Raw genomic sequence first — 70936 nt, forward strand, 5'->3', positions numbered from 1 at the left:
AAAATCTGGGTTTAATTAAACAGCAGGAATAGAAGATGTTATCTCCCCAAACCACTCTGCCACGGTGAATTAAATTCTGTGAGTCTTATTTTTGTTTGAAACCCCCACATATTAACCCAAACCCGGCACTCTAAAGGAGAAATGTTCTTTTTATGAGAATATTTCTGTGCTCCACAATTAAGGCAGCCAGCTCCTGTATAAACCAGGAGGGGCAATGGTTTGTACTGGTTTAGGCTAAGACCAGAACGGGTCCTGCAGAGCCACTGATGTTGACCAACACACTCATGAACGTTCACACAAGGGCACATTTAGCCTCTGCTTTACCTGCTGAGGGACACAGTGAATTTAATTAGTGTTTAATCCATTTTTATTTTCAATCAAGACCTGCCCAGCCACTCGTTCCAGTCTCTCCACACCGCAATTCCCAGATTCCTTGGAAAAACCCCACTTTGTATGAGGGCACTGCCAAGCAGGGTTAAATCCTGGCCTTTCCTGGCACCCCAAGCCAGGGCCAAGCCTGCTTGTAAAATAGTGCAGGTGTGTTTATTGTAATCATCGCTAACTAAAAAGAAACAGGTTCAGAGGCTTTAAATATAATTAGCATGAGCTACACTCCTGCCTTTAATCACTACCTTGCTGGTTAATATAATCAAGAAGGTAAACAAACAAGGATTAACTCCATTAAATTAAAAAAATATATATTCTACTGGGAAGCTCATGGAAGAATTTTGTTTTGTTCCGCTGCTGCGGAGCATCATTTTACTTCTGCTTGGCAAATTATTTTTAACATAGAAATATACTCGTCTTGGAGGAGACCTCTTCTTTCTCTGCTTCCCTGAAGACAGAGACAAAACAAAACCCCCTTTATTCATATTTCATATCCGATGCAACCACTTCACTCTTTCCTGGCATCTTTCTCTACAAGACATCTGAGCACTTCGAAATGTTTCACTGCACATCAAATTAAACATAGACTTGGAATAACACACCTGCTGCTCTGACAATTTATCCCAAACGATATGTTAGGTATAAAACCAGGTTTCAGGCACAGGGAGCAGTGTTCCCAAATGTTCAGTCCGCACACTGTTGTAGTGACCACGGCTGGACCCTCTTGGATCCTGTAAAAAGCCCGAATCTGGAACTGACTTTTGCCCGCTTGGACATGGGATAGGATATTCTGAACATGAGCTTTATCGTAACACAGAGGGCTCAATAACCCTTCATTCCACCTGGAAAGTTCAGTTTAAACTGTGCCTAAACACAGGAAACGCTCTTATCAGCAGAGATAGAGGCACGAGGCTTTAACCCACGGCTTGCTGCGATCCCAAAGTTTCCCATGGGCAGGAGAAAGCCTGGATAAACGCAGGCACGTGGCTCCAAACCTGTTGGGATGCGAGCACATCGTGCAGCTCCTGCACAGACAGCAGACGGCCAAGGCTCCCTCCCTGCTCTCCTACCTCCAGCACAAAGCAGCCCTCGGCATCTTCCGTAGACCTCCAACAGCAGACCCCGCTCGCAGCGATCCCGGGAAGGGGAAGCCAGCCTTGCCGGCATCTTTATTGATCCAGGATGTGAGGTACCTGACCCAGCGGCCTTCCCTCGGAATAAAGACACTGTTTGTGCCAGTCTCCTGCAATGTGGAGTGCCAGAGTTCAGAGGAAAATGGGAGAGCGTCACGGTAATGGAGAGGAGCGGGGGTGCTGTCGGGAGGGGTCCCTCTGACAGCCACACCGGCGAGGCTTTCAATATTTGAGCCTATCTTTTAATTTATTTGTTTATCTTAAATCACACTGTAGCTGTGCCAAAAAAACACCTGAGGGGGAAAAAAGGAAAGAGAAAACCCTACAGCATTCTTCTGCCGTTCGCAAATAAACACTGACATTTCCACTTAGGGAGGAGAAAAACATCAGAAAGGGAATATTCCTCCCAAAATCCTGCATTTTCGAAGCGATGCGGGAGTCAAGGCAGGTTCAGAAGACGCCCTGTGGATAGGTGGTAGCTGAGACACAAGCCTGGAAAGCATTACTGCTGCAACTGAGCCCAGTTCCCAGGAATTACTTGATAATGCACGGATCTATTTCCTCTGAGCAGCTCCCCGAGCTCAGGGAATCTCAGTGCAGAGAGAGAAAAACCTCAGCGAGGTCTCGGCCACCTCAGAACCAGAGCTCATGGGATCTTTACACCCTCCACACTCAGAGAGGGATTAAGTGGGACCCTAAATAAAGCCAGGCTCAAATACTTCCCTCCCCTAGGTCAGAGATGAAGTTATAGCTTCAGAAATGCCTGAAAACTGCAGCTATTGCAAGGGAAATGCCCGTCAGCTTTCTTATTCTAGTGGCTGGTTAGAATGTTAACTCTAAGTCCAGGTCAAATTAGAATTCTAAATCCAAATCTAATCAGAATTGTAAGTCCGATTATAATTCTACATCCAAGTCTAATCAGAATTCTAAATCTAATTACAATCCTAAGTCCAAGTCTAATTATAATTCTATGTCCAAGTCCAATCAGAATTGTAAGTCCAAGTATAAATATATGTCCAAGCCTAATCAGAATTTTAAGTCTAATTAGAATTCCAATTCTAGGTCCAAGTACAATTATAATTCTAAGTCCAAGTCTAATCAGAATCCTAACTCTAATTAGAATTCCAGTTCTAGGTCCAAGTACAATTATAATTCTAAGTCCAAGTCTAATCAGAATCTTAAGTGTAATTAGAATTCTAAGCCTAATTAGAATTCTGCTTTAAAGTCTAATTAGATTTATAATCCTGACTCTAAAAAATGAAATTAGATGTACCCATCCCAATATTAATGCAAAGTTTTCCTCCAAAATATCTAGGTTTTTAGAAGCCAAATGCTGATTTTACGGCACACGAAAAATGTTTCATAAAAGCCGAGCCGACTTTTACTTATAACCAATGGTGTTTTTCTGATTTTACAGTCCTATTTTTGGATTCAAAACACAGGGAAAAAACCTAACCAAACACCCTTTTACACAGAAAATTTAGTTTTGCTGAGAAAAATAGAAACCTTTAAAAATGGCAGTTTCTAAGAGCAACTGGGAAAGGGTGAAAATCTGAATAACGCAGCTCCCATTTCTGCCTCTCATCATTCCTTGCCTATGGAAGTTGGGCTCCTGGAGCTCATCTACTCTGTCAGACAGAAAGGTGACTTGAACCACATCTGTCCAGGGGCAAATTCTCCCAGAGGGAATTCTGTTTCACAGCCACACATGCTGGATGTGTGTTTTTTGTTGTAAATACACCGTGTCAGGGATGAGTTAAAGGGATGGCAAGAATGTAGCTCAGCTCCACTTTGAGGACAAGAAATATCCATGCACTGTGTGCGTTTGGGGCTTTTTTTTAAAGGAAAAGATATTCCAAAGTCAAATAATATTCAAATCATAGGCTGAACACTTGGAATAAATTACAGCTCTCACTGAGCGATAAATTTCTCTCTGTGCCCTTTGAAAATGATTTCAGGTGTTTATGAGCTTCTTCTGCATTTCCCAGAGTTTTGCTCATTCCTGGGACGCTTTGGAGCAGAGGAGAGGCCTGTGGGGCTGGGAAGGTCGGAGTGCCTTGGACCCTGTCCATCCTCATCCCAGCATGGGGCCGGTGGCTCCATTCGGCTCCAGTGCCGAGCCAAATTCCTGGATGCTGGAAATCGAGGTTGGAGAAGAGCAATGTCCCATCATTGTCCCATCGGCCAGGGCCACTCAATGGGGGCAAAATGAGCCCTTTCCGCTCATTTTTTAGGGTAACCAGTTGAAACAAAAGTGGGATTTTTCCAAGGCAGCAATTTCAACGGGAGCAGAGACAGATTGCAAAACATTTTGAAACTCCTGCTGTCCCAGCACCTGCCAAATCTCAGGGCTGGCCACAGAGTGGGACTGAGCCCAGCAGGGACTTCCAAACACCATTAAAATTGGGATGAGATTATCTATAAGTACGAAACCAATTCCTTGCTGCCTTAGGACCTTCTCTCAGTCCCTTCCTGCAGCTCCCTGGAACATCCCATCCTCTTTTCCCAAAACCTACTGATGGCCTGGAAAGCCACGAGCCGTCCATGGTGTGTCCTGGATGATGATAAAGGCACAAAGAAAAGCAGCAGAGCCAGAGATGCTTGGGACATACTGGAGCAGGAGAAGAGTAGGATTGGTTTGGAAGTTGGGATCACTGGGTGGTTGTCACCACTCAGTGATGGTGGGGACCAAAATGTCCCTTTGGAACACCAGGATCCCTCTACACCTCCCATTTAGGAAGAGGCTGGAATGAGGTGGAGGAGGATGGCAGCTAACAGTGATTCCTGGAGCTCTGAAAATTCGTGGAACCGAGATAAATTAAGAGGCAGAGGAGATGTCACAGTCGTGTGCTTTACATGCTCGTGGAGCATTGTTAGGAAGAACATCACCACAGAACTTCAACCAAAACTTCTCTATTAAGAAAAAAACATGGATCCACTCCTTTTGAGTCTGAAATAAACCATCAGTGTTTTTCCCACTTATTTTCCTCCCAATTTCAGGAAACGTTCATTTTCCCAAACATTTTTTTTCAAATATTTGGAAGTATCTGTTATTTTTGCTAACCCAACTGGTCACCCTCATGTGTGCCCCAATGCAGAAACCCAAAAAATGTGAGTACAAACAAAAAACAAAATACAGAAAAAGGAATTATTGCACTAAAATTCTGATTTTTGAAGCAGTATTGTGATTTAAAAAGTAGATAAATTTGGCAGTGTAAAGCAGCGAATCAAGAGGAGCAAAATCCTGCCATGCTTTCTTAAGTGCCTCGGCACAAGCTTTGTAAAGCATTTATTTTGGGGCTGGGTGGTTGACACACTTCTTTCTTCCTCCCCAAGAAAAATCCAAGAAGACATCAATATTCTTTGAGTTAAACTTCTTTCACTTTCATCCCTTAGGCCAGCAAACAGTAGGGAAGGAAATGTTCTGATCAAACACGACATTTCATTGTATCTGAGACAAAATGTTTCAGTTTTGGCTCAGGGTGAATTTTACACTATTTAAAAACACAACATTTAACCAAATTTATCCCCATAATATTTTGTTGAACTCAAAATATTTCCCATCTAGAGTTTCAGAAATAAACCAGTTTTAATTAGGGGAAACCCCACCCTTTTCATTTAGATGTGACTTATATTCAACACCAACTCACAAAGAGTTTTTGTCAAACTGAAAAATGCACAATTTGGGCACATCAGCTCAACATTTCCTGTGCTTTGGTTGGAGGAGGAGCCACTCTGTGGTCCTGATGTGCACTTTGGGTACTTGATTATTACCAGGTCTGTCCTGGGCTGCTTTTATGCCAGGTGCTGTAGAAGACACTAAGAAAAATACTATTGTTGTTATACTTCTTCTTCTTTATTATTATTATTATTATTATTATTGTTTGAAGATTTCACCAACAAAACAAATCAACAAAATTCCCCTCCTTTTCATTTTTATCTTTGGATTGAGCCATCTTCCTTTTGGCATCCCCATTCCCCATGGTCCCAGCAGCTCCAGCTACACTTGAGGCCTGATTTGAGGGACAGGATCAATAACAAAGAGCAGCAGAAAGAGATGATCACCCACACAAGATTATAATAACATCATAATATCTGCTCTGGCTCTTTGGTGGCTCCGAAAACGTGCAAGTATGGTTGGGGAGATGGAAAATAATATGAAACACTCACTAACAGCATGTAGCGTAGAAACTCCGAAAACCACCACAGTCATTGACTCACAGATGGTCAAATGAACAACATGTTTCTATTCCTGTATTTAATTAAATCTTAATTATGCCACCAACAGGGTTCAAAACAGCATTATGAAACAGCTCGCATGAATAGCAGGACACGATTGGCTGAGGGGGCTTTGAGCTGGGGTAATTATCTCCCAAAAAAAGCGCTGACGGTGGGGCTGGGCAGGCCAGGCAGCCCGGCGCACCAAGGCTGGCAGTAAATGTGTGCAAGATAAACCCAGCTCAAGGTATGGGGCTGAGCAGAGGACAGGCAGATGCCAAATTGCCAGTGGGAGCAGCTGGGAGGTGCTGGAGTCCGAGGGAGTCTCCCCACACCTGGGCAGGCCCCGCTCGGCCTCTCACCTTCGCTGCTCCCGAAGAAAATCGACCGGCTCTAATTTAATTCTTCCACCAGCCAGTCACGTGAGCTAATTAAAAGCAGCTGCCTGAAATATTCCTTTGATTTATCTTTTTCTCTTGTTGACAGAAGGCCCTTTATGAAAAAGAAATATTTTGGGGGATCTTTCTCTTTCATTTTTAATATGGCAGCTAAAAAACCAAAAGCACTTGCAAGAGCACTTTCCCAAGGAGTTCAGCTTTTTGCTTCCCTGGGCAAGGGGCTGGGAAGGCCCATTCTAAATTCTTCTCCTAGGATTTTTTTCCTACCTTTTAATGCCATTTCAAGTTATTTGTCAAACTGGAATTCAGAGTAGGGGTCACCTGCCCCTTCCACACTTAAAAACATCACAGGGAAGAGCTACTGCGTATCTGAGAGCATCCAAGGTTCACCCATCCCATAAGCCACAGGTTCCAGAAAAACACAAAAGACCTTTAAAAAAAAACCAAACCAACATTGCCAGATTCAATTTTTATGAAAGTTTCCCTTCTTTGGCAGTATTTTCTTTGGGAGGCACTCACAACATCTCCAGCACTGGTGTGAAAAGATACTTTTTGTGTGCAGATCAGCAAAGGGCAAAAGCAGGAAGATGAAGAAATCATTGTATCACTGTATTTTAATTTTTTGTTTGTTTGTTTGTTTGTTTGAACTACTAAGATTTAAGCCATTCCTGTGAAAAATCAGCAGGAAAATGATTCAGTGCAATTTATGGATGGTTACATGAACTCTCTGGGTTTTTATGGAGATAGGCAGAGAGAAGGCAGAGAACAGGACTCTGTGTGGATTTAAAATTTAAAATAAAAAAAATACAGAGAGAAAGAGAAAGAAGAAAGAAAAATGAAAAGAGAAATGGAAAATAAAACAAAAATTAAAAAAAAAAAGAATGAAAAAGAAAAAGAGAAAGCCACAAAACTGTCCCCAGCTGAAATTTTCTTCCCCAACTCCATACTTTGTGAGGCTTAGATTTCCAGTGAAAATTATAAATTTGCAAGGAAAGGTTTTAAATTTTAAAAATGTTTACCTCCTCTGAACACCTTTGGTGGCATTTTTCCAGATGAACTCAAATTTCTGGGGAAAAGAGACCCCTTCCAGAAAAACACTTTTGATAATGCAAAAAAATTCATTGGATGAGGGGAATTGACTTCACCAGGGAACTTATCCCTATTTGAATGTTCTGTTGAGTTGGATCAGCTGAATTCAGAGAAAAAAAAAAACAAACCAAAACAAAACTACATTGGAAATGCAAATGTTCTTTGGGAAAAAGAAGAATGGGAAACTCTTGGAAGAAGTCTTGGCTGGGGACACCACTGGAGACCACGGAAGTCTCCGATGTCGTTACATCCCAGGTTCTGGATGCTCCTCAGCATCCCTTTGGGATGCATCCACTCAGGGATGGAGAAACTGCTGCCACCACCTTTCTCACGTGACAAAATCCCTGGGAAAAGTGTGCATGGAAGCCTTTGCTCCCTCGAATTTCCATTCTGGATGAAATCTGACCGACACACACCCAGTGCTCCTGCTTCCTACAAAATCCCACCGGATTTGCCAAGACAAGAACATCTTTTCACACCCCTTACTCACACTTTTTTTAATCTTCAACCTAATTTTTACCCATTCTTCTCAAAAGGAGAGCACAGTTCTGCTCGGGCTTTCCTTTTTTTTCCCCAGTGAGGCCTCCCTCTGCCTGAAATCCCCAAAATCGCTGACACAGTGCGCTCCTCCAGGAATCCAGAGCCTTTCCCACTGAGTTACAAGCTGCCAAGGAGGCTATATTATGACAAAAGGAGTTTTTATATCCTCCTGTAGGCAGAACCCTGGAAACTGCCACGAAATGTGCATTATCCGAAGGGGATTTGTTGATGGATAGAATCAACTTATTTAGGAAATTTCCAGCTGATCTGTAAACACAGCCCAGAGAAGGACAGAGACAGCAATAGTGGTGCAGGCGGTGTCTGAACCCTCTTGGCCCCCATCCTGGGACTTAATACCTTAATAACTTGTCCTTATGAGTCACTGCAGGGAAGGAGCCAGCACTGCTCTTGTCACACTGGGTCAGTGGACTGGAAGGCTGTCACGGCCTGAGCGGCTCAGAATGGGGCTGGGTGAGACATGTCCATCCTGGCAGGGATGCTGCTCTTTGCTGGGAACCTTGTTTAGAGGATTGGAAGGAAAAATAACACAGGGGGAAATAAAAAGTAGGTAAAGATAAAAAGGAAGAGGTAGGGAGTGACATATTTCAGGCAAACACCTCAGTGAATTGTCTCACCGAAGTGCTCCAGGTCCAAGAGATCAAACAGTCCCTTCTGGCATTAAACTTCTTGATTAAACCAGTGACGAGCTCTAATGGCTCCCAGGAGGCCAAGGCTGAATTTTCACCAGACCAGCAGGGTTTGGTCCATCCCAGATTCCCCCAGCTGTACAAAGAAGTGCCCTCAGCTTCTGCCTCTGCACACAGCAGGAACCTGGGAGGTGAAATGCAAGCTGTGACAGCAAAAATGACAGCTGGCAGCAAATGACCACAACCGATTGATACAGAGGGTTAAAAATCAGGGTGAGGGGTGATTTTTTTTTCTGCCTTTTGGTTCCGCGTCACTGGCCATGCAATTTTTGCAGTCAGAGCTACAGTCACAGAAATCCACTCCCTCCACTCCCTTGCACTGATTTCCCTGAGCAGAAGCTGATAGGAAAAGAAGGAAAGGCTCGGGAAAATAACAAATCTTGACATCTGTGTTAGACTGCACCCATGAGCGAATCCTGCACGTCCCAAAACAAACGCAAAGGGGCTTCCCTTGGGGGAAAACCCGGATTCAACACCCAGGATCAGCCCAAACTCTCTCTGTAGCCAGCGAAGTGTCTGTAGCACGGCACCTTGCGAGTTCCCCGCACGCAGATCTGCCAAGCCCAGCAGCAGCAGCAGGCTGGGCGTGTTGGAGCTGCAGATCCAGGCGGGCTCTGCGAGAGGGAACTCCGCAGCTCCATCCCCCGCTGGCTCCCGGCTTCCCAGGACGCGGGATCCGAAATCCTCCCGCCGAGCCCGGCTGCTGGCACGGACGTGGGAACAGGAAGGAGCCCTGCGAGATGTTCGGGTCCCAGCCCACGTCTTGCAAAGAGACACCAGGTCTGCTCAGACATGGGAGCCGAGTTTTCCCACCCCAAAAATTCCCCTAGAACGGTGCTTTCCTCTGCAGCTCGCCATGAACTCCATTTCCTTGCCAAGAGTGGGGGTAAGAGGGGAAAGGATCTGTCATCCACTACCCCCCTCCCAAGATCATTCATCCTTCCTTTCCTCAAAAAGTAAAAAAAAAAAAAAAAAAAAAAAAAAAAAGGGGGGGAGAGAACCAGGAATCTCTTGATAAAAGTTTAAATAGTTTAAATAACTTGAAAAAGTTATATAGTTTAAATACATCTATTTTTTCCATTCCCAGATTTTCTCTGCTTTATCCCCTTTCTGCTGACAGCGAGACCTTCCCCAAGGAAAAGCAAAAGGGAACAGAGTAAAGGAATTGAAGAATTTGTCCCCAGAAATATTTCTCTGCTTTTCTCCCAAACTTGGGAGATGTTTATGTGACTATTTCGAAATGAAGATTTAGATGGGGTTCTTTTAAAGAAGACATAAAAATACAAGAAGTAAGATTTTTTTTTTCCATATTTAATTGTTCCCCTAAAAGAATGCAGGAGACCTGAAAGAAACTGGGAGATTCACATTAATTTCCAAATTCAAAACGTAGACATATCTACATTTCATTACTTCCTCATGGTGAGAAACACTGAAAACATTGAAAACTGCAACTTGCAAGAAACAGCAATCAGGATTTTTGTGTGAGGCGTATTTTCCAGCAAAAACATTTTTAAAAAAGGAAAAAAAAAAAAAAAGAGGGAGAGAGAGAGAGAACAAATCTTATCAGTGACATGTTTTGGTCCCTGCTATCCAACAGCCTCTTGAATTTTAACCCCAGAGATTTGTATCTAGGTCAAGAGTCCGCCCGCCCTCCTCCCCCGGTGCAAGACCGAGCCTATCATTCCTCAGGTTAGAAATGCCTTTTGCAAAACCCTCCTTGGGTCAACGATTAGACCAAGCTCAAGGCCAATTCATATTCCATATGAATCGGCTGGTCCAGTCCTGATGACAGCGGCCAGGATATCAAATATACCCCAAAACCGGCCTGCTTGATGATATTTAAAACATATGGCACGGCGACAGGCCCGGCATTTCCATAGCTTCACGTGTGCGTGTTACTGATACACTGGGTTTATAATGAAAATATTAGGACACGTTGGATTGCTGGTCCCCTCCCCCTCCCCTCCGCCTGGAAGGATTTCATCACATGTCTGCTCTGCTCTGGTTTTGGGATTTATCTCAAAGTGCTCAGTACCCGGCAGATGTTTGCTCGCAAATCGCTCTGCACCGACCTCGCCTCGCTCCTGCAGTGCTCACCGGGAACTGGTGCTCCCCATTTCCCACAGGGGCAACACTACTGGGAATGGAGCTGGGAACAATGCTGGGAGCATGCACTGGGATTGAGAAAACCCCACCCCATCTCAATCCTCCGCATGCAGTCCATCACACAGCACAACTATGGTGCCAATGCTGAGATGTGCCCAAGGTCTGGGGGTGTCAGGGTTCAGCATCCACACACTGAGCACATCTGGCTGGCTGACCCAAAATTGTCACTTAGAAGTCCATTTTTCCACCGGCAGGTTCCCATCATCACAAGACAGCACATGAAAGCCATCTCCTCCAGTGGCCCACACATCCTCAGCTGCACGTTACGTTCCTGTGTTTGCAAAGGCACCACCAAACCTCCCTCAATCCTCATCCCCAGAAGTGTTTTTGCACGAAGTGGAGCAGTCACACTTTGGGGCTTTCAAAATTCTCATGTCAGCAAGGTCATGGCTGAAGATTGATCTTTTGTAACACTTGCAGCAACCCTGCTGCATCGAACTTCTGCTTTCCACCAAAGAGAAATTTCCACACTTGTGAAAACTTCCTTTAGGAAGTTCTCAGCTTCCTTGAAAACAAGGTGTCTATTTGCAACCAATACTATTATTATTATTATTATTATTATTATTATTATTATTATTATTAGCTTTCTGAATCAGTTTTTCACCATGTGCCCCCCACGAAAATATTAGGCCCCACTTTAAGAAAAGAAAAAATAAAACAGGGAGCAACACTAATTACAAAATATCAGCGCTCTGGTTGCACAACACGCTATGAGACGCTGACGTTTCTGGCTGTTAATTTGGGCTTTGTCTCGTAAGCCAGAAGGTATTTGTCCCACCAGCCATGCCAAAGGTTTATGAAGTGCTGCCTGTGCCTGGGTGGTGATGAACTGGAGACCTGGATCTTCATGAACCACCCAAATCTCACAACTCCGAAGGCAGTGCCAGCCTGGGATACACTGGAGCTGATGGAAGCATCACACCCCTCCCAAAGCTGCTCATCATCCTTTTTATTTTTGGTGCAGCCAAGTTATCTCCATTGTCCTCAGGCTGCTTGCCCTGCTCAGACAGGGAGGAGAGTTTTCCAGGGAAAACATGGTTTTATGGAGGTGAGCTCTGAGGATGTGGCTGCTCATGTGCTTGTGAGTCGCTTGGTCCTCATGGGGGACTTTGCATGGGAATTGGGTGGTTCTGCTGGAATTTATCAGAAATGTCCCCCTGCCTCCTGGTGAGACCCAAAAAAAAATCAAGAGGGACAAGTGTTTCCCTGATTTGCTGTGGAATGTGCTACTCCTAGGATGTCACTCTTGAGCAGGATGGTGAAGGGATCTTATAAATTGAGGATCCTTGAGACGTTCCAGGTTTTTTCCCCCAGTCCTTCCTGTAGTTAATGGATCATCTGTCCTCCTGCTTGGACCTGAGTTTCCACCCAAAATCTGTTGCATCTCCCACTTCATTCTCTACTATCCCCAAGCAAATGGCTCATCTCACTGCTTTACCCTTCCCTCTCCCATGAGACAGAATCATTTAGGTTGGAAAAGGCCTCAAGATAGAGTCCAACTTGATTCCAGACCTTTCGATGGCACCTTTATCTCAACCCCAAAATATCTGCCATGAAGAACTCCAGAGGAGCTGCATTAAAGCCCACCAGACACATCCATTTCCAGAGCCCAGGGCATCCTCTGCAGTGAAGTGCCTCCAACGCTAATTCCCTCTAAATGAAAGGCTGCCCAGCAGCATCCTGCAAATCAGGCTTTGAAGCCAGCTCGCGGCTCCCTGAGCCTATTATTGCTTTTTCAGATATTCCCCACTCCCTCAAAACTGTGCAGATGGCTCTGTCACGAGTGCAAAGGCAACGCTCTCGGTGTCTTCCCCACACAGGAGATGTAAGCCAGCTCATACAGAGGATCTTCCAGCTCCATTTCCTCCATGTGTTATTTTTATGTATCTTCCAGGGAAATGCGACTGGAGAATTTGAATTTAATAAGTGCGGGATATGGGGCGCTATTAAGGCTTCAAAGCACCATCAAGCAACAGTGATGGATCAAAGGCCTACGAAAATATTGCATGGAATTATTGGCCCTTGAGGAGAGCGAGACACGACAAATGCCTACTGGATCCCTGCTCCAGCCCCCTTGGAAGGAGGGAATTATTAAAGGTCGCTGCAAAGCCTGCTGAGAGCAACATAAAGTTTTCTGCTGAGTGTGCAGGTTGTGGATCAGACTCAGAGTCACCTGACAGGGCCTAGAGTGGAACTGACAGCAAACTCGAGCCTTGCCAAAAGCGCCAAGGAGGAGGAAATGAAACCTCACCGCCGTATTGATGCCAGAAAAAAAAAAAAAAAAAAACAAACCAAAAAAAACCCCACCCAACAAATTGCTAAGCTCAACTGATAATGAAAAAGCTGGGAAGGTTCAGGCTGAGGACAGGTATATTTTATAGCCCTCCTCCTCCAGCAGCCACTTCAAGGATGTTTTGAGCTAAAATACACAAAAAGGCAATGCTTTGCAATCCACCATAGGTTGGGCTGCTCGTCCTCCTGGTGGAGACAGCTACCAGGGAGCCAGGTATTTAATTCCAGGGCTGGCTTACATGGAAGCTAAGCCATATCCACAGGACGCAGCTGCTACCCAGGTCTCCTTCTGGAGAAGGTTTGAGCTCATGCACCACCTCCTTAATTTCATGCAATGATTTATACATTTGAAGCTGACCATTTAGGATGTTGCTCTCTCCCACTGAGACCAAAACCTGTCCCACTATGAGGATGCATTCAGACTGGAATGCACCTTCCAGCTTCAGCCAAAGGAATGTTTCTCAAGGCCACCCCTCCTGGGAGATGCTGCAGGTAGGGTGTGGGCAGCTGGTACAGGAATTAGAGCCCAGGAATTCTGCTGGAGCACTGCTTCCCACTGGCCAATCCTGCTGAGGTTCAGGATACCTAAAGGAGGCCAGTAAGGCATCTGGAGAGGAAATCTGGACAAGGGCCTGGAGCGACAGGACAAGGGGGAATGGCTTCACACTGACACAGAAAGTGTTAGGTGGGATATTGGGAACAAATTCTTCCCTGTGAGGGTGGGGAGGCCCTGGCACAGGGTGCCCAGAGAACTTCCATCCCTGGAAGTGTCCAAGGTTGGACAGGGTTTGGAGCACCCTGGGATAGTGGAAGGCATGGGATGGGACCTCCAAGGTCCTTCCAACCAAAGCCATTCTGGGATTCAAGGACAACAATGATCAAGGTACCAGGGATGTGATGGGAAGGGTAAAGGATGTCCTGGGTGCAGCAGGCCTGGGAGGTTCATACCTGCTGCCTCATCCAAACATCTTCCCTGACCCTACACATGCAAATCTACAGATGTTCTGCAGGAATGCTCTTCCTGTGCCTCTGAGGGGTGCAGCTGTTTCCCTGATCATTTCACTCCCAGTGTTTGGGCTGCTGCGCACACATCCCCTCATGGCAGCTTGGTGTCCCCAGGCTGTGTGTCTACAGCCACACCCTCTTCCAGGAGATTTGGTGCTGTGCCTTGTGACAGCCCAACAAACAGGGCTGTTGCCCCTGAGAAAACAGGCAGTCCACTCAATATTTCTGGAACAACAGCTCAAACCCAATCACATTCATTTTGTGAATTTTTACGGTTTCTTCTTTTAAATTCAAACAGCCTCAAGTTTTGAGGACTTGTTTGTTTGGCTTGGGGCTTTTCCACCTAATTGTTTTTGAAAGAAATAATGGGCCTTTCCTGCTTTTTCCTTCCCAGATCTCACTAGGAACGTCAAGCCTGGTTTCCCCTGGATTTATTGAGGGTCCCAGAAGTGGAACTCGAGCTTTTGGGGGTCCAGTTGAGCCTTTAACAAAACTATCTTTTCTCCTCAAAGTTTATTCAGGTGCTCAGTTAAACAGGTGTTGGTAAAGACAAAGAAAGAAAACAGAAGTTTTAATCAGTCTAAGAAAAATAATTTCCTCTCTCAGCTGAGCAGCTTTGGCTCTCCCTTCTGATGTTGTGAGTGTAGTTATTCAGTAATTTTTTTTTCCTTTCTTAAATGGAAGCTTTCAACCTTTCAGCATAAAATTAAATGCCAAAGTGAAACCAAATCAGCTGGTAGCCAAGAAATTTGATCAGAAGGCACCGGCCCATTGCTGCAGCAGAAACCTAAACTGCAACACATGGAGGTGAAGGATTCAGGGTGCCTGGTTTTCCAAAATGAACCATATTTTCCTATGAATTCTGGCATGTTTCACAAAATGTTTGTCTAATTAAAAAACTAACTTTTTTTCCCCTCCGTAACTGTCAGGTTTTTCTTTATCTCTTTGGAGAGAAGTTCACCAGCCACCCAGGGCATTGTCCCTTCCCTCTTCCAGGCCACTTAAATTCAGGAAAGCAATGCCCAGAGGACCCAAACCCTGAGGCAGAAGATGGAGCTCCCTAGTTTAAGCAGATGAATATTCCGGGAGGATGAGCCCAATTGCCAAACCAGCAGGACTCTTCTTTTTGGTACAGGGAACCCAGGTCTCATCTCTATAATCCCGCAGGGTATAGGGACGCTCCAAAGGCAGGACTTCTCACTGCTGGGAAATAAGAAATTATAGGGGAATTGCAGTGCTGTGGGATGAGACATGAGGGCAGATGTTGCCCGTTGTTATCCAGGCAAATGAGAGCTCCAGGCCTTGCAAACTGTGAGTAGCTTGCTCAGGTACCTAAAGCCAAGATGAAGTTCAGAGCCAGCTAAAGAACCTGCAAAGGACCAATTTTAACCAACTCCATCATCTTCTCCAGGAAAATTCAGTTTTTCCCACTTGAGAAACCCCAACAAATCTTCCCTTTTTTGGCCCTCACGCTCAAAATTGTGGCTGTTCCAAATTGTGGCAATTCCCAAAATCCCGGTGGGATCCAGCAGGGAAAATTGCTCCCAGCTCTCCAGCTTCCTGGGAGCAGTTTTCTCTCTGCAGGCAGAGTTACCAGGTCAGGGCCATTGTTTTGGCTTCCCTCCCCCCAGCATCTGACCTGCCAAGTGCTGCACCTTGGTGCTTAAATTCCAGAGCCAATAGTTCCATTCCATCCTCAGGAGCTGAAACTTTGCTTTGAGAGAGGTTCTTCCCTGCACCCATGAGGAAAACCATTTATTGCAACAGCAGCTTAATTACTCTAGGGCTTTCCTTTGTTTTTCCCAGCACCTTGTTTCTATCTTTACACCTCACAAAACTGTTGACTACAAGGCTGGTTCACTTCCAGGATTCTGGATAATCCTCAAAATATTGGAATGCAGGAATGCAAACAACAGGCTTGGAGCAACCTGGTGTAGTGGAAGGTGCAACAATTCCTTGAAGGTGGTGTTGCAATCCAAAAAAACATTAAGAGAACCTTGACCCTTCCAGCCATTCCTGAATGCTGTTGGAACACCCAGGCTGGCTTTGGATTCACCTTTCTATTAGTGGGAAGCCCTTCTTTCCCAATTTAACAAGCCCAGAAATGGGGGAGGAAAAGGTATGGAGAATGAAATATTTCCTGTGCTTTGATTTTCTAGTTCATGAAACAATATTTTCATTTTTCCTAGCCCAGGTTTTTAAGCTACAGTTGCTACTACTGCAGCCACAATTAATATTCCACCTTCCAAAAAAGAGGGGAAAAAAGAAAAAGTTTCTTGCCCATGGATTCCAGGGAGAGGTTCCACTAATCTGCAATTAGCGGTGGCCTCAGGCAAATGATCTAAAATAGAAATGTTATTTTTGGAATGGTGATAGCCACCACGTTTTACTCCCCAGAACACCCATTCTCTCTGCTGTGTGCTGTCACTAAAAATAGAATCCACAACAGCCACGCCCCTGCCTTTGGATTTCTTTCCTGCAGCAGGACAAGCACTGTCATCCCAGCACTGCCATCCCAGTGCTGCTTTCCCAGTGCTGCTTTCCCAGTGCTTCCAACATGGGGAAATTACAGGGATTTCTCATCTTGCCAGAAATCCGTGATCAGATCTGAAACACTGCACCCCATGTTTGAAGCAGAACTAGGTCTGGCCCAAATTCTCCTCGTCCTACTGACAGTGGTGCAGATGGCAATGGGTCCCCAACAGCTTTGTGCTTGAGATCCCAGCCCAAAACCTGCAGAAGACACTGAAGGTCTCCTTTCTTGTTCCAGAGTGGGAGAAATCCAGGTCTGATTTTAATATATCCATAACTTTAAACACCTGCCTGTGTCCTACAGGAGTCAAAAGGGTTCAGAAGCTCTTCTCATCTACAAGACATGCTGAGGCAGCCACAGCCTCACCACCTTCACAGAGAAGGATTTATCCCATCTAAACTTTCCCATGGCAGTAGGAAGCCATTCCCTGTATCCTGTCCCCTCAGTCCCTTGTCCCCAGTCCCTCTCCAGCTCTCCTGGAGCCCCTTTAAGCCCTGGAAGGGGTTCTAAGTTCTCCCTGGAGCCTTCTCTTCTCCACGATGACCCTTGAAATTCACACCTTGCTTGGTCAAAGCTTGGATGGAGCTGCCACCTTCATAAAGGAGATGGACAAAGGGCTTGTGGGCATTTCCTGGGAGACAGAGACATCCACTGGGAAAATCTCCAAGTCCTCCCCTTGCTTTTTTTTTTTCTTTTTTTTCTTTTTTTTTTTCTGTCAGCCTCCTGCAAAGAGAAAGAAAGATCCCTATTTCCAGGTGGATCGGCCGGAACGAGGAGAGAGCTGCCCCTACCCCTCTCCCGACAAGCAGATCCAGAGCACACCTTGCCGCGTTTATTGCCGGGATCACCCCGCGGTGGGAACCGCTGCTCCGGGGGTTTGCAAGGGGAGGAAGCAGAGGGGAAGAGCGGGCACATCAGCTGGTAACAGTTCAGAAACAGATGTACATTCCTGCACAGAGCTCCGGCCGGAGCGTATCCAATTACTTTGGAACCGTGCTCCGCCCCGAGCGTCTCATCCCTAAAGCCCCGCTGCCCGCACCTCCCGCCCCTTATCTGCGCCGCTCCTTTGCTTTTGATTATGAACTTGTCACCGCAGGGGGAGGGCTCTGAAGGACACAAGGCATGAGAGAACAAAGCCCGGCACCAGAAGGAATGGGGACAGTCCCGGCTGGCGCTGCGAAGGCAGCACGGGAAGGTGCCCACGCCGGGTCGCTCCCGGTGGGTGATGCACAAGCGCTGAGGAATTGTCCCCTTAAAAAAGGAGGGGAACAATGAATCAGGTCTGGATGCAGTAGAGGTGGTTCGGTGCTGGGTGAAATTTGGGAGCGGGATGTTTCTGGAAGGAGAAGGGATGCTCTGCTCTCTCCTGCACAGCAGGAGGTAGAGAGGAGGAGGAAGGCAAAAAGCACAACAGCGTCTAGTATTCCTCCAGTTTGCTCCAAAAATTGGCGTCCCTGGCAGCTGCCCCAGCAGAGGGGAGCTGGAAGAGCAGCCTGGATGTACTGAAAGGATATTACCTGCACTGTCAGGGCATCCAATCTTTTCCTGCTTCCCACGCAAGCAGAAGGAGGGGTGGCAGGAGGCTAAAACCCAAACCTTCTCCTCTTCAGCACAGAGAGGCCAGAGGGTGATTTTCTGGCCAAATCCTGCCCAGGGGACAACTGGACCACAGGCTTCCTATGGAGAACAAGCACTAATCCCAAATCCCAATCCACACTCATTATTGCCCGCTAGCTAAAAGATCTGTGAGCCCGGTAAAGGCAGGGGAACAACGTGATAGTGAGTGTCACACTCGAACGGGGCATTACAATTCCACTAAAACTACTTCTTTATGTGGCAGTTTTTTATTCCCGAACCTCTCTCCCCCTTGCCCCGGTGGGAGGAAGGATGGATCCAACCCAGCCCGCTTTGCCAGCGGCACCTTCGTGCTGCTTCCCCCACAAACCTCCCCAAAGTCCCCTTTCCTCCAGGAAAGCCGGATCACATTTCAGCCGGGGCTGGTCCCGCACCTTTGGTCTGCTCCAGGGCAGATATTTGCAGGATTGTCACCACGGGACTTAGTCCTGGCACCAAACACAGCAGCAGTGGAGGGTCCAGACACACTCACACAGCAGCTCCAGAGTGATGCTCGCTGGAGCCGGGCTCAGAGACTCCATAATTACCCCACGGCCAAATCCCACCATAAATTTCCCCTAATGAAGCCTGCCTGATACTAAAAGGCTTTGCACATTTAGAGGTTATGCACAGCAGCAATTCCCTTAGGGAGAAATCCTGCCTCGATCCTGCAAACACTCCTTCGGTCTTGTTTGCTGAAGCAAGGCAGGTTTTTATTTAATTTATTTACTTAATGTTAGCTGTTTAACCCAGAGGAGCACGGGGCTGCTCTGCTGTTGCCGCCGTACAGCTGGAGAGGCACATCCCAGAGTGCCAGGAGCAGCAGCCACTCGGCTGGACCAGGATCATGCCACGTGGCCACAGCTTCTTCCCAGCACGGCTCCAGTGAAATGCCCAGGAGTTGTGGCTGTGCTTGTATGGGATTATCCCAAACATCCTGTGCCAGCTGGGAACTGGGAATGTTGAGATCCATCCACACAGTCCAGCCCCAGAACCCCTCTGTCACTTGTAGGATCAAATCCCACCCCATGGAAACACCTCACACCCTGGGAAATTAAGCCCTGCTTTCGGTGGTCATGGCAGGGCCATAAAAAGCTGGAAAATAAATTTTGCCAGGGCAGGGGGAGAGGAGAGGCATAACCAGCAGCTCCACTCACTCTCCTCACCAGCTGGGATCATCTTCCCTTGCCCCTGGTGCTCTCAAACACAGCTGAAAACATCCCTGCTCCCTCTCTGAGCAGCTTTTTGTGGGCACCTGCAGCCCTTTTGGACAGGCTACCCCAGGAGCTCAGCCCTGCATCCCCCCATCCTCCCGTGCTCCATGAATCCCTGCATTCCCCCCTGCCCTCCTGTGCTCCATGAATCCCTGCATCCCCCCCATCCTCCCGTGCTCCAAGAATCCCTGCATCCCCCCTGCCCTCCTGTGCTCCATGAATCCCTGCAAACCCATGGCGCTCGCCCCCAAAACGCGGTGCTGTGAGCCAGGAACCTGTTTGCTGGGAAAACCAGGAATGGTGCCCCTCCAGCCTTCGGTGATGGCTTCCCTCAATGCTTGGAAAGGATCCCAGGCACTCAGGAGGCTCCTAAATAACCCCAGCACAAACCAAATGCCTCTCACAAGGGGTGGCATCAGCTTTGAGGTCCGTGGTAGGCACCATCCCAGCCCACTTGCACTCGTGGAACTCCAGGTTTCGGATGCCGGACCAGCCCTGGGCTCCCGCCCCAAACCCTTCTGGAAGCGGCATTTGGGGTGCGAGCGGGAGCGGCACCCGCCCTGCCAGGCCCACCGGGCTCTTAAATTGGATTAAAAATCTATTTGCAGAATGGCCTCGCTTTCTGACTTCTGTGCTGCACCTGAAAACCTTTCCTTTGGAAAGCAAACACAGGCTCTCCCCGGGGGCTGCCTGGGGAAGGCTTTCCACTATAAACATTACCTACCAGCAGTGCAGCCAGCCCCAGGCAAGCCAAAAATTCCTTCTCCTACCAAGAAACACTTTCCAATCAAACCAGACATTATTTTTTCCATTAATGAGTGTTGATACCAACTGGAAAACTTTGCAAAGAAATCCACTCTAAACTAATTCTTCTGATACAACATTGACATTTTACGAGTTTCTTTTGTCTTATTTCTTTTTATTTTTGTTATTGTTCTATTTTATTTCGCTGCTCCGTATTTGAAAACATGATCTTTGCCGCTCAGGAATGCATCTGTTCCTGCAATTTGGGCTGTGACAGAAGTCAGAGGTCCAAATCTGATTTTTCTCTGCCTTAGCTCCACAGAAGCAAGCAGAGTTTTCCCACATTTCCACCTAAAGCATGATGGAGTGGAAAAAAGAGACTTGTCTTCTGTTGGATAGATCAGAAATCCTGCTATCACAGTTTTTGTGTGCTGGGATACCACAAATTCAGCAGCAGGATATTCTGGAGGAGGAAAAAATGTCCTCCTATCTACCTTGGTTGCTGATTCCCTAAAATGTACTCTGCACCCCAGTGTGGGCATGGGATCTCTGCAGCCTGGCCACGGACCCCAAAAACCCCGGGGTGGGTGCAGGGGGTTATCCTGGAGGGGTGCTGCAAATCCAGCATCCTCGGGGGCGGGGGGGGCGTTCGCCAACTATCTTTGATTCGAGGTGCATTCCCAAGATTTTAGTTAAGTGTAACATAAAACTGTGAAAGTTTAGCGGGGGAAAAGCCTTCCTCCCACCGACCTGGCCGGCCAATCAGGAGGGAGCCCCGCACCTCCCTCACTTCTGACAACTATTTAGCAACTGAGCTCAGCTAAAGTTTCCAAAAAGTTAGAATAACTTCCTCTCTCCAAGACCTCAATTTTTTTACACAACCTCGGTCCTTGAAATAAGAGCCCTTCAAGCAACCTGGAAAACGTTTGGTCAGCAAAAAAAAAAAAAAAAAGGAAAAAAAAAGAAAAAAAGAGTCCTCCTGTTTTTCCAAAGGATCTGTCTCAGGAATTTAAGGCACATTTAGGACACACACACACTCACATAACATAAGGAGGGGGGGAAAGGCTCTTCCCCTCCCCTTCTTGCAGAAAGCATGGAAGAAAGTTCCAGTTCTCCTGTTTCCCCTGTGGATAGCTTGGGGACCAGTGAAGAGGAGCTGGAGAGGCAGCCAAAGAGATTTGGCAGGAAGAGAAGATACAGTAAGAAGTCCAGTGAAGATGGCAGCCCCAACCCAGGGAAGAGGGGGAAAAAGTCCAGTCCCAGCTCCCAATCTTACGAAGAACTGCAGAGCCAGAGGATCCTGGCCAACGTCAGAGAGAGGCAGAGGACTCAGTCGCTCAACGAAGCTTTTGCCGCCCTGAGGAAAATCATCCCCACGCTGCCCTCTGACAAACTGAGTAAAATCCAGACGCTCAAGCTGGCAGCGCGGTACATAGACTTCCTCTACCAGGTGCTACAGAGCGACGAGATGGACAGTAAGATGACGAGCTGCAGTTACGTGGCTCATGAGAGGCTCAGTTATGCCTTCTCCGTGTGGAGGATGGAGGGAGCGTGGTCCATGTCGGCTTCCCACTAGCCACCGCCCGGGCCGGGCCAGCCCAAGGGGTAGGTAGCCATTTCTCTTCTGGACAATACTCCGGGTCTGTTTCCCTCCCTTTGCCCTTTGTGGAATGCTGGGGATGCTGATGGGTTTGGGGTCGCCGACCTGGAGGGCAGCATAGGCACATCCCATTTCTCCTGCTCCCTCTGCGCCGGAGGAAATTCAAATAAATGGAGCTTCCACGAAGGCAAAAATGAGATATCTCCAAAATTTTGGGGCGTGGGGGAGGGAATTAATAATCAGCATGCTTTTGCTCTGTGGGAATGGGGAGTAAGAGGGGGCTGGTGTTGAGAGCTGGGTGATGAGGGACAGAGGGGAAGCCGTCACCGTGTGATATTTGCCAGAAAGCGCTGCTTCGGAGAAGGGCTTGGAGAGGAAAAGGTGATGGCCACAACAGGCTGACAAGCGGATCCAAAACAGCTGCTGCTCCACTCTGTGGGTGTCTGCACCCCAAAAACCCCAGTGCTGAGCCCCGTGGTGGTCACATCCCCTCCCAGCTGGGGGGCCGGGGTTCGGCAGGACCCACGCGGGGCTTGGTGACGGGTTCGCCCCAGGTTGTGTTTCTCTTAAAAGAAACAAGCAGCAGATGTCGGCTGCAGTCCCGGGCTGTGCCCCTTCCGCCTCACACAGCAAAAAGCAAACAGACATAGGAGAAACTCTGCTAAATTTTTGGGTTTGTCCAGTTTCCCTTCCCCAAAGTGACAGTAAAGCAGAGGCTGGTGTTAGGCGAAGTTTCTTATTTACTCTCCTCACCAAACCCTTCCTCGTCACTTTCCATTAGCAGAAAACTACTTCCTCTTCAGCTGCCTTTGTAATATTCGGGGAGGGAGGAATAAACAGTCAGAAAGGAGGGGAAAAAAAGCCTTTTAGTAACACCCTCATCTTCAGCTAATTAAGCAGAGCAGCTCTGTGTAGTGTCAGCCGGAGTATGGGTCTGGCTGGGCGCTGTCTGGGGCTCCCTACATAAAACAGAGCCTACAAACCCATTTCACCAAGCAAACACTCTGAAGGCACATTTTTCTCTGCCACCCTTATGATGTAAAAATGAAATAATTTCATCATGTGCAGAGTTGAAGAGGAAAGTTTATCCCAGCCCATTGGGCAGGCTTGTTTAAAGAGGCAAATCCATCTTTGTTCGGTCAGCAATGAATGGCCCCTTTGAATAAATAATATACAGAACCAGGCACAAACTTGATGCAACTGCAGTGCCTTGGTTCAAAAAGGTAAAAAAATGTGAAACCAGGACTTACTAGTGGCGTAAAATGGACTTAAAACCATTTTAGATGTAAATGTTTCGCTTGCATGCTGAAATGGTTTGGAATTTGCACTTTGGTGCTGGAATTAAGCTCTTCTATTGATTCCCCAAAATAGGAAAAAAAGTCTCAAAATTGGTTATTCTGCCCATTGCAAGAGCTGCCTGTTGTTTAGCTTTATTTAAATAGGTAACACTGTTGTGGGGTTTACGGCCATTGCTGGCGTTCTTGTATTTTGCATGTTGTGCCCTGATTTCAACTGCAAAAATCCAAAACTGAGTGGGTTTTTCAAAAGCGAAACCCTCCGTTTATACAACAGAGAGCCTTTTCCCATGTTAATCTGGCTAAAAAACTGCAGCAAACAGATTTAAAAAAAAAAACAACACACACAAAAACCCAGGCTTCTTGTCAAAACCAGATGTAAAATGTCCCGAACACATATTTCTTCAGCAGTTTAGATTGGCTGAATAGGAAAGTGCTGGGCTGGAACAATGCATTGATTCTGTTGTTTCCCAAATGATGTGTTGCCATTAGCCAAGGATGGTTGGAAATCTGTTATCTAATACACAACCCTCCTCGCACATGGGGCAAAACCTGCCTTTTTAAAACCATGTTTTATACGCTACATTGATTAAATTATTATTAACATTGCTCTGACGAGGCAGACTTTATAGGTAGGTGCTCAGATTATCCCTATCCCCAAAAAAAAGTGTGGATATAATGGAAAAATCACAATGCTGAACCAAACCCCGGCACGTTTTGGTTTGATTTGGAATAAATCGGAATTCGGCTCCTTTGCCGTAACCCAAGCTCCAACCCAGTGCTCCGAGGTGGCTCTTGCAGAGGAAGATCCCAAACTTTCCCCCTTTCCCTGTGCCTGTGCTGTGCAGGAACACGCGTGTGGTTGGACTGTTGAAAAGGTTGTTGACAAATGGCCTGGTGCGGTGCGGTGTCAAATTCTATCGTTTATGGCGACAGAAATTACAGCTGCCAGAAAATAAAAAATAAAACTACAACGAGGTCCTCAAGAAACCCTTGAAAACAGGCAAGTTTAGTTGGGTGGTGGGACTTTTTATGGGTAAGAGGGGAGCAGCCTGTGCTGCCCCAATGGACAAAAAATCCATAAGAAATTGCTGTATGGGTTTGGGATCAGCGCCTGCCTTTCCTAGGGAGTAAGAACTCCAAACGTGGGGTAAGCGCCGCTTAGGCTGGGCTGCCATCCTCCCTTTTCCTGAGGTTTTGGGGAGAGACAAGCAAGGAAAGGTTTTCTCCTTGGAGGGAGGCTCATTCCCCTCTGGCTGCAAGCAAAACAAGAATCAGAGGAGCTGTTTGATTAGAAAATCAGAGCCTTGGGAACTGGGAAAATGCCACCTGGCCCCTGCAAACGTCAGCAGGTCACTGCTGCTCGCTCCCCTGGCCACGAGAGCTTTTCCTGTTCTGCTCCATGGAATTCCAGACAACTGACTCCGGGAGCTGCAGGAGAAACAGGCGCAGATTTTGCACCTCTAGGACTGCAGTGGGATGTTTCAGCCGAGCCTTTATTCCCCCAAAAATCTCCCCATCCTCACCACCAGCACCTGCGCCATTCCCCTCGCAGCCACCCTTCCCTTTTGCTTTCAAACTGTTCCACAGGCTCTAAACTGAAAAGAACAAATCCAAATCAGGAAAAAAAGTATGTTTCCTGATACTTCTTTTAGTAGGGGAAAAACCTGTCCAGCTGGGATGGCAGGACCAGCAGCACAGCAACACAGCCCTGCGCCCCGCACCAGCAAGACCAGTCTGCTGCTCCTTCCCACTCACTGGGGACGAGCCCTTTGCCTCCCCTGGGCTGGCACTGGGGCTGGGAACTGCTTTTCCCACCTTTTCCATGCTGGAGAAGCCGCGTTTAACGAGTGTGTTCAATCTAGAGCCCTCATCCCATCGCCCCTTCAGATTTGCAGGGCTGTTTCCAGTATAAAACACCAGCATCCTATTTCATTTTCTCCTTAAAGGAGCAAACAGATGTTATCTCTGCTGGCCCTGGGAACAAAACCTAATTCTATAGTGTCTGAGAGCAGCACAGTTAACTGGGGGTGCAGTGACACTGGAACGAAGCCCTTTTTTGTCCCAAAAGCCCCATTTTTTTATACGCATCCTTCAAAAATGTAAATAAGTTTCCTTGACAGGAAGGATTGTAAAGTTTGGTATTTACATTAATAGCCTTGTAGCGGCAGGGAGGGATGGGGGTTTCATCTCAGTGCATTAAAAAAAACTCAGCAAAATGCATTTTGGATCCTCTGTTTACGTTCGTGTCTTTCCTTGGGAAAGGATAAATCTGTTACCCAGCAGACACCAAGCACGCTGCAGTCAGCCAAAAATCGCTCAGGCTCAGGGATCTTTGAAAAAGAGGGTGCAAGGGAAATGCTCCGGAGAAGGAGACATGCGAAGAGACAAATCTGCCAGGGGCTAGACGCAAATAAATGAATTACCCATCAGAAAGAGCTGGAGACGCGCATGGTGGAGGGAAAATGCTGGATCGGGTCCGAAGGACTGCTTAGAAAAGTGGTAAAAACATGTTATTACTTAATCTGCTGGAGGCAGAGCTGCGGTGAAACTCCTATCGGGAGAGATGTGCGTTGAAGGGTCATTAAGGGAACAATCGAGGCAGACATTTCGGCTAAGTAGACCTAATTTGTCTCCAAATTAGTCATACTCACACTGCTCAGCTCTGCAGAGCAGCCCTAATTTTCAAAGCATCCTCATTAAAACAAAGGGAGAGACTGAAACGCTTCTCCTGAGCAACCTCCCCTCACATTCCTTCCTACAGTGCTTTTGGGGGGCATATTTCCTGCAGTTATAGGTAGCAGTGATAAATGAGCCCTGGAGATCACAGCGGGCTCTTACAGAGCTGGGAGAGATCCTGTAACCACCGCTGAGATCTCTTTTGGGGACATTTCATGTCACTCTTTCCCCCGGCAATATAATTATTTTTATAGCCATAGCCCTCAGAATCATTTCCATGTGCTTCAGCACGACTTTGAAATCTCCGAGCCCAAACTCTCCAGAATTTATGTCTTGCTGGAGAGCTACAGGAAGGGTTTGATGAGGCCACGAACGTGGAAAGGGACGGCACCAGAGCCCCGAAACACAGAGCGAGCTGGAAATGCCGTCAGGGAATTATGGCTGGATGGGGAAAGCAGATCTTTCGGGGAGCTTTTTCACCCCTCTTGCCAGGTTTTGCAGAAAATTAGGAAGGAGGAAGAAAAAGCAGATTGCTCCTTGCAAGCTTCTGATCCCACCAGACACCTCGGTGGCTGCTCGGAGCTCTTGATTCCCTTCATGAGGCAAATTTGGAAGTGACGAAAACCAAGAAACCATTCAGCTGGATATTAGCAGACTTGTCCTAATTAATGATCAGTTCTCAAGAATTAAAACAGTAGAAATATTTGCCAGGGATTAAAAAAAAAAAAAAAACCAGAAACCAAAAAAAAAAAAAAAAAAAAAAAAAAACAACAACAACAAAACAACAATCAGTATCCCGGCATTAATTAGATTTGTAGTTGTGGACGATGACCACTCAGCAACAACAACTAATCACACAAAAAGAGCAAATTAACTCAGCCAGCCCATAAATCAAGGCAAGGCAGCCCTTGCCCTCAGACCCATCCCTTTAACCATTTCCACACCAGGCCCAGCCAGTCCCCCGAGCCCAGACGTCCGTGTCCTTCCCCTGCCAGTTGTGCAGCAAAGATGTGGGAATCAGGGCTCTGGGAGCTCTTCGGGATGTGCTTCTCCTCCTGCCTTAGAGCAGGGGTTTGGGGAGTAAAACAGAAGATCCCTCTTTGAATTTTATTTGTGATCTGCCACCCAGAGCCCAAGGTTATCAGCGTTCAGAAGTAAGGAGGGTTTTCCCTCGGGAATGGGGGAGAAAAAAAAAAAATCAGTCTTTCTCTGTCACATCACGGGAAGCAGCGTCAGGAATTTGGAGACAGGTTCCTTTCAGGAGGAGGATGCAAATGGGACAGGGAGGTTTGGTTACCACTCCCATAAAAAATGTGAAATAAGCAACAACACCTCCTAAGCCCTGCTGTTAACAGAAGGCTCAAAGTGTCCATTAGATCCCTGAATTCTCCGGATTTGTTCCCTGACTTCTCCGGGTGTTTCTCCCCGTGGCCTGAGCCTTTTGGGTGGAAAAGGGTTATTGATCTAATACCCCAAAACGAGCACAGGAAAGGCAGCATGGGTTCTTCATTCCCAAACCAGCGGCCAGGAGGTGTCTAGCACTGCCCAGGGGCTGGGATCCACCTGGATCCAACCTCTCTTTGTTATAATTACGTGATTTGGGATTCTAAAATTTTATTTTTTTTTACACCCGTGCTTCAGCAAGGGACGGGATCGAGGCAGATCCGCTCTCTCTCAGATCACAAAAGTGGTGAGACACCAAAACAGAAAATAATCCTTGTGCCCTGCACCCTGTGGTGAGCGGCAGTCCCTCCTTTCCTCCCATCTCTCTCCACCTTTCAACCACAGCTTGGAAAACAGAAAAAGGAGGAGGTGGGGGTGAGAGAAGAGACAGATGTCTATGGGTTCAGCTTGAGATATATATTTACTGGAAGAGGTCCAGTAAGCCTGGCCTAGCTTTAATTGAATTCCTAATAAGATAGTTTTGCCTTGTTAGCTGCCACCCCCAAGAAGCATTTCCTTAAGAGTTATCAGACCTGCCAAACGCATGCTTTAAAATGCATGAATTGGGTTTTGGGTGAGTTTAGCCACCAAAAATCCTCGTGCAGTCATTTATCTGATTATGCCCTCGGTTTTAGCTGTTCAGGCCTCCTTTAAAAATCATATGTTTGTGCTTAAATGTAAATAAACCAAATTGCTCTGCTAAAATGGGGGAATCACAGCTGTGCAGAGCCTCCTATTAAAAATAATTAGTTAATCCAACTTGGAAAATTCAGTAGGGTGGGGTGGAGCCAGGGAAAAGCTTTCATAGAAAAAACAGTATTTTGGGTGGCTGGGGGGGTGTGGTGGGGGGCAGGTCCCCGAGGCATCCACACCCAGTGTCCCCAAAACCAAGCTTCCCAACAAAATTAACCTGCCAGACACACAAAAATTCACATTTCAGGCTGACCCTTATGGCAAATTTTATACACATCACAGTGAAATTTCTCTGTGTGAGAAATTCTGCTCCTTAGGCAGAATTCCTGTCTGGGAGGAGAAGTTCAGAAATGCAAGGAATAAAACAAATAAAATTGTGGACTCAGGAGGAAGGTGAACAGGGAGATGCTTCCCAGCATACAACCTGGCGTTGGTAACTGGAGATAAACCACCTTGCTAAAGGAAGAAAGGAGTTTGTAGTTTAATCCACCCACACAAAGCCCACCTGAGCCCACCAGAAACCCCAGTACCACCACCCATGGATGCTGTCAGGACCACGCTTGCCCCGCAGCACAAAAATCCCACTCTGAATATGGCCAGGACAGAGATGCAATGAATTTTATTAACGAACGATTAATCAAAGGGGTTTGATTGGGGAAAATAGGTTTTCAATTTATCCCAGCTGAGCACCTGCCTCCCTGTCCTTCTCATTCATATCCCACCAGGATGCCCAGTACCATCTCCACCCCACAACCCCCCAAAATTTCTCCCACAGGCCCTTTTATGCCAGTTCTTGTGAATTTTTCTTCCCCCAAACACACAGGTGAGCTCGCCCATCAGTGGGCTCCAGAGCGTAGGATGGGTGGCAGGAATTGAGCTTCTGCATAGAAGCAGAGCATTTTCACCCATGGCAGTGCCTCTGGGAATACCAGGGAATCACCCTCATGGAAATTTCCCCGTGAGAAACCAGGGCATAAAACCACACCATAAAAACAGGCTGGATGAGATAAAACCAGGTTTTTTTAAAAAGTGCTCTGCACACAGCATATTAACTTGTACTTTTGCACATTGGATAAGACGGCTATTATGCTTATTTTAATTTATTTTGCTTAATTATTGTCCCTGATAAGCCCAGGAAATTTCTGATAGCACCAAGCCCTTTTTGCTGCAGTGATTGTGAGCACGACGCTCCAGGCGCGGCCCCGCGGTCCCCAAAGCTCCCTTCCAGCTCCATGGGGGTTTGTGCACAGAACAACCTGACATTTTACAAGGGCTTTTTCATCCTGACCACGAAAGGGGCTGTTTAAGAGATCCCTGGGATTGCCAGCACTAAACAATCTATTTTATACCAGATACAGCTGAAATGTTTGCTGTTGGAAGGGAGCTGGAGTGCAGCGGAGCGGCCGTGTTCTCGCCTCCATCGTGGTGTGATGAGCTTGCGCTTGGGTTTTGGGGCTGAGAAGAGGTTCAGGCTTTTGAACTTTTTAAATCAGCTTGCACCTCATGAACAGGGGAGATCAGAGATCCCTTTCCCGGGATTCCCTTGGAAACTTTACAATCAAGCAACCTAATGATCAATATTTCTCGAAATGTGCGCAAAGGAATAGATCACCACTGCTTTCCCTGTTCACTCCAGGGAAGTTGGTAGTGGAGAGCACCTCAAAAAGACCCTGTCACACCAAAACCACAATTCCAGGCACCCCCCAGGGCAATGCCATGTGCCCAGAAGGCTGAGGGTAGGGAACTGGGAGCTCAAAACACGCTGATTTTCAATAGGACCGAGTTAATCTGGAAGCTTTCCTCCTAAGCGCTGTTATTTTGTAAACCAGGCAATACTTTCACTCTCAAAGAGTGGAAAAAGGTAAATATTTTAAAGTTGCCGAGGGAAACAGACACGGCTTTGAAAATTGTAGCTATTCCTTAGCTATGCATATTCGTGGAATTACAAGATTTTTCGGGCTAATAATGTCAGAATCAATTTGTGGAATAGTATGGGTTTTCAGGATAACCATGTCAGAATCAGAGAGAAAAACTCCTGGCATTAAACACAGCAGTCTGCAAATCTATTCCCCCTTTTTCATACTGGTTTATTGCTCTCACATGAGCATCACAGGCTCATTTTCTGCTGCAATTAGCAAGGTTTTCCTGCCCACTGCAATGCCCGAGGTACATGTACAAGTTCCAAGGACATCTGCCCGCTCACCCTTGCTCCTCCAGAAAATAAACCTCCTGTTTAGAGCACGTTCAGAGCTATTTCCTAATGCCATCATTTCACCAACTGTGAAATGTATTTTTGTCTCCCAAATGCTGTTTTTCCTTAATCTTTTGCTGAAATGCTACTGCGCTGTTTCTCACGCAGCTACAGCCACATTTGTGTTGTTTGAAGATCCAAAAGCTTTTTCTGGAGAGGAAATCTATAGGCTCCCCCTCTGCCTTGAATTACTCATTCACTGCACTGCTCAGGCTGCCTTGCAGCTTCTCTGCAGCTCAGGCACATCCTTAAAATTGCACACCGGGCTAAAATATTCCAAAACCAGGGGGGTTGGGATCATTTGTGAAAGAAAGAGAGGAGGAGATGAAGGTTTCCTGAAGCTGCCACAGGGAGCACGGGCCAGGAATCAATGCCTAAAGCTTTTCAGGGGGAAAGCTGCTGGGACAATTTGGGACCTGGGTGTTTGGAGCTGCTCCACTGAGGTGCAAACAGGGACAATGAGGCACTTCCAGCTCTGCAGCCACGGCACAACCAGGGCAGAACTCAGGAGAGTTGTCGGCCTGGTGGTAAGCTGTAAGCTTGCTTTTACCCCCACTTCCAGCTTCTCCCAGGGGTCCACATGAGCTGGGAATGCCCGAGCCAGGAATGCCAAACCACCCCCAGTCACAGCTCCAGCCCTGTGCTGGCATTGCTGGGACCTCACCCTTAACCCTGGTCCCTCCCCAGCCCCTTGGAGCAGGAGAGGAGCCCTGGAATTTGGGCTCTCCCTCTCCCTGGCTGCCAACATCCCAGCAGCACAGAGGGATGCAGGGACACCAGGCTTTACTCCAGCAGGTCCAGGAGGCATTGGATGTGGCTGGGAGGCAGATGAGGCTGCTCCATTTCTATTCTCTGAGGAAACTTAAGAATTTTTATAAAAAAGCAAGCTAGGATTTGGCAGCGAGTGGAGGGTGGGGATGCCTGCCAAGGCCTGGACAGCTGTACCTTCTTCACTAGCAAGTTGTGCGATCAGCTAGGGCTGTGCTGAAAGCCAAGAGGAGTTACCAGAGCTGCCACATGGCATTTGGCTGATCCTCCCTCCGGGAGACACCTTAAAGCAACAAACCCACCCTCACAGCTCCGCCAGTGCCAGCACAGCCAAACCAGGGGTCACCCCCAGGCTCGGGCTGTTGTTCTGGTGTCGTGTCCCCCCCCCCGCCTTTCCCCAATTTCGGTTCGAAGATGAGGGGACAGGGGAGGAGGAGACTTATCCGAGGCTGTTTTTCCATTTTTGCTTGCGTCCCAAAGCCCGGCCTGCCCCTCCCGAGCTCGGCCGGACCTTCCCGACAGCTTGAAATAACCCAGGAAATTGTGCAAAAGCTGCGGCGGGCCCATCCCGCCCGACGGGAGGGACAGCGGGCCGGCAGCCAGCGCCAAAGGTGGCACTGCACCCCAGATTCTAAACCTTCGCTCTGATGGGGTCTTCAAAAAGCAGGAGGGTCATGGCAGAGGGAGGAGGGGAGGTGTGATGGGCTGGAGGGGATTTGGGGAGCACTGATGTGCCTGCGGAGCCCAGGCCGTGGCTGGAAGGGCCTCCCCTCCCGGCGGAGAGGAGGACAAAAGGCTCTCAGATGTCTTCTAAAACAGAAAATTATCCCCCCTTTCCTTCAAGAGAAAAGCAAGAGATCTAACTCCAGGTGTTACCCCATCCCCTACCTCTCCAAGCACTTCCCAGGCTTGAAGATTTCGCTTTAAGCTCATCACTGAAACGAGTCCTGGCCTCCAAAGGCTCCCCTCGCACAGCCTGCCACGTGTATTCCCATTCCCCTCACAAAGCTCATTTTCCTTGCAAACATCTCCAAAAGCTCCTTCCAAGCACCCGTGCTCGATCCAAAGCTGCTCTGAGGTACCCACTCCCCACACATCCCCACGGTGCACAAACATTTCTGGCCATATTCCTTCATTTCTCTCTGCCCTGGCAGCCCCAGCAGTGGCAGATTCCCAGGGTGGGAGAAGGGAAAGGTGGAAAACCACAGGAGCTGCTGACTCAGCACCTGCTGGCACTAGAGGGCAGGGTAAACTGCATTAAATAAAGAATCAGGTGGGGTTGGGGTTGCATCCAAAGAGAACATCTCCTGTGTGTCTGTCAGGGAGCACATGGGATATCTGGGAGCAGCCAGGAGCTGCCCAGGAAGAGGAGGAACCAGATTTTGCACTGGGCACATCCCACGTCAGTGATCATCAGGAGAGCAGACTCCCAGGTTATTTAATTTAGGGTCAGAGTGTGGCACCAGAGGTGCTTCCACCTTGCAGTCACAGCTGCCTTTCTGATAGAGAAACTCTTTTTATTAAAAAAAAAAAAAAAAATCTTGTTTCTCTGCTGTGTTTTCCTGAGTATGTGATTAACCCTGCCCTGTCCTCCTCTTAGCAGGAGATTTTAAATTAGCTCCAAACACAAAAAGCACAGGTCTACCCCATTCCTTTATCAACAGCCACTTCAACAAACAACCCCAATTTTTAAACATGACTCCAAGAGGGTCGGGCAGGGCAGTTCTTTCATGAGGGAAAAACCACTCAGAGCAGGCAAAGCAATTTGTGGCCTAAACACAAGGAGCAAAACCTCCTAATCCTGCAGGACAAGCATCCTCCAGAGCTGCTGATAGCCACAGAAAGCACCTGCCCTTCCCCGAGGGGCTGGATTCCTTAAAAATCCTAAGATTGTGGTGCATGAGAAGCAGCTGGACCCCAGAGAGATGCAGTGCCCACGGGGCTCCTGCAGCACCTCAGCACAGGCTGAGACCCCAAAAACTGCATAGGAGAGCTGGCAGGACCGTCCTGCAGATCCTGGGGCAGGGAGAGGAGAGGGACAAATCCCAAAATCTGGAATTCATGGATTCCTTAGAAGAGAGTCGCTAAATGCTGCTGGGCAGGGGAAGTGCAGGGGTTTGGTTGGGATTTGAGAGAGAAAATGTCTCAGGCCTACTTTGCTGCTAAGGAACAAGGTGGGGTCTGTAACTCCATACTGAAAAAAGGGGCTTTAAGTTTGAAGTGTTGGATTATAGCCTTTTCTGACTTAGAGATGGGGTAATTGAGAGGCATTTTAAAAACTTTTATTTTATTTTGGTGAGACAGTATAGATGTTATAATTTAGGCTATTACAATCAGAAGCTAACTATTTCTCTAAAGTATCTAGTCTTATTTGTAAGGTTATTTTTTGAAACTTGTTTCTACTTCTATTCCTCTCTCAATAATATTTGTTTTATTCAAAATATTCATAAAATATATCTCAAAAAATAAAACCAAATAATAACCCCACATTGAAGCACAGCAAATTGCAGAGGTGATGGATGAGGAGGGAGCCCTCAGCTTGCTACCATCTGCTCTGGTCACCTCCAACCTCTTTCCCACTGGTTTTGGCAGGCAGCAGAAGTGCCACGGGATGCTGAGGCTCTTTCCAGCTGGTGCCCCTTGTGGGGTCACTTCCCACCAGAGCCTCAGGGCTGGCTGAGAGGATGACACCTCTCTTGTGAACGTGGACCATTTGATGGGATGGCAGCAGTGGGTTTTGCTCTCCAGCCCACCCTGGGCTCATCTCCACTGCGCCCTAAAATCACCTTGTCCCGCAACATTGGCTGGCGGATGGTGCCTCAGTTTCCCCTCCAAAAAGCAAATATTAACTCTTGCAGCCCCCACCTTGCCCCTCCCCAGCAGGCAGGACCTTGCCAGCAGAGGGAAGCGATTCACGTGCCACCAGGCTGGATTTACATTCAGCCCTTTCTATTCCTTTCACAGCTTCTCATTTCAGAGATCTGAATTGCAGATGTTGCTGTGCCTCAGATTTGGAGAGGGACAAAAACGGAAGGAAAAAGGTTAAGCAGCTCTGTGAGTCACTCCAATACACGACCTACTGTTGATTTAGAAACCTACCTCGGCTGTAAATACAGAATAAGTTTCTCTGAAGTGTTTAACCTCTTGTATTCTGTCCAGAAAAACTAATAAATGAGAGCAAAACATCCCTCCTGAGTCACAGAAGCAACAAAGCTGGAAAACCCTGCCATGGGTTCAGCTCTGAGGATAAAGTGACCCAAAACAAGTGACCTAAGGAGGGAGGGGAAAAATAAAAAAGAGGTATTAGTGGGGCAGATAATGAAGAGAGCAGGCTGTGCTGCTCTCTGGGATCTGCTCCAGGCAGCAAAGGCAGGGAAAAACTTCCCAAACAAGCAGAGAGAGGCTGTGTCTCGAATAAAATAAAATACAGCCCAAACCAATAGCAGGACTCTGGCTCCACAAGCACCCTCTTGGTGCTCCCAGACTCTCTGTGGAATTGCACAGCTCATCACACCCATCAACAGCCCCAAATCATTTGTCCACAGGCTGCTTTTCTGGGGCTTTTGGGAGGCAGAGAACATCTCAGCCACATAACTGAGGAAGGACTCGGATAAGAATTGCAAACAGGAGAATTAGCTTTGCTACAGGTCTTGCCATGCATCAATGCCAGGGCAGCTCTGGAGAGGGCAAGCTGTGCATGGAAATGTCCTGATTTCAGCTTTGGAAATGTCCTAATTCTAGCTTTGGAAAACCCTGTGAGTTTTGGAAGGCAGCTGAACTATCCAAACCTCCCCCCCCCTGCCCCCTTCCACACACACACCCCCCCAACTTCAAATATCTTGTTGAATCATCTTTTGTCTTCAAAGCAGAGGGTGTAGCAGCGGAAGGAGAGCTTTCTCTGGGATTTGAGGCACTGAGTGGGAGTTGAGAGAAAGGCCAGCATCTGCTGATCTCAGGGTACCACCAGGAGAATTCTGCACCAGGATCCCGAGGAGGTCACTTGGGCTGGAGCCATCCCGAGGCCTCCGGTTTGAGCAGGATCCTGCAAAGTGACCAAGGGGGGGCTGGATAGTCCCAACAACCCTAATGATTAAAGGGAAAGCTGATGAGCCAGCAGTTCCAGCATAAATCAGGCTGGCCTTAAATATTTAGGCATGATTTAAATCGGCAGAGCTGTGGTTCACAAACCACCAGAGGTTTTTGTAGGGATGGGGATGCTTTAAATAAAAATAAAAGTCACCATTCTGGTCAGCACACAGATGTAATACCCAGGGCAGGGAAAACTGCCTGAGTAGTGCTGCTGGATAATTCAGGCCCAAATACCTCTTGGAGTAATTTTCCTCCAGTTCCTCCCTATTCCAAGGAATTTCCAGCCCTAATCAGACATGAACTAAGGCAGGATTCCAGAAAATTTATTTTAAGCTCCTGTTTGCTAGTTTAGAACTCAAAAATTATGTTTTCAAGCTTTTCCACCTAAAACCCAAAGGCTGGAAATTTACTACATTAACTGATTAATTAAGCTAATAATCTGTTGGGGTTGATGATGAGCAGACTGAAGCCAAAGAGATTTAGGGCCCCTCCAGAGCTGGGAAGTTTTTTAAAGACACCAAGTTTTCTTGATCCTTTTGAGAATTCCAGCCTAAACTCCTATCCAGCAGCCTTTATCATTTAGTTACTCTTTGCATGTCTCAGAAAAACTAAAATCCCTAACACACAAGAGCAGCCTAAGTAAGGATGAAGCAGCATTGTCAAGTTTGGAATACACAGCTCAAGTCCAGGTGAAGGCACAAGTTGCTTCAGAGCTGTACCCACACGTCCTGAGCTGTCTCCATGTCTGGTCCCAGCTCCTTTTCCTAGCAAGGAAAATCCCACAGGCATTCCCTTGCACAGCCAACAAGATGACTTGGCTGGATCTCATCAGGGAGCCAGGCAGTGAGTCCCCAAAAATTAAGCCCCTTGTCTCCAGCCCATGCACACAGAAGGATCTTGGCATCCATGGAAAAGGGGAAGAGATCCCCTCAGAGCAGCCACAAATCACAATTCCTGCAGCCAGGGCCTAGCTTGTGTAACCAGGCACTGGAGGAATAAACTCAGGTCTTTTCACCCTCAAAGATCTTTAAGGTCCCTTCCAACCCAAACCAAGCCATGATTAATGGAGCAGCGATGGAAATAATTTGGAGAAGTCCAAGAGCCTCATCCCCTGGACATAAGGCCATCTCAAAAGCAGAGGTGGAACAGCCAGGTGAGGAGATGGGAGCAGAATGAGGATATCTCTGGAAGGAAAAGCAATGCCAGCAGCTCTCCTGAAGTGTCTGGAGCTGGCACAGTCCTGCCAGCCGCCTTATTCCAACCCTGCAGAGCTTGGGAACAGCATGTAAACACTTGGAAGGGAAGGAAGAAAGCATTTAATAAGTCTGAAATAATTTTCTTACAAATTCATTAGCTATTATTTCAGCTGTGCGACCTCCTGAAGGGACTTTCTAGAGGGCCAGATTATGCAGTCAACTGAAAATATAAATAAGTATGAAGGGGGCAGAGATCACTTTTCTCAGCCAAACCGTGTGGGATGTCAGGTTAGGTTTCCTGTCGGGTGCATCCGTGCACTTCCAGGAGGGGAGCGTGGCCCAGCACTTGCATTTCTTCTGCCATTTCAGGGAAAATCATCTCATTTATTGGTGTTGATTTCAATTACTGCTGCTTTTAGGGAGCCTTTAACCTGAATGTCTGTGCATAGATTCACACTGATATTTATTGACAGGGAAGTGCTGTATTGGAGGTGAAAGGTGCAGTGCACACACAGATACAGATCTTCCCCAGCCCTGGCAGTGTCCAGGGCCAGGTTGGATGGGGCTTGGAGCCTGGGATAGCAAAGTGTCCCTGCCCATGGCAGGCGGTAGAACAAGATGAGGTTTAAGGTCCCTTCCAGCCCAAATCATTCTGTAACTTTATGGTACGATGAGGCCCATCTGTGTCTGTGTAACAGCAGCAACTAGAAATTTCAAAAGAAAACCAAAGCATTTTTAACAGGTAAAAAGCAGAGTTTTTCAGAGGAGAGGAGTGAAAAGTTCTTGAATTTCACAGAGGAGTGAAAAGTTCTTAAATTAAGTCACCTCAGACATCTTCCACACACAGATACTTAACTGAATCTGGGATCACAGATGATCTGTGTGTTGTGTGCAGAAGCATGAACACATTTCTCTAGACAGAGACAGATCCAAGCTTCCCTAGTCTCTCCCTGAATTCAATCTGATTTCCTAATAAGCCTCTAAACCCTCATTTCAGTCACCAAATGTAACACCCAGCCTCCCTCCCTTCACAAATACCACACGCTGGTTTAACCTGGAGAATTCAAAACTTAAACATCTTGTACTGCAAATATAAACCGTGTGTAAAACTTGGTTGTACCGAGCAGAAAAGCTGTTCAGCATTAACCAGAGGTTCCCTTCAGCCCTGGAAACATCCAAGGCCAGCTTGGACGGGGCTTGCAAAAACCCAGTCTAGAGGAAGGTGTTGATCAGACGACCTGTAAAAGTCCCTCCCAAGCCAAACCATTTTGAGATTCCCGGAGCTGCAAACCCGAGCAGAGGAGCCCATCAACAACTTCTGAGCAAGCCCCTGGCTCCCAGCAGCACCAGCTGGGATCAGCTGGGCTCAGCGGGACTCAGCTCTGCCCGCAGTAGAGCCCAGAGAGGAGCAACACTACCAAGCTCCAGCACGGAGCCTTTGTTGGGAGCAGATGCTGTGGGGAGCTCCTCCTGCTCCCCCCAGAGCGGGGATTGCATCAGTGCCACAGGTTACTATCCCAGCGGGAACCTCGCAGGGGTCACTCGCCGAGGCTCAAACAAGTCCAGCTTTTGCAGCTGGCAAACCTAAACAAGGCCAGCCAGCTGCTGCCGAGCTGAGTCAGCCGCACTCACTCGTCCACTTAACCCGTTCGTTTAATCACCCAAACCCCAAAAACCTGACAACTGCAGACAGGAGAACACACATCTGCCCTTTCACAGCATGACAGGCTGGAAAAGACCATGGAAACTGATTTTCCAGGGCTTTTTTTCCCTAGGCTGCTGAGTGCGTGCTGCACACAAATCATGTTCCTGCGAGTCGCTGGCTGGGCCGCTCTGAGTCAGCAGAGCATGTGCTAAACCCCAGCCGGCCAGCGGGGCGAGCAGCACGCACTGAAATATTGAAGATGTGATTGATCCTCCACGAAACACACACCAGCTGATCCGTTTGCTCCTCAAGCAGCTCACACTGAAATATTGAACATTTGATTGCATCCTCCATTAAACACACACCAGCTGATCCGTTTGCTCCTCAAGCAGCTCACACTGAAATATTGAACATTTGATTGCATCCTCCATTAAACACAGTCCAGCCAATCTGCTTGCTCCTAGAGCAGAAAGGTTCCACCTCTGCCCACTTCTTCCTCCAAAAATTTGAACTCGCTGGAGCAAGGCTGTTTGCTTCCCTTTAGAAAGCAGCAGCAAGGGAGTGATAACTTTGTTTTACCTCTCATGAAGCTGTAAAATCCAGAAGTGCGATGAAAAGGTGACACGGGAGCTGCTCTGAAGGGGATAATTTATTGATAGGAAAGGAACAGGGAGCAGCGGCACAGACAGCAAGCAGAATAAAACAAGATTTTAGAAATCATTAGTCAGTCATTGCTTCGGGAATTGAACCCCTCAGGGTGTTCATCCATGGGAGGGGAGGCTTTTGGAGCAGAGCAGAGGGTTGGGAAGCTCCCGGCGCTATCCAGGCTGGAAACTGAAGAGGTTGTGAGTAAGATCTGGCTCCCTGTCCCGCTCCCATGGTTTGCCTGCTCAGCACAACCCACAGAGCAGTTTCAGGGAAGCCCATAAAGCAGCTGGCCAGCCCCATGCCGGGCTTGAGGCAGTGATGCTGCTCCTGGGAGTCGTGGAAGAATGATTCATGGATGCTCAGAGCCCGGACGGGGAGCGGGGAGATGTGCTGACCACGGGAAGAGGATGGCAGCATCCAAACCCACAGAAATAAAGATAAAATATCCCCACTCTGACCAGCCCCAGGGGAGATTCACAGCCAATCTGCTGTTGCCTGCATCAAGTCCAACTCCTGACCCTGCACAAGAGACCCCAAGGAGTTGGGCACCCCCAGGAAGCCCTTGGGAAGAGGATGGCAAGGAGAGGAGTAGGAAGAGGAAAGAGAGGGGTAGAGATGATTATAAACACCAGGGCAGGGAACAGGCTGAGTACCCACCTGAGAACGGGCTGGGACTGAAATCCAGAGGGCTTGCTGTAAGAAGCCTGGTTTAAGGGTTTTAATGGGATATTCTGTGATTCTAAGCATGGGCAAAGCCATCCGCATGGAGGGCAGCAGCTGTAAAGTTTAGGAAAACAACTGTACTGTGAGGTACTTGCATTAAAGGCTGGAGGAAAGTTGGGCTGAGAGAGATGTGGGACTCAGGCTGGCTTTTGCCAAGCTTGTGCCCTGCTGATGTAGCTGCCAGGCAAAGAAAAAGGGAGAGAAAGAGCCCTGGGGCAGGAGGAGATAAGGAATGCAGAGCAACCTGGGCCTATCACAAATATTCAAATTCCAAGTCACTGTCACCATTCCCAGGGTGCCAAAAGCCCCAGTCCCAGTGACTCACCCCAGCCCCACAAAATCCGGAGTGGATCACTCCATGCCGAGGACTCCTTCCCCCAGCAGGATTGTTTGTCATATAAAATATAACTCACTCTTCTTGAGGGCAGCACCCTCTAACCCCAGGTATTTTAAAGAGTTGAGCAATTCTTGCCATAAAAAAAAGATCAGAGGGCCTTTATTGACTGCAGCAGGGCTAAGCCGGTTTATTCCAAGTGAGAATTTGGCCCCTTGACTTCAAGGAAGCCATGCTGATTAATCCCAGATGGAGACCTGGCCAGGCACAATCCCTTCCCAAAGTTCTGGGGCTGAATCACCTCCATTGCTCAGAGCCTGGGTGGTTATCGAGAAACAAGGAATAACACCTGCCATGTGGGAAACACTGAAGATGGGGCTAGGGAATTGGGATTGAGGAATTCGGGGACCTTCAGGGTGTGCCTTATAGTGGGGTGAAGATGCAAAAGTAGCACCCTTTCTCCTGCAGACATCTGGGAATTTCACCTGGGATGGGAATCCAGAACCTGGGCATTGAGCACAGTGGGCAAGGCGATGGGGAATCTTCCTGGCTTCTTCCTACTGAGGGCTTCTTGTGGTGCTCTGTAAGGATCCATAAGAGTAAAAACAGGATTAAATCCAACCGTGCTGCAGGGAAGCTGCCCCAGCCTTTCTTTGGCAGTTTTGAGAAGCAAACACAGCTTCATTCCTACTCCAAATGCTAAGAAAAAGGATCTTTTTTCAGCAATCATCTCCAAGGCTAACTCAGGACAGGCAAGATTTTCCTTCCCAGAGTTGTAGGCACAAGTGCCATACTTTTTGCAGGAAAAGGTAAAACCCTTTACACGTGTGCCCATGGAGAGATGGCAAAACTGTGGATAAAAACCAGAATACACCAATTCCAATGCAGGTATGGATGAGTTTTTGGGTCTTAAATGCTGAGGGGGTGGTACCTCCCCCACCAGGGGCAATTTTTAATGCAGGGGCATTAAAACTTCACAGCTGTGGGATGTCAGTGTCTCTCCTGAGAATTTCCCCTGGGGATCTCTGCCTCAGATTTGCGTGGTGCAGGCCAGGGGGACTCTGAGGGCTTTTCGTGCAGAGGAGGCTCCTGAGAAGAGGGAAATTCCTGGGCTCACAGCTCCCTCACTCCAACCCAGCCTTCCAAGCTGTGTTTGTGAGGGCTAGCATCTGGAGCAGGGTGGGAGCCCAGGATTGATGGGCAGCAGCACACATACAGCTGTGCACATCTGGCCCACAGGTGTCTCAGCTGCTTTTTGTCAGGGACATGAAAAAGCACCCCGAGTTCCCAGGGCACTCGTACCTGTCCTGTGGATTGGTCCCAGAAGCCCCCAGAATCCAGAATTCCATGGATTTTATATCTCTGCTTTTTAGTGGGTGGCCCCAATTTTTTTTTTTTTTTGTTGTTTGTTTTTCCTTTATTATTTGAAAGAAGGCGTTTAAACCCTAGATGCTTTTAAAACAGGGGGGTTTTGTTGTTATTAACTCCACTGGCATTAATCCACACAGCTGAGTCAGTCATAATGGATGGCTGTCATCCTTCCCAATTTACTCCTAGGAGCAGAGATTACTACAGAGCCTTTGTGCTGCACTGATGAAAAAAAAATGAGGCTGCTCCTCCTTATGCTCACCCACAGGTACAGCCAGACTTGCTCCCAAAATATTTAATCCATACAAGGACAGGCAAAGGAGGAAAATGTAGGAAAAGTCTCATCCGTGGGGTAGGAAAATCCCGGATCATCCCACAGGGATGCTGCTGCTGCTGGGGTTTGGGAACTGCAGCTGCACACAGGAAATCTGTGAGAGCAGAGGAGCTGCTGGCTGAGCAGGCCAGACCAACAGAGTTCCCTTGGAAAAAGAAGAAAGCCACAGATGTATATGTTTATTTTTAGAGAAGGTGTCTTTCCTAGAATTTGTATTATTTTGGCAGGAGCACTGAGGGGGTGGAGGAAAGGTTTTTCCTTTGGCCAATAATATGTGCTCTCCTAAAACAGGGTGGAGGAAAGGGAATGTTCTCACAGCCTGGTTCATATCTCAGTTGTGTTTATCCCTGCAGAGGCATAGAGGGACCAGTGACCCTCTGTCCCAGTGACTGCCAGCTTTGTCCTAAATTAAATTAAATTAAATTAAATTCCCCCTCGGGTTGCCACAGTGTCTGTGCAGGGTGGGATCTGTCATTGTGAGCATCTCAGTGGAAGCAGATGGGCCACCTGTGACAACTCCACCCTCCTTCCCCGGTTTCCAGCCATTCCCAATCCCATTTTGGGTGTGCATTTCAGGCAGTGCCTGCCCAGAACTGCCAGTGCTCTGGCAGCTGGAGCCCACCTGGATTCGAGAGGGCTGTAGGGTGTGGGATCCAGGAGGCAGAGGAGGGTGGGATGTGGCTCTCTCTCCCTTGGTGTGAGCCTCAGGGCCGCTTTCTAGGGACACATCTATCGATGATATTTTCACCCCCGATGAGGGGAGAGAATGATGCATCTGACCCCATGGATATCAGAAGGCTAAGTAATTACTTTATTACACTATATTATTCTATATTATAATCCACTGTGTTACATTACATCTAAACTGAATTTGCCATGCACTCAACTCTGCTCACAACTGCACAACACTGTACTCATCTCCTGTCAGCCCACAGTCCCGACACACACACACACACACACACTTGGCCCTGATAGGCCAAGGAAACAAAACACCATCACTTTGGGTAAACAATCTTCACATTGCGGCCTACTTTTGCACAAACACAGGCACAGCAAATAAGATAAGAATTGTGTTTTCTTTCTCTGATGTTCAGAGAATGTGAAACCCAGAAATATTCTTGGGAAGAATTGTGCCTCGCTTTTCTCTGTGAAGAGAAATGTGGTGACACACATCAGTGTCTGTGCAAGCTCTCCTCCCCAGCCTGGGTATTTCCCTGGAGCTGTACCAGGAGAACACCTCGTTCCCTGCCTTTCCCCCACTTTGTTCCACACCTTTCTCCCGTGGCTTGTGTGGGGCAGTGGATTTGAGCCAAAGAAAGCGATGATGAGCTCTGCTAGCCAGGAGGGCTGGTGGGGGCCACCTCCTGCCCCTCTTTGCCCCAGCCCTGGCTCAGGAGATGCCGCTGGTGTCCCCCAGTGCTCGTTCCCCCAGCCACCCACCAGGCAGCCGGGCAGCTCCCGGCTCACTCCCGAACCCGGGGCAGCTCCGCTGCTTTTCCCTGCTTCCGCTGCTCATTAGTGGCTTCCGCCCCTCGGCAACTCCAAGCTGCCCTTCTAGTGATGTGCTGCCAAGGTTTTCAAAAAGGGGGCTCCCACAAACCTGCCTCCTCCTCCTCCAGCTGCCACCAGCCCTGCTCGGCCTGTGGAGGAGTGCAGGGCTGGGGGAAATGCGCCTTTTCTGTTCAAAGCTTTTTTTAAATGTTGGTTTAAAGCTGGTTTTGTATTTGTTTTAACTTTCTGGTGACGGAGGGATGCAGCACCTTGGGGCCAACATTCCTGGCTGCCCAAATATTGCTGCAGGGAGGCAGAATCTAACATAGAACATCTGAGCATCCCAGCAGCAAAATGCTTCACTTGTCAGCATTCCCTTCTCCTCCCTGTGGTGAGCACAGACCCACAATACTGATTTTAGCTGGGCTACAACCTGAAATGTTGAAGAATTGGCTCCTTCTAGGTGTTTTGGGCCCCAAAGTTTTTCCATGGGAAGTTGTTGAGCCCACAGGTAGAAGTCATTGAATTCCTCTCCTTGGTGAGCATCCCTCTCTTCTTCTCAAGAGGTTCTTTCCATTCAAGGCCAGATTGGACTGGGCTTGGATCAGCCTGGGATAGTGGAAACTGTCACTACCCGTGGCAGTGGGTGAAGTGAGATGGGCTTTAAGGTCCCTTCCAAACCATTCCGGGATTCTGTGGACACCAATAACCCTTTCTGCAGCTGTGTGAGGGGAAAAAATATTTAAAGCAAAATTACAGAGCCATTTCTGGCAATAAGTGAGAGGAGCACTCACAACTGTCCAATCCCTAACCTCGTGGCTGTGTTCCATCCTGCTCCAATGGCTGGGAGCAGACCCAGGCAGGAAGGACCAGGGATGTCCCCTTGGCTTCTTCTTGTGGCATCATTCCTTTACGATCCTCCGTTCTCCCCGCACAGCGAGGTGTCAGCGAGCCACGCAGTGGATGCACAGGAGGGTCTGGAGAGGGAGAAACAGCCCCAGGGGGAGGAAACAAAGCTCCAATCTCCATTTCCTCATGCCACACGCCCATCAAAATGCTCCTGATAACAAACTGGGGAGCTGCAGGATACAGGGAGGATGTTTCACCTCCAACCAGCCATGGGCAGATAAATCCCCCAAGCTCTGCAAGGGCTGGGCTGAGTCAGAGAGAGGGTCCAAGGGGGGCCCCGGGGCTCAGGAATGAGCCTCTGCCAGGGATGTCTTTTGAAATGGTTTCCCAGCTGTAAGATGCACATAATTGTGGCTTTCCCTTCATCTGGGAGACTTCAAGAGTGGAGGGTTGATAAGGGTAGAGCAGCAGAGGCAGCACAGCCCCAGCCAGGGGATCTGGTTTCAGTCTGTCCCTACCCGCAGCATTCGATCTGATTTTGGCCCTCTCTCCGCCCCCTCGCACGGACACAATTATCTGAATTCCTTTCTCCGCTGCTTCCTCCCCTCTGAAGCCTTGCAGCCTGGTCCTGCTGCCTTTTCCAGGGCTCCCTTCTTTCCTGGCTTGTGGAAATCAAGGGATTTCTGCTAGGTTTAGCCTTTTATCCCAAAAAAATCAAGAGAATTCTGCTGTTTTAAGGTGCCTTTTTTTTTCCCCCATCCAAATCATGAAATGGTTTTACATTTAAACAAGGACAGGCTTAAATTGAAACAGGTTTATATTTAAATTAAAAAGCTTAAATTTAAATGAATTTGAGCAATTTAAATTTAAGCAAGGCCAGATTGGACAGGGCTCTGATTAACCTGGTCTGATGGAATGTGTCCCTGCCCACGGAATGGGTAAGCTTTAAGGTCCCTTCCAGCCCAGACCACCCTGTGGAGTGGCTACCATTGATTCTGGCTCCAGGCACAGCTGAAAATTCCATGAAATAATTTGGGAACATCCCTTCAGCAGTGATTCTCCCAGTCATGGGGATGCCATCAGCAATTTTGGCAGCTTCCCACTCTCCCCATGCCCTGAAACAGCGGGGCTGTTTTTTTTATTTGCCCACAAGACAAAAACAATGGCAAGAAAGGAATCACCATTGGGCATGGAAAATTTTGAGCTCAAGCAGCTAAAGTTTTGGGAGGTTTTTGAACAGATCACACCCCAGGGGATGCCTGGAGGCCAAGTATCCAAACCTGACCATGGATCTTCTGACTGATCTGTGCCACAGGACTTTTTAGAGGAGTTATTCCCAAAACAGCTAGGAATGATGTCTCCTGAGCTCAGGAATGGGATTTTAGTGATTTCCTGAAGCAGGAGCATCACCTTTTGTGCTGTAGCCCAGCATTGCTTGAAGCTACTGATGAGGCTATTCCAGAATAATTTTTTACACTAGAAAGAGGAGAGATTCAGTGAGGAAGAAAATTCCTCACTCTGAGTGTGGTGAGGCCCTGGCAGAGGGTGCCCAGAGGAGCTGTGGCTGCCCCTGGATCCCTGGAAGTGTTTAAGGGTAGGGCTTGCAGCAACCTGGGATAGTGGAAGTCATCCCTGACCATGGCAGGGATGGAACAGGATGGACCTTATGATCCCTCCCAGCCCAAACCATTCTGGGATTCTATGAATGCCACATTTTCCTCACCTTTATGTGTTTGCTCTCTCTCCCATCTTGTTCAGGCCTTACCTCTGAGAAGAACCAACCCCCTTGGGATTTCTCCTTCCCTATTCACCCTAAAATGTGCCTGGGATGTAGGGCAAGAAAACAAAAAAGGCCCTGGGGGCAAAGCTTTTTTCTACACCCTCAACTTTAATAGAAATTGGAAAAACTACCTTTAAAAGAAAAAAAAAAAAACAGCACCAAAATAAAACAGCAAAACCCACCAAAACCAAAAAACCCAAACAAACTCCATCAGTTTTCCCGCATTTCACATTTCATTTGCACTCTCGGCCATGTCACGGAAATTATTTCAATCCTTTTGTAACCAAACCCACCCCAATCCTGTATAAGCAAAGCCTGGGGGACCTGTTGTGAAATTTCCTGCAGCCAGGGCCGTGCTCCTGCTGCCACCTTCCATCAGGCCAGCAGCTCCCTACTCCTGTGACATCCATGCTGGGCTGGGGAATGCTCCTGGTGGGGCTGGGAAATGCTTCAAAACCAGGGAGAAATGGATCAGCAAAGCCTCAGACAAAAGAAGCTGGGCTGTGGCAGGGCATCACAGCTGGGTTCTGTGTTAGGGTAAGAGAAATGCTTGGAAATCCCCGAGAAATCCCAGGAGAAAGCAATTCCCATCCCTGGAAGTGTGCAAGGCCAGCTTGGATGGCTCACAGAGGTTTTCGGGGCATTTTCCCTCTTCCTCAGCCCTTCCCCCTGCAATAGCTGCACTGCAGCAAGCAGGGCCAGGTTGCTGACATGAGAATCACAAGCCAGATTCAGAGTCTGATTCCAGAGCCTAATTTCGGAGTGTGATTTCAGAGTGTGATTTCAGAGAATCACAGCACAGTTTGAGTCAAAAGGTACCTCAGAAAAGCCAATGCAGTTCCACAGAACCAGCATGAGGTGGAATGTGGCAGAGCCATCCCAGAGCTCTGGAAATCTACAATCCACAGGGCAGGCCATCACCATCCCCTCACCATACAAGGGAGGAAAATCAGCCCTTTAGCACTGAAGTGCTGTGGAATTCCCAGTTCTGCAGCTGGAGCTGGAATCCAAAAAGAACCAGTGGGAAGGAAAGGCCCCAGGGCAGCAGCAGCCAGAGCAGGGGGTCTCAGCCAGGGTTAAAGACGTCAGCTCTGCCCTGGGAGCAGCTTTGTGCTGAGCTCTCTGCTCTTGGGTGGGATTTTAAAAAATCCCTGGAACTAGACCAGCTTTTTATCTGGCTTTACCTCGTTTTTGTGTCAGCCATATTCAGAGAAGAGCAGGGCACAGCAAAACCTCGTGTGACCATCCTCCACCCCTTTCTTCTGCTGGCTGGAAAAAATAATCAATAAAAAAATAAAATCAGCAAATTGCTCTGTGGTGTCTCCGTCCTCCCTGGATTTTATTTTCCTTTCCTGGAGCCCTCCCTGGATGGGGAAAGGGTCAGTCTATCATCTGTCAGACGTGGGCATCCCCAAACCACCCGGAGAGGTGGAGCTCTCCTGAGTGGTCCTGGGCAGCCTGACAAGTCCCTGAGCTGGTCTGCAGAATGTGGTTGTAATTAGATAATTAATAACTTGGAGAGGGAAAGGAAAGGAAATCAGCTAAATGGAAGCTTTCCTGAGTGGGAGGAAATAATTATATCTGCTTTTTGATATCTGAGCTGAGGTGGCTTTGCTGAAGCAGGAACAGCACCTTGCCTGCAAAGCCATCCCTGCCCTGAGCAGGATGGGGGATCCCATGGGCGCTGCTGGCTCATGGAGTTTGTCCCACAGAATTCTCCCTGCTCCTGGAACCATTCCATGCCAGGCTGGAGCAACCTGGGATAGTGGAAGTTGTCCCTGCCCATGGCAGGGGGAAGGAATGAGATGAGCTTTAATGTCCTTTCCAACCCAAACCATTCTGGGATTCTGTGATGTTTTGATGGATACATTGCTCCTGCCTACGGATTTACCATTTTAAACTCCAGTGCAAACCAGGCTGTGGCATTACCAGACTGTGAATTTAGGCTGCCTATCCAAAAGCCTAAGGAATTGTGCTTCCACTTGCTCCTGGCACACTGGATCTCGCCCAGTGCCGGGGTTAACTCCACACTGCCGGAACCAGGGGCAGGATTCAACACCTGGTGATGAACCACAGCCTGTATTTGTAGGGAAAAAGCCCTTCCCACACAACCTAGCACAGAAACATGTCCTGACTTTGGTGTATTTATTTTTCTTCTCTTTTCTTTTTTTTTTTTCCTTTTCTCCAGACTGTCCAGCGTCTGCAACTGAAGTGGAATTGGGATATATCCAAGTTTGTAGCTTCTGAAACCTTACAAACCTCAAGAAAACTGGTCCAAAAGACCCCTCTTGACCTCCCTCGCTCTGAACTCTTGCAGAGCATTTTAGACTGAGTAGCAAAACAGCACCGAAGAGAAGGGGCTGAGGCTTTGCAACATCTCTCCCCAGAACGACTGACCAAAGAGAGAAGGAGAAGAACATTCCTGGTTGTTCATTGCTGTTGGGATTTTGTGTCTGTCTGTCTGTCTTTGCGTTTGATGTTTTATCGCTAAATTTTTTGGTTTGGGTTTTTTTTTTTTTGTTTTTTTTTTGGTTTTTTTTTTTTTTGCTAAATTTTTTGGTTTTGGTTTTTTTTTTTTTTTTTTTTTGGGGGGGGGTTTGTTTTTTTTTTTTTTTTCTGGAAGCAATCTTAATTCAGGAACACATTTATGAGGCATCTTTGGGTTCAAGTTTTACTTCCCCTTAACTGTATGCTTCTCCTTTTTTTTTTTTTTTTTTTTTTTTTTTTTTATTCCAAACCTGATTTCTTGTACAGTCATGGCAAAACTGGACCAAGGCTCTCAGCAAAAGGAGGAAAAGAAGGAAAAAAGCCCACTATACCCCCAGCTCCCTGCATGAATTGTTTCAAGTACAGCCTGGATTACAGACTGCCCTCCACACTCTGCCACGTCTCCCTTATTGCTCCATGATTTCCTACCGCTCATCCCCTTCCCCCTTTTTTGATTTTTTAAAAAAAATTTCTTTTTTGTTTTCATTTTCTGTTCCAGTGTATATGTTGCTTATTTGTTTTATTTATTGAGATATTTTTAACGAGCTAAGAGACTGCAATGTTGCTGTGTATACTGCTTCTCTTGCCAGTAAAAATAAAGATGTCATGCAGCTACCGAGGGTTTGGGATTTATGTTTTCAACTCCACAGCCCCCAGCAGAGGCTGAGACTCTTCCTTGTGCCCCACAATGTTTAGACACTCAGAAATTTGGCTAAAAACCCTTTCCCAGGGAGTGGGGAGATGGGGTGCAGAGGGTGTGAGCATCACTTGTATGGGCTGATGTCTGCAGGATGGTTTGGCTTGGAATGGACCTTAAAACCCAACACCTTCCACTAGACCAGGATCTGGAAACATGGGGCAAAATTTTCCCAAATGACCTTTTCTTCTCATCAACCATGGTAAAAAAAAAAAAAAAAGGAAAAAACAAAACTAAACAAAAAACCAACAAAAACTCCCTGCTGTGGTATCTAGGGCCATTAAAAAATAAATCATGTCATTCCATCCACACCAGCTTCGGGGGAAAACATTTTAAGACGCCAAATCACGACCCTCTCTGTGTGTGCATCAGATGCATTAATGCCCTGATAGCTTTCTGAGCCCCAATGTCAAGTGTTTATTTTAAAACAAGCCCCGTTGCGTGGAGGAAAATTCATCACATCCATTAGAAGCTCTTACTTAGAAGTAAATGACATCTCAGTCTGGGCTCTGGGTACCAGCAGAGCCAAAAACACCATTTAAGAAGGTGAATTTAACAGCTGTCAGAGCATGCAGCACACAGAATTACTTCTCCCCCCACCCCCCAAGGAATGTGTGGTTCCACATCAGTTACTGCAATTTTGGGAATCTCTAACCATTCTCCAGGTTGTCATTTCACCACAAGAAGTGATGTTTTTTCAAGCACTGGCACCAAAATCCAAACCCAGCTTTTCTGAGGGCACGCCAGGGAGCGTGTGGTGCTGCTCTGCCGCGCCATGAGGTGCTCAGGAGCAGAGGACACAGCTGGATTTTCCCAAGGATCTGTGCCATGTGCCTTCCTCGCTGCTGCAGAGAATCAGGGCTGCTTTCCCCAAGCTCCAGTGCTATGGATTTAAGGATCTGTCAAGGGAGATCAAAGCCTTCGACCCCTCCTTGCAACTGTAAACAAACATCAATGCTCACAAGCACCTTTGGAACCTCTTTCATGAATTCTGGGGGTCAGCTGAGGCTCCTGTGGCTGTATGGCCTTGGAGAGGTAAATCTGGAGCCTGGAATTAGGACACAACATTTGTTTTTAGGCAGAAAAGGGAATAACTGTTCAAATTAGCAGGAGAGAGCCCTACTATGGGGTTCAGATGGGTGCATTCAGTTCCTGAGGAGAACCAAGGCCATAAAATGCTCCAAAAAGTTTGGGAGCTGTGAACTCTCCAGCTGACAGATTCTTAGCAGCAAACACACCTGACTCCATGAAGAAGGAGGCAGACAATTCCATCAGCTGCTGGGAAGGCTTTTTGTGTGCTTGGGGTTTGTCTGGCAGGAGCTGGGCAGTCAGGAAACCCAGGCCCCAAACTGCAGCTGTGTCCTCATGGGCAACACGTGGATGTCTAGATTTTCTTTTCCATACACAAAAGTCTTTTCCAATGGCATTTATCACCCCTAATTCCCAAGGGGATTGAAATTGTCCTTCCCAATCCCACCTGTGATGCCACAACACCCTGTGAGAGATTAAGGGATGTCACCAAGGGCAGGGGCAGGGTGGCTTGTGCAGAAGGGGATGAAAGCAAGAAATCCCTAAAAGCAGCAGGATCAGATTAGTCCCAACAATGGGATTTCTCCTCCATGGCAGCACACACGCCCACGTGGAGCCTGGCTAAATATTGATCCTGGATTTCTTGATATCTGTGCACATGAAAGGCTACAAAAAAACCCCATAAACCAGTACAAACTATTCCAGCAAACCACAAAACAAAATACTCACTGGAAAGAAGCCAAGCACTGAAATGAGGATGTAAAATTCACTGATTTGGGGGCTTTTTAAAATAATTTTTTACTCAATCCCAGCTCAGCTTAGCACCTCTGACCCCTCCATTTCTAAAAGGGAGGAAGGGAAGAAAGGTTTTTGCATTTTCAGCCAAAGTCCACATGAAAAAATAATAACTGTAAAAAAAACCCCAAACAAATCCAAGCCCCAAGTCCTACCCCTTTGGATGTCTGTTCTCCCTGGCTACCCCCAGGGCCACCCCGTTTCCACACAAAACCAAGGAGTGCTGACAGCAGGGAGGGATGGGGCAAGTGGGGAGCCCTGACAATTTTTCCCAGAGATCCTTGGAAACTTGGAAGTGCTGCTTTGGCTGGGACCACCCAGGCACTGTTTCTGGGATGGCAAATCCAGCCCCTCCTTGCAGGGTGACAGCAAAACGAGGTCAGTGTCACCTCAGCACGGAGATCTTGGCTGGGGGAGCTGCATCCCACACAAACCTGGGAGAGGAGGGAGGACCCACGTGCAGCTGCACGCTCAGGACAAGGATAAATCCTCGGTTTCCTGCTCTTGGAAAGTGCAGTGAGAAAGGGACCTGAATCAGGCTTGGGCAAAGAGATAAAAACTGAAATCAGGAGCAATGTGAAAGTAAAACTCACCAGCCCTGGGGGGATTTAAAACCCGCTGGGGTGTGGTGCTTGGGGACAGGAATTACTGGTGGCCTTGGCAGTGCTGGGGGAATGGATGGACTCTGCTCCTAGAGGGCTTGTCCAGCCTCAAGGTTCTGTGATGCTTCAGGCAGACAAAAGCTGCTCCAGCAGCAGATGGATGGCTGGGAAGAGATGGGAAGCAAAAGGAGAGGTCAGCCCCGGGAGGACACAGCCCACTCAGACACAGCCTCTTTGCTTTACATTAAAAATCACACATTTATGTCTCATCTTTAAACCTTTCTCCCACTTGCAGCCTCAAAGTGGCAAAAGCTGCTCAACTACACCACAGAAAGAAACAAACAGCACCGGTGCTGAGGCCCTGAGAAACTGTGGCTGGAATCCCTGCAAGTGCCCAAGGCCAGGTTGGACTTTGGGGTTTGGAGGAACCTGGGACAGTGGAAGGTGTCCCTGCCCATGGCAGGGGTGGGATGGGGTGATCTTCAACCACGCTGCCAGCCCAAGCCATTCCATGGTTCCATGATTCCATTGTTGCCAGCATTCTGCCCGTGTTTTAACGGAATAATTCCAGGTTTTTCAGCTGCATCTTGATGCTCTTTGTGGTCTCGATGCCATTCCCCTCGCTTTTGTAGTCTCAGGGTTTGTCTGGAGCTTGGTAAAGTGCACTCAGCCCTTTTATGATTTCCTGTCCTGTTTCGGAGCCCTGCACTGAAAGACTTTAGTTGCCTCCTAAATCTTTTTCCAGAACTCTCCTGTCATTTTAAATATGGGCCAGCATTTTGTTAGCTTCAAGACTTTGAAATAATATCAAAGTAAACCTCAAAGGCAAATAACGCAGTAAAGAGGAAGGTTGGGGCTTAATTCATATTTAAATAAAGATCCTTCACTTCAGCTTGGGTTACTGTGTAAAATAGCTGGGAGCAAATGGAGCTTTTAAAGGCCTTATTCCCCTCAGGGGTCTGTTTTAAAATGATCAGGGAGCCTACCAGGCCCAGGAATGAAATTGCCTTCCCGGGAAAAATTCCCTACCACTGGGAAGAAAAATCCTTGAAGTTCTCCAGGACCAAGATGGACATTTTTCCTTCCTCCCCTCCCGAGCTGTGACCCAGAGCAATGTTTGTGAATGGTGGGAAGGCAGACAGGATCCCTGTCAAAGCCTTTGGAGAAGGAGACAAGGAGCTCAGGATTGATTTGCATGTCAAAACACAGCTTTTTCTCTCATTTTCTTTTCATTTTCTGGGGCTAACCACATATAGCAACAGGAGACACCGGCCCCTCCCAAAATGCTGGTTTTCAGGAGAGAAAGGAGGAACTGAGGGCTGATTTCCAGCAAGCCCCAGCACCCGAGAGGGATTTGTCCCAGTGTCAGAATTCCGAGCTGCCTGCCCAGCACAGGTACCTTCACAAGAGCAGCCAAGCACTCGGCTCTGCTGGGCTTTATCCGGGGATCTCCTCCGAAATTCTCCTCTAAGCTCCACATCCTGCTGCAGGCAGTGGTGATGGATTTAGCCTTCCACGTCCCCTCTGCCTTTATTCCTTATTTCCTACTCCAGCCCCAGGAGCAGTGGGTGGGAGCGATGGCTTTTGCTAACGCCAGCAAACTCCAGATCTGCCAAAACCCCGAACAAAGGCTGTGAGAAAAATATTTCTGCAGGAAGCATTCGCTGAAACATGATTCATTTCTCCAAGATAAGTCATATTTCCCCTGGCCAACACTTACAAAAGGGTTCTCCTCCCTCATCCCTGCTCTGGCCTGGATGATGGATATGGCCCGAGCATGTGCTTCCAGATGAGGGCTGTGAAACTGCTCCCATGCTAAAGCAGTTTGAGGCTGGGGACTCACTCTGGATTTCCCTCATTGTCACCGGTGCCTTCTTCCCGCTCCACACTCTGGAAGGGAACTGTCCCCATTCCTGAAGGGGACTGTCCCCATTCCCAGCCTCACACCACCACTTCCAGCATCATTGTTTTCCAGCCGGGTGTGACATCCCTGCCTGGTCGCTGTGGCTTTGTCACCAGCTCCTGGAGACAATGGGCTCCACGGGTCGTTTGCAGTTCATCGCGTCTTTGGAGCTGTCTGGGCACTTAAATGGAAAAAAACCTCAATTCCTGCTTCACACATGGCCGGGAGATCCATAATGGAATTTCCTAACATCCCTTATGGCAGAAACCCTCGTTCAGAGGGGCCCTGCCAGGCCGTATCTTGCTTTCCCAAATTAGTGATTGGGTGGGAGCTCAGTAGGAGTTGGCATGGGACAGCAGCTCATGGTGGGACATATCCATTCGAACATCAGGTAGGACAGCCCTGGTGGGGTGGTGGGCCCAAAATTCTGGGCAGGGACCTCCCCATGGCCACAGTTCTTCTCACCAAGAAATCATGGAATGGTTTGGGTTGGAAGTGACCTTAGAGGTCATCCAGTCCCACCCCCTGCCATGGGCAGGGACACCTTCCACTGTCCCAGGTTGTTCCAAGCCCCATCCAGCCTAGCCTTGGACACTTCCAGGGATCCAGGGGCAGGCACAGAGACGTTCCTGGGACATCACACCAGTGCCAAAGCTGGCAGAGTCTGGTGGGGCCAGACACACCCCTGCCTCACCCGGGGTCAGCCACACCCAGGCCAACCTTGGCCACTCTTTAGGTCCATCCAAGGTGGTCTCCTGGTGGCATCCCAAGCCCCTCATGTGGGATTGTGTTAGTTGCTTTTTATTCCTCCCTTTTTTTTTTCTCCCTGGGGTAGAGGAAGTCAGAGGAGCTGGCTGAAGCATGAACATCTTCCCAGGAGTTACTGCCTGGGTCGCTCTCCCTGCAGGCATCGTCATCACCAGCAGTGACGTCCAAGCATCCTGTGTGCAACCACCACCTCTGAGGACACTGGAACAGCTGGTGGTCCATGTGCTCCTCCTGCCATGGCTTGGAATTGTGCTTCATTTGTCAGTTGCCACCACAGAACATCCTGGTCTGAGGAGACAGAACCGCTTGGGCAACTTGGACCAGGTAAAAACCAGCTGAAGAATTAATATCCACCAAATCTCGAGCCCCAACCTTCTCACATAAGGGCTGAGGTGAGGTTTGTCCCTCCTGAAGTCACACCACAAAAAAAGGAAAAGGAAGCAGGAGTGGGAGGGAAGAGGGAGGTGGAGAGGAAGAAGAGGATTACCATGAAGTACAGACAGGAGGGAAGGCAAAGACCTGCCCCTTCCAGACCACACATGCAGACCTCAGGGTGGAGATGGACGGCTCCTACAGGCCCCAAGTCATTTTCCATGTATCCATATGTCAGGTGATCATTTCATTCCTGCTCAACTCTGCTGCTCTGCACCGGGACTTCAGCAGTGCCTTGCTAAGCCCATGTTTGTTAGCACTGCACTACAATAGAATTAAATCAAAAAGGACAACATTTTGGTGGCAAACACTGCAGGAGCACCGTGTTCGTGAGAAGGGATTTTATGCTGTTAGAAGCTGCTCTTTCCTGCCAGAAATTCACAGAATCACAGCACAATTTAGGTGGAAAGGAACATCAAAGCTCATCTCATCCCACTCCCTGCCATGGGCAGGGACACTTTCCACTATCCCAGGCTGCTCCAAGCCCCATCCAGCCTGGCCTGGGACACTTCCAGGGATGGGGCAACCACAGCTTCCCTGGCCAAACTCCCCAGCATTCCTTAAAATGTCCATGAGACCTGCAGGCCTTTCACTCCACACGCTCTGCAATGGTCTGGGATGAGCAGAACACGACGGCAGAAGCTCAGATCTGAGGGGTGGCTGCAGGACAGGCTGCTGTCAGGGTGGGATGGCACATCCAGCCCCAGCCCAGGCTGGGAGCAGCCAGCTCTGGCACAGCTCTGTGAGCACAGCTCAGCCCGTGAGCCTCAGGCTGTGACCTGTTTGAACAGCCAGAGCCTTTCCCCTTCATCAGGGCTGGGGTCGGGGGAGCCAAAGGTCAGGCTGGGAGCTGATGATTTCACTTCTAAACAAAACCTCCTCCTCCTCCTCCTCCTCCTCCTCCTCATAAATTTTCATTTAGTACCACCAAGTGTCTCCCCCCCTACTTTGCGTTCTATTTAAAAAGGGGGGTATTTCATTCCCCAAACCAGCTCCTTCTTACCCCGAGTCCCAAGATTTTTGGGAAGTTTGGCCAGGATCCTGCCCCATGCCTCAATTTACCAGTACTAGAAAAATAAAGGTGGCAGAGAGGTGCAACCCCACAGTTGTCTCTTGGTGCCACTTCCTGGTTTTAATGGTTCTGCCACCTGTGTTCCCACAGGATCAGGGCCCTGTTTGACGTGCCAGGGGCTGGAAAGTGCAAAACCAAACTCCACTGTCTGAAACACATGTGTTTGCTTTGCTTTGGAGAGAAAACAAGGGAAAAAAGCAGGAGATGCAGCTGGCTTCCAGACTGGCTGCCTGGACTCATTCATGCCCTAGAAAAGAGCAACCCAAACTGCCTGAGGCAAAGTGCAAAGCATCATCTGTGTTTCTCCTTGTCCTGGACCCCTCTGTTTCTGTGGATTTCTCTGAAACCACCAAAAAGTTCAGCCCTAACATGGTTTTACCGCTCCTGAAATCTCTTACAGAACTTTTCCAGCAGTGGTTCTCAGGGCTCTGCCCTCCTTGTTCCAGGGAACGTTTCAGAGCTCAGCTGGCGTGGGGAAAGAGTTTGGTGATTTAGATAACCTCAGAACTGTTGAAGAGATTTGGCTGCTCAAACCCAGCCAGGGGATGATTTCTGAGCTGTGAGGTTCATGTTCAAGTTCAGGTTGGAACAGGGCTTGGAGCACCCTGGGACAGTGGAAGGTGTCCCTGGCCATGGCATGGGTGGAATGAGTTGGGCTTTGAGGTCCCTTCCAAGCCACCCCCAAACCACTCTGTGATCTTCCTGCATCACCTTGGCCAGGGAACATGCTGCTGCTTTGTCTCTGCTTTTCCAGCCCTCTTGGATTACTGTCAAGGAAACTTTCCCCCCTCACTGGATCATCCCCAGCTCCCCATCCCAGCTCAGCCTGAAGGACAGTGCCTGGGGGCTGGTGCCATCGTGTGGATACAGCTGCAATCAAGAGGAGGAGGAGGAGGAGAGGTGGAAGGCAGAACACTGGGAGGAGGACAAATCTGGCATTGCCCAAGTCTGGATCTAAACCGGGCTCCCTCCTAGAGATACCAATGGGTTTAAGTGCTGCTTCCTCCAGCAGATGGATAAATAAATCAGTGCAAGGATGCACCACCTGCACCACTTCCACCCTACAGCATCTCCTGGTGCCACAGAAGATCCCACAGGGAGGTTTGGTTTTTTTCCCCTAAGGAAAGCAGCAGTGGTTGAGATTTAGATCCCTGCTAAAGGCCCAGAAGCGGAAACCACTGTACCTTACTCTGCTTTCCTGCTGGAAACAGGGCTGGAACACAGCCCCTGTCTGTGTCATCCCCTCCAGGATCCGCAGGACTGTCTGGTCAACCAGCACAAACACACTCCTGAACCTGGAGGAGAATCAGACAGTGGATTTTGGTCCCTGGCAGAGGGTGGGTTTTGCACTCTGGGCTTGCATCCTGTCCTGGAAGTCACAGAGTTCCCAATCTCTAACACTTGCAAAACTGAGGAGCAATCCCAGCCCAGGATAAAAATAAAGGGTCCACAGGGCCCTGCCACTCTGGGGTCAGCTGACACAGTGGATGTGCAATCAGGCTCCTCCATGTCGTTTTTCCACTGCTTTTTACAGCCTGGAGCTGAAGCAGAGCCAAATGACAAGCAGGGGGGAAAACAGATCAGGAGCCTGGGGTTTCCTTTGGGTGCTCAAAATCCCAAACCAAGCCCTGCTGGCTGGGATGTTCCCATTATCCTGCAGAGTAGAGCACTGAACTCCAGTGAGCTCCTTCCCAAACCCCATGGGCTGTGATGCCCCGACTCCTTCGGACACATGGATGTGGGGATGAGCCCCACAGGGAGGGCAGGAATTCCCTGAGAGCCCTGTCCAGGCACTGCCCAGCCTCCCTCCCTCCCTCCCTCCCTCCCTCCCTCCCTCTCCTGTACTTGCCACATGCACTCCAGGCCTGTCCAGCTCTGTCATATTTTTGGCTCCCCCCAAATTCCCACTGCCAAGGCGTTTGCAGAGCACTTGGCACAGTGATTTCCCCTCCGAGTCCTGCTGGCTCTGCCAGGATGCCTCTGGATCTTAGCTCTGGAGGAGGCACAAGGTGTGCGCCAGGTGGCCAGGGCTCAGCCACGAGCCCTCAGTGGCTCTGTGCTGGCTGCCATGGGGCTGGAACTCCTGCAGGTGCCGGTGGGATCCCCTGGATCTCCAGTGATCCATCAGGGCACATCCATCCCCAGCCAGGTTTAGCAGCACCTGCATCCAAAGTCCATGAAGGACCCAGACCCACAGTGCTGTTTCAGATTAAAAGGTTCCTTCCCATTGTTTTTTGGGAAATGTATGAATTTTTCCCATCTGTCTTTGACCTATAAAAAACATCCCTCAGAACTGAGAGGTCATTGCCAGCGACGATGTGTTTTCATTTCTGGTCTTTAAGCACATTTCAAGGCTTGCCAAGACTTTTTAGGAGGCTGAAACTCAAGGCCTCAACTCAGCAGAGTGCCTCCAGCACGTGCCAGATAGGATTTAGCTGTACACTTGTGTCTGAGCACACGTTACGGGCTGCCGGATGGAGATGTTTGCCCAAAATGGTGCAAAAAATCATCTTCATTAACTCCTTGACTCTCTGATTCTGCCCTCGGCTTTATTCACCTACAGGTGAAATTTGGTTTGCAGATGTGCAGCTCCTGGATTGCAGGGAGCAGCTCGTTATTTGGTGAATGCTGCATGGGGATTCGGGAAGATGTGAAAAGCCTGGGGCAAGTAGGGGTGGGTGATGCTTTCCTGAAAGCATGCTTCTAAAATCACAACAATTGCAGAAATTTCATGGAGTGTTTAACAACAGCAAAATCAGGAAAAAAAACTAAGAAGGCATATTTGAAGTGCTCTAAATGAAAATTCTGATTTTAAAAAGAAATTTTACAATATAAAACACTGTTCAAGTGAAATATTTAACTTCAGGCTGACTGAAATACCCCTTTACAAAGAACATATCTTCTTTCTCTCTCTTTTTTTTTTTTTTTTTTTTTAAATTTTGGTTTACCAGAAGTTTCCATCATTTAGTTTTTCATCCTCAATCATTATTTCAAGGTTTTTGGAGCTTTGCTGCTAGGAAAGCCAAGGCTTGTGTATCTAAGTACAGCCTGAGAACTGAAAACAGAGCTGGATAAATGAAGAGGGAACACAAAATTCCGACTCTGAATTTTGCCTTTAAGAACTTGCCAGTCATCCAGGAGGAATCCAAGATAGCACAGCTATCAAAAGACAAGGGATCTGTACTCTGCTTCCAGGAAAGACACATTTCATCATCACAAGGAAAAATACCGGATGGCAACCAGCCCGCTCCAAGCTTTCAGCATTCCTACCTGCACTGCTAAATCCCAAAATCCAGCCTTTTCTGCAGAGTGCCTTTTATCTCAGCAGCACTGCCCTCAAATGCAGATTCCAGAGGAAAGGCAATTCTGGATTTCATGGGAATTAAACCTAAAGCTTTTAGCTCAGCAAGGCAAGGGTCAAACAAATTTATTTGGTGAACCTCCCCTGTCAGATCTGTCTCCTTCTCTCTCTCCTGCCCAATCCCTGGAAGTGTTCAAGGCCAGGCTGGATGAGGCTTGGAGCAACCTGGACTGGTGGAAGGTGTCCCTGCCCACCTGAGTTGAGCTGTGAGGTCCCTTCCAACACAAACCATTTGGGATTTGAGGCATGGAGTTCCCATCAGCAAAGCAACCAGAGCCCTTCCACCCACACGGCTCTTACAGAACAAGGTGACCAGCAGAGAGGGGAAAATGCTCAAAATCACTTTTTTTTTGTTTTTGGGGTTTTTTTTTTATCCTTAAAATGTTTGTTTAATCCCAAAAGCAATTAAAACCACAGAGGCATTAATGGGGAGTTGAAAGCAGCAGCGGGGTGGATCACTGGGGTTTTTTCCCTACTGTCAAATGGTGAAACCTGTTGTTTAACATGTCAAAAGCCTGTGAACCAAACAAAACAAAGCCCAAACTTCCCGACCACAGCGACACAATGATGGACACCAGGAAAAGGGCTGCAAGCAGAAAACAAACAAACCTCCTTGAGAAGGGCTCTGCCAAATGGAAGGGGAAAAGAGGTTACAAGTTATTTGTGGGAAATGCCGCTAAGAGGGAAGGATAAAAGAAACCACGAACAGAAAATAAAGAGGAGGAAAGGGCAGAGGGACTGGGACTGGGACAGGGCTGTGCCAGTCAGGAGGGATTTGGCCGGATGATGGTTTTACTGCACTGAAATGTGGAAGATACTTTGATTAATTCTAGGAGCCTACCCCAAAGTCATCCTCACAACTCCCAGCACACTAATTATGGAGGGGAGGCGGGCAGTGACTCATGCTGGAAACTTCCCAACTTCCAAAGGAGGGGAAAAAAAAAAAAAGAGGAATCTCAGTTCTCAAGCAAACATGAAGGTCCCTGGACCCTCAGACCCGTGCTGGGAGAAAGGTTGGGAATAGCGTGGTGGCAGGGAAGCCACCTTGGATGGGGTGGTCCCCAGGAGGGCTGGCAGAGAACATGTCCCAAGGAGGATGGGGGTGACAGCTGTGGGTGCCTCTCCACAGCTGGGCTCGTCTCAGCACTTCCTTTTGAAGGCAGGACAGCTGTTCTCCCATCCCTGGAGGCAGGAATATGCCATCCCAGCAGAGATGCCTGTGGGAATGCACCAAAAAAGCTGCTGTCAGCTGCTGAAATGTTGTGGCAGGAGCTGTGGGATCACTGTGTGTCCTTCCAGCACCACCTGAACCCCTGAACAGTCCGGGCTGGGTGGTGCCCCCAGCTCTGGGGTGCCTCAGATCAAGCTCTGCTGGATCACAGAGGGGGAAAAAAAGTCAAAGCCCTGGTGTGGAGTCTCAGGTGTGCTGCTCCCTGCCCTCTGCTCAGGGAGTTCTCAGCCAGGAGGAGACACAAGCCCAGAGGTGTTTGCTCAGCAAGGATCAGCGCCAGCCCCAGGAGAACCTCTTGGGATGACAACGGAGAAACAGAGTGGGGTCCTTGCCTGATATTTATTATCCCATCTCAGCTCTGCTCTCATCCTCTCATTTTGCACTCTCTGGGTAGCTGACAGCGCCAGGAACTGAGGCCAGAGCATCAGATTAACAACATTTCCTTCTCCAGGCTCCTGGCCCCGCGCTGGAGTCGGCTCCCGCAAACAAACCCGACCCCTGAGACTACAGAGGTGGGGACAGAGATGGGTACAGCAGGGTTAATGCCCTGTAGCGAATTGTAGTTACATTTTCCTGGTTTCTCTCTTTAAGGAGAGAAGAGAATTACTTTTTTCTTTTTTTTTTTTTTTAAAGAAAGGAAGGTGCAGGGTGTGACCCCCATCCCCACCAGCCTGGCTCAGCCCGGGCTGTGTCACACAGGCTCGCGTCTCTCTGGCCCCAAGCAGGAGCCCCTCTGTGCCCTTCAGATGGCATCAATGATGAATAAAAAGCTACTTCCCTGCACCAGCAAGCTCCTCTCAGCCTCCCTGGTTCCACCACGGGCTCCATAACCACTAGAGGGGAGTGGAAGGTAACGAGTTGAGGAGATGGTTGTGTCCTCCTGGGAAGCAGAACGCCGCTGGGTTGGGAGGTTCCGTAGCTCTGGGTGTCCCCCGCACCCAAAATTCACAGCATCCACGTGAGAAGGTTTTCCCCATAACCCCAGGGCACCAGCAGGATGCTGGAGCAACCTTCAGCATGAGGAGCCAGGTGAGATGTGAAAATTGTTGTCCAGATCCTTGAGGCAAGAGGAAAGCACCACAGGCCCAGGAGAGGATGGGTCTTTCCCCGAGCAGGGAAAGGAGGCCATCCTTCATCAGGAGCTGGAAGAGGCCATCTCCAGCTTTTCCAGTCCCTTAGCTCACCTTTTCCCAGTGGTATCCAATGGCACAGGCACAACAGAGCTCACTGTGGTCAGTCCTGACCTCCTCAGGGTCTCCATAGTCCCTCACCGGAGGGGACATAAAGCCACAGGGTCACCCAAGAACTCCTCTGGCCGTGGGATTCACCAAGTGAGGTTTTGTCCAGTGTGCTCCCTCAGGCAGAGCTTGGGCTCCTTGTCCTCTTGGCATCATAGAAATAAATCAATAAAAGGGTTCAAATGAACCCTGAATAAAAGGCTTGTGCTGATTAGAGAAAATTTCCATCTCTATTTTCCATGGAGAAAAGGCTGAACTTTTTTTTTTTTTTTTTTTTTCCTTCAGTCTGGAAGACCTTGAGGTGCTTTTTATTTCTGCTCTCCAAATAATTTAGTGTGTGCCTCAGTGTGCCCAAGCCAGCCAAGCACAAGTCACCAGGAAATGCTGGGGATGGTGGAGATGTACATTATGTACAGGGAATTTAGTGCCAGGCCTGGGACACAAGGAATATTTCTGCTTTTGCCATTGGGAAAACCTACATTTTAGATTTTACTGCCCTGAGTTCCCAGCCCACAGCGAGACCATTATAAAAAAGCTACAATATTAAGATATAAACCAAATTTAACAGTTCCCTTTGCAGAAATGTGGTGTGGAGGCAGAGTTATCCCACTCATTTGGTATTTTTGTGGAAATAGGAAACGTGGGGGCTTCTCCCAGGAGTGTATTTTTTTTTTCCTCTAGGGAACAGGTCAATGGATGGATGTGTCCATCCATCCATGCATCCATTCAAGGCTGGATGAGGCTTGGAGCACCGTGGGGCAGTGGAAGGTGTCGCTGCCCGTGGCAGGAGATGGAACTGGATGAGTTTAAGGTCCCTTCCACCCCAACCATTCTGGGATTCTGTGATCCCCCTCGGGTCACTTGAGCATTTCATTTATTGCCTCCTCCCCCTCCCGAACAAAAAGGGCTCCGTTCATCCCCCGAAGGTGATGGGCTGGGCTCTGCTCTCCTTTCATCTCCAGATCTGTCCGAGCAGCTCTGCAGTCCATCAGCCCCTGCTGTGATTCCATCCCTTGGCACAGCCCTGCCCGCTGCTGGGATGGATCCAAGAACACTCACCGGGAATCGCGCTGCTCCCGGGGGAAAGAGCTGCTGTTCTCCTGCCCTCCGGAGGAACAGCCCATCCTTCATCCCTCCTGGCCCATCCTTCATCCCTCTGGCCCATCCTTCTTCCTGCACAGCGCACGGAGGGAGAGGAGGAAGGCTGGGGATGGAGAACCTGGAGAACCACACCGTGGTTTTTCCAGGATGACCTCGGTGACTGTGGAAAACAGGCAGAGCCAGGGAAGAAGGAGCCAGCTCCGTTCTCTGCCAGTCACTTGATTTTTAGGGTTTTATTTTCAATCTTTTCTTTAGCTCTGTTGGTTGAAAAGGCTTTTCCTGGATGTGTCACGAGTTCAGCCAACACCCAGCTGGGACTGAGCCCAGCCTGGCAGCCTGGGGCTGGTCACTTAAGCAAACCAGATTTTGGGGATTGTGTCTGTCTGCTGGTTTCCTTTTCCTTGCCACCCAGAACACCCCTGAGCTCATTCCCTGGCAATCCTGCTCAACAAGGGCAGCCATCTCAGAGAGATCAAATTACTGAACATCTCTGGAAAAGAGTCAGGGACATCTTCCACTGTCCCAGGTTGGTCCCAGCCCCATCCAGCCTGTCCTTGAGCACTTCCCAGGAGCCAGGGGCAGCCACAGCTGCTTAGAGCTGCCATCCCTCCCAACCCTTCCCATGCAACGGGGAACGGGAAAAAAAATACCAAACCTCTGAGAACCATAAAGATTTTATTATAAACAAACCTCTGGGAGCTTTTTGGGAACCAGGGTGATTAACATTCCTTAATGAGGACGGTGGGGGTGCTCAGGGCACAGCACCCTCCTGAGGTCCCACCTTCCCACCTAATCCCCCCCTTGCCATCTGGCAGATTTACTGGCCCCACTAACGTGGCTCCCACTGATATAATGAGGAATTGCAGGCTGGGCTGTATTTCCTCATGAATTTCACTTCCCTGCCAGAAAAGTTCAGGGCTGGGTCAGATTTTATATATATTTATGCATACAAAAATATATATATCTATAAATATATATATTTCTTCTTTCCAGGTGATTTCCACCTTTCCCCATCTAAAGACTCATTCACCCTCATCTTTCCCACCCACCAGGTTTTGTTCTGTTGGCCTGACTTTGGGCTGAAGAAAATAATCCAAGGGCCAAACCCCGCATCCATCCCCTCCAGGGGTGGGATGCTGCCTGGTGCTGCTCTCTGTGGTTGCCACGGGAGCACTGAGCCGGTCCTCACCCCACTTCCAGCCAGGAAATGCTGATGTAATCAAGCTCAGCCTCAGTGGAAAGGGCTGGAAAGGGAAGCTGGGTGGCTGGGACTTCAAACAGCCCCGTCCCTCCTCCCACACCTTCACAGGGCCATGATCAGAGAGGGACCTGCCCCAGCATCCTAAATCCCTGCCTGCTGAGCTCCTCCAGCTTTGCTGCACCCACCCCAAATCCTCCTTTCCTGGCCATAGCCAAGCTGCCTGCTCCAGCAAGAGGTCACCAAGCCCCTTCTCTAGGACAACAAAGCCTCGTGTTTCTAGCTGAATTTTGTAACAGGAGAAATGTTTCTAGGTGAATTTTGTAATTAATAAAATCACCTGGCACGGCTGCTGTTGAAGGGTTCTCTCCTCTTGTTTAGCAGAGCTCTGGCAGGAGTTCAGGGGGTGCTGCCTCAAGGCTTTGGGATGCCAATTCCAGGCACAGATTCCTGAGGAATGTGCCATCCCCACTGGTTTGGGGTTTCCTGGACCCTTTCCATGGGTGACCCCATTTCATGGCTGAGAATTCCCGTTCTGCACAGAATGCAGTGGGAGTCCAGGAGGGGGTGAAGCCCATGCACACCTGGGGGTGAAGGGGGTGTCCCAGGGTGTAGTGAGGCCCAGGTGGGCCCCACGAAGACCATGGGAACAGAGCTCATGGAGAATTTGGGGTATAATCCTCACAGGTTTCCTCTCCCCTGCTGGGTATTAACCATCCCTGCCTGCTGGAGGGAGGCACCCGTCACCCAGGGGATTTTCAAATTTCCATCAGGAGGGGAAGGGAAGGATTTGTTTTACTCAAGGCACTCCAGCCCCTTCATGAGGTAACTTCTGTTTAGGATCTCAGAATCCCAGAATGGTTTGGGTTGGAAGGGACCTTAAAACTCATCTCAATTCCACCCCTGCCATGGGCAGGGACACCTTCCACTATCCCAGGTTGCTCCAAGCCCCATCCAGCCTGGCCTTGGACAATTCCAGGGATGGGGAAAATAATCCTGCCAGAGCCTTTGCCTTCCCAAACCCCACCCCCAAAGCAGCCACACACCTTCTCACCAGAGGCTGCCTCTCTCAGCTGCCTTTTCCCCACAATTTCAGAGTTTATGGCCAGCATTCCTCATTTTCCATGTCATTAATCTCCACATGCCCTGGCTCCAAGCAGGCAGCAAGCCAAACACTGCCAGACGGGTTCCAAGCGAAATCCAAGTTGTCTGGAAAAGAAGAAAATCCAGCTAAAAGTTGGGAAAGCACTTGAGCCTCAAATTGGCTCTCCCCAGCCACCCAGCAGGACAAGGGTGATGCTGCTCAGATGGGTTTGGTGGCAGCCAGGGCGTACTTTCCCATCCCACTTGACTTTTCCAGCAACCAGCCAAATGCAACATGTTCCTTTCAGCTCAGAGATTTATTTGTGCCCAAGGGGGAGGGAAAAAAACCCAACACCCAACACAAAGCAAAACTGGGAGCTTATTTTTTAGTTTCTTTAGAGAGATGTTGCTCTGAGAGTTGCTCCTGAGCATTCAGTCAATGCATTTTTCAGAGCGCTTTTGCTGTGAGTTCTCCTTTCCTCATCTTGGAAGTTGTTCTGCTGTGAATCTTCATCTCCCCAAAGTCCCAAAGCTGAGGATGACACAGTCAAAACCTCTTTCAGGGAAGGCAAGGGAGGAGAAGAAATCTGTCCTACAGAAGGACAAGGGGGAAGAGCAAAAACTCACCTGGAAGTCTCCAGAAATGCCTTTAATCCTTCTGCAGGTTGTCCACATGGTTCAATTCTGCTCAGGAGGACCAGAGAGTCCCAGAATGGGATTCTCTTCAGTCCCTCAGGGAAGGCTTAGGTTGGATATTAGGGAAAATTTCTTCCCTGAAAGGGAGGTCAGGCCCTGGCACAGCTTCCCGGGGCAGTGGTGGAGTCCCCATCCCTGGAGGGATTTAAAAGCCCTGTGGATGTGGCACCTGGGGACAGGGCTCAGTGGTGGGATTGGCAGTGCTGGGGGAATGGTTGGACTCTGTGCTGTGAGAGGGCTTTTCCAACCAAAGTGATTCCACGATAAACCCAAGGCTCCGAGTTTTCTGACTGAGGGGAGGCTGGGACCCGCCAAGTTCTGTCTTTCTGTGTCACTTCCCTGCCTCCAGACCAAATTCCAGCATGGCTGTGCACCAGGAAGGACTGGCTGAGCAGCCCAGCAGCACAGGCAGGTGAGCCAGGAACCTTGGGAACGAGGGGAGCCTCATCCATCTGCCTCCCAGAGTGGATTCCAGCCCTGATGGGATCTGCAGACACTTCCCTGCTTGGATTCCTCTTCCTTCCATCGCCCTCCAAGCCTCTCCACAGCAGGGCTGGGAAGCAGCCCTGGACACTCCAGCCCTGCCTCTCTTGCCTCACAAAGGGAACAGAGAGGAATTGTTTTGGAATAACAGTGGAAATCGAGTTTCCCATCGCAGATAAAGGGGAGAGAGGTCAAATATGAAAAGGCTTTAGATGAAAGAGGAATTAGCCTGTGGAATAACTCAGCCCCAGCCCCACTTTCAGCACTCCCAGGGCCCTGCCCAAGCCCAGCAGACGAACCCGGCCAAGGCAGTTTGTTATCCCCAGCACTGAGCTGCTTCACCAGCCACAGGCTGAGCAACCCCAGCCCCCTGAAAGGAGGGGAAGCATCCCAGCGAGCCAGGGGCCATCATCCATCAGCAATACCGGGGGAGCCGGGCAGCCCCAGTCAGCTTCCAGCCAGAACTGTGAGCAGCGCTCTGTGGTTCAGGTGTGCAGGTATTCCGCAGCTTCCTCCTCCTCCTCCTCCTCCTCCCCAGCTGCATCCCCCGGAGGTGGGGTGAGCACCTGGCTGTGGACATTCCCTAAAAGCAGCTGGGGGATGCAGCCCCTGCTCCCTTGGCTGGCCCAACACTCCCCGTCACATTCATACTTTCTGAAAAGTCCCTTTAACCGGGATTTTTCTCCTGGGAAGCTGAGAAGCCTCAGAGAAAAGGAAAACAATTCTTATCTCATTTGCTTCTCCTGTGTTTTGCTCCTTTGGAATGTGTTTGGAGATTGTTTACCCACAGGTGATTGTTTCATTGGATTCTGCTATGAGTTGTTTTCACTCAATGGCCAAACAGTGCCAGGCTGTGTCAGGACTCTGGAGAGAATCACGAGTTTTCATTGTTATCTTTTTAGCCTTCTGTAAGTATCCTTTCTGTATTCTTTAGCATAGTATAGTTTAGTATTCTTTAGTATAATGCAGTATGATAACATAATAAATTAGCCTTCTGAGAACATGGAGTCAGACTCATCATTCCTGCCTTCCTGCCACGAGGGTCCCCAAATACAACAGTCCCCAGCCTTGGCAGGGCTCGGGGTGGGCTCAGGATGCTCCCAGCGAGGTTCTCCCCATCTCTGCTCCAAGCTCCTTCCCTTCCAGAGAGAGCTCTCTCCCCATTTCCCAAAGCCCAAAGGATTTCATCCCTTTTGGTCCTGCTTTTCCTGCACAGGAGGATTTTGGAGCAGCCCTGAGGCCGCCCTGCCCAGGCTGGGGACCCTCAGCAGCGCCAGGACCTTCTCCAGGATAAACCGGCTCCTGGATAAACCGGCTCCAGGATAAATCGGCTCCAGGAATTCTCGCTGCTCACCAGCACTGAACCCAGCCGGCTCAAAGGCGGCTGCTGAGCCCGTGCTATCTGCATTATCCATGGGGATTGGGGAGAATTGCAGCAATTGCTCTCTGCTAGTGGGGAAGGAGGGATTTTTAGTTTTTTTTTTTTTCCCCCCCTTTCAAACTCCAACGTGTAATTGAAGAGTGAAATTCTGAAAACTTGCTCAAGGACACTTTAATCGCCTTTAAAGCCCAGGAATTGCTCCCCCTTCCCTTCCCAATTTAATGGGAAACAGGTTTCTTGTTCCTGCAGGCACTCTGAAGCTGTTGACCATTGGGTAATTGTGCCTTGCTACAGCACAAATGCACAATTCTGTCTGCACCCTCATCCTTCTAAATACAGTAAACCACCCCCCCCCCCCCCCCCCCTTTAATTGCACTGAATTTGGAGTCCCTGGTCATGGCAGGGGGCTGGAACAAGATGATCTCTCAAGTCCCTTTCTGTGACTCTGTGACTCTAAACCTTCCCTCCATGGGGCAGGGGAATGAATTAATAAAGAAATAGATGAAAAAGACTCAAAAGGGTCTGTAATAAATCAGATAAAGGGCACCTGTCTGTGGCTAATGCACACTGATGCTCTGGCTGTGTGATCCAATCTACACAGGAAATGTTTTCCCCATTTCTGCTATGCAGCAGTGAGATTTTGGGGTGGTTTTGTTTCAACCCCAAACATTTCCTTCTGCTACTGAACCATTTAACTTGCTGTAAACATGGGCAGAGGTTTGCTTTTCCCTCGTGGGCATCCAGAAGACACCTGGCCCCTCTCTGTGTCCCCCAGCCAGGAGTCCTTTCCCTCAATTAGGATGGGATTTGCTCCGTTCCTGCTGAAGCCTTCCATTAGCACAGCTGTGGGATGGGAGTATTTTCCCCAGCCTCAGCAGGAACTGACTTTGCCAGCTTGTGCTGCTGGAAAAAAGGCAGACTGTGCCTTCCCCACAGCCTGGGAAGCTGAGTTTTTTACCACAAGTTTTAAAATGTATTTCTGTTGCTCTGTGAGCAGCCTGGCTGAGGAGCCCTGGTTTTCCAGGTGCCTCCAGAGGTCCATACTTTCCAGGGCCCTGTGGCCATGAACCTTCTCCAGCCTTGGCCCACACTATTTTCCCCGTCATTTTCTCGATCCCAGGGCAGCTCTGCAGGTTGCACCAACACATCACACCCAGGCAGGAACAACAAATGAACTCTCAGGTGCCTGAGTGAGCTCCAGAGAATTCCCTAAGAGATCAACCCAGCCCTAGGAGAAAGTTTCTGCTCCACACAGATCCAAATCCCATCATAAATCCAGGATGTTTTGCTGGCACAGAATGAGCTCCTGCCCCCTGTGTGCTCAGGTTGTACATTTAACACTGGACCCTTTTCCTCCCCCTGCAGTGCTCCCACTGCCACAGGCATGCATCTAAAGCACAAAGCCTTGACTTGCTGCCCAGAGGCAGAAACAGCCTCTTCCTCCTTTAAACAAGTAAATTTAGAAAAACAAGTGAAATTAAGAAAATTAAACTCAGCGAGGGACCTGGGAACGGTGCGCCAGTGCCAAGCTGGGCACCCATTCCTCACACCCAGCCACGGGCACACGAGGGAATCACCTCAAAACCCTGTTGAATCCCATTCCTTGCAGCACAATGTCATTTTCTTTGGGATCAGCAGTAAAAATTCCCATGGCTAAAGCAGAAGGTAGCACAGCACTGAGCTCAACCCCCGCCCAGGTTTATGTCCCTGTGCCACGGTGAGCTCAGAGCACTGCAGGTGAGACGATGCCTGTATAGTTTAGAATTTATTTAGAATTTATATTTAGAATTTATTTAGAATTTATATTTAGAATTTATTTAGAATTTATATTTAGAATAGGCACTGGGGCTGGGATGGCATCTGAAACAGCCCCCACCCCTCTACACCTCTGCCCCAGCTGGGTCACCCAGAGTGGGATTTCACTCCCAGGAAGGAGCTCCTGGGAGCTGCCGGTGCCCTCCCAGCCAGGCCAGAACCCCCAGGTCATGGTCCTAGAGCAATCACCAACCCACTCTGCACACAAATACAGGGAGAGCTCAGAGCCCCTTGCAGGGCCTAAATGGCTCCAGGAGAGCTGGAGAGGGCCTGGGGACAAGGGATGGAGGGACAGGACACAGGGAATGGCTTCCACTGCCACAGCGCAGGGATGGATGGGATATTGGGAATTAGGAATTGTTCCCTGGCAGGGTGGGCAGGCCCTGGCACAGGGTGCCCAGAGCAGCTGTGGCTGCCCCTGGATCCCTGGCAGTGTCCAAGGCCAGGTTGGAGACTGGGGCTTGGAGCAGCCTGGGACAGTGGGAGGTACCCCTGGAATGGCAGGGGTGGGATGAGAAGGAACCTCCCAGATCCTTCCAACACAAACCACTCCATGATTCCAATGAATCAGGATGAAGCAGCAGGGGATGTTTCACTGCTGAGGGAATTGGGAGCATCCCAAGTTTTCCCTGGGAGCTCTCCCCATCCCTCCCACCAGGAGCCCTTAACTGAAGCGTGGCCTTCTCCCCTGTGACCACAGGACAATTCCAGGTGGCACACATGGAGCAGATGGATTTTGGATGGTTCAGGGGGCTCCAGAGACAAGCAGGAAGCCAATCAGAGGGACAACACGTATGAAAAAGGCCGTGAGAGGTATAAAGCTGGGGCTGCTTCACCTGGAAACTCAATTGGTTTTTTGCAGGCACTTGTCAACATGCACCTGGGAGCCACAAGGGAACTGGGAAAATCCAGGAGCTATTCCATGAACACCCCAACGTAGACATGGGTATATTTTGCCCAAAAAACCTCTCTGGCACCAAGACCCCCTTCCATGACACGTCAAGAGCCCAATAGATGAAACGCCCCATCCCAGCAAAGGAAGGAAAGAAGATCAGCAGCAGAAACCCGGGTGGTACTATAATTAACTTTTTTCTTTTATTTACACCACAAGAATAACAAGTTGTCATAATGTGGTACAAAATACTGGACTCCTAATAAAGTTGAAATTGAAGTCGGTACTGTCAGAGAAAGACACCATTGGCCAGTAAAAAAAAAAAAAAAAAAGAAAAAAGAAAAAAAAAAAACCAAAACCCCAAACAAAATAAAGAGAAAAGAAATAAAAATGAAATAAAAACAAAGAAAGAAAAAACAAGAATGAGAAAAATATTCCAACTCCACCAGTTTAAAAGAAAGGACCGTTGGAAAGTTGAGCACAAAGAATGCTACCATCACTGAAAGTAGGGTCCATACAAGAAGAGTGAAATTGTGTCTAAATTACAGCGTAAACCGGTAGCTGCTACCAATGGTGACGTCATACTGAGCATGTATAGGTATAAAGTAGAATATAATATTGTTACAACTTTTTGATACTACATATCTGTAATAAGCTCTCGGGTGAATAATGTTTCAACCCCTCCCCCCCCCTCCCCAGTTTGTCATCCTCATAAATTGGAAAATAGCGCCTCCACTATGGAGCACAGAAAAAGTGTTAATTTATTTTCTTTCAATAGGATACTTTTTTCTTTTTCATCATCAATATCAAAGACAAAGTGAAGATGAGCTGAGAACGAGCCCAACTTCATGACAATGAAGAAACACGTTTTGCCTTTTGCTGTAAAGTCTCGTTTTTAAACCACAGTGTTGCACAGTACACGACTGCTTAAAGTGAAACCGAGCAAAAATACATCATGTAAAAGTAATTTCTTAAAAAAGTTAACGCAGCTGTGCTGAAGAGTTAACTCTTTAAAGTCCTCCTCATCCATCCATCCATCCATCCGGCTCCTCGGAATGAATGACTCTGTGTGTTGACACAAGGGTTGCATCCAACCTCCCCACCCAGCCGAGAAATCAAAGCAAAAACACCAACCCAAAGGAAAATAATAATAATAACAATAATAATAATGACACAGGCAGTTTACTTGGTGTGTTCGGCGTAGTTTCCCTAAAAACACTGTTTCCACATAAATACAATAAACTCTATTATTGGTAAGTCACAAGTGCTAGATAAACGTCTTAGTTTTTTCTTTTCTTCTTAAAATGAGAAATGTTTAAGTAGTCCTTTTTGTTTTTTTTATTTATTTACTCTTTTTAACAATAAAAAGCACAATTTCTTCTTATTAAGTTCAGTAAGACTCCAAAAAAATAAAAAAAAGAATTCCCACTCTTCTTCCTTGGTGTG

General features: G+C 48.4%; 1 protein-coding gene and 1 pseudogene across 2 annotated transcripts in view; one reads left to right on the plus strand and one right to left on the minus strand.

Moving 5' to 3' along the window:
* Window positions 1-20964: 20964 nt before the first annotated feature.
* TWIST2 (twist family bHLH transcription factor 2) lies at window positions 20965-47690 on the plus strand. The gene is made up of 2 exons (XM_041400253.1): window positions 20965-21645; window positions 47415-47690. The coding sequence occupies exon 1, from the start codon at window positions 21134-21136 to the stop codon at window positions 21614-21616; it is 483 nt and encodes a 160-aa protein (XP_041256187.1). The 5' UTR covers window positions 20965-21133; the 3' UTR covers window positions 21617-21645; window positions 47415-47690.
* Window positions 47691-68766: 21076 nt separating this feature from the next.
* Window positions 68767-70936, minus strand: part of LOC121333689 — a 5443-nt pseudogene continuing 3273 nt past the window's right edge. Inside the window, exons 1-2 of the transcript XR_005952346.1 lie at window positions 69675-70936; window positions 68767-68796 (exon numbers count right to left, since the gene is read on the minus strand). The exon at window positions 69675-70936 is cut by the window's right edge and continues 3273 nt beyond it. The product of XR_005952346.1 is annotated as an uncharacterized LOC121333689 (transcript). The remainder of the gene's footprint in view (window positions 68797-69674) is intronic.

The sequence above is a fragment of the Onychostruthus taczanowskii genome, unplaced genomic scaffold (genome assembly GCF_017590055.1).
Source record: "Onychostruthus taczanowskii isolate IOZ18803 unplaced genomic scaffold, ASM1759005v1 scaffold176, whole genome shotgun sequence".
Taxonomy (NCBI): domain Eukaryota; kingdom Metazoa; phylum Chordata; class Aves; order Passeriformes; family Passeridae; genus Onychostruthus; species Onychostruthus taczanowskii.

Bases quoted from the DNA above. Each gene is read 5' to 3' on its own strand.
- TWIST2 (XM_041400253.1), top strand. From the start codon at position 21,134: ATGGAAGAAAGTTCCAGTTCTCCTGTTTCCCCTGTGGATAGCTTGGGG.